The 72,089-nt window shown below is 38.2% G+C and overlaps 2 protein-coding genes across 13 annotated transcripts; one reads left to right on the plus strand and one right to left on the minus strand.

The window, feature by feature from the left end:
- The first annotated feature begins 10,274 nt into the window (after positions 1-10,274).
- Positions 10,275-49,830, plus strand: LOC143031306 (uncharacterized). 12 transcript variants are annotated; one of them, XM_076194969.1, is made up of 5 exons: positions 10,284-10,319; positions 11,742-11,823; positions 14,464-14,524; positions 47,010-47,155; positions 47,875-49,830. In XM_076194969.1, the coding sequence occupies exon 5, from the start codon at positions 47,901-47,903 to the stop codon at positions 49,401-49,403; it is 1,503 nt and encodes a 500-aa protein (XP_076051084.1). In that variant the 5' UTR covers positions 10,284-10,319; positions 11,742-11,823; positions 14,464-14,524; positions 47,010-47,155; positions 47,875-47,900; the 3' UTR covers positions 49,404-49,830. The 12 variants fall into 12 exon arrangements, with proteins under 12 accessions (XP_076051089.1, XP_076051085.1, XP_076051084.1 ...); XM_076194967.1 differs by lacking the exon at positions 10,284-10,319 and adding an exon at positions 10,329-10,625; XM_076194968.1 differs by lacking the exon at positions 10,284-10,319 and adding an exon at positions 10,664-10,720.
- Positions 49,831-61,780: 11,950 nt separating this feature from the next.
- Positions 61,781-66,021, minus strand: LOC143031314 (uncharacterized). Its single transcript, XM_076194991.1, has 2 exons — positions 65,518-66,021; positions 61,781-63,865 (listed from the first exon to the last, which is right to left on the minus strand). The coding sequence occupies exon 2, from the start codon at positions 63,799-63,801 to the stop codon at positions 62,575-62,577; it is 1,227 nt and encodes a 408-aa protein (XP_076051106.1). The 5' UTR covers positions 63,802-63,865; positions 65,518-66,021; the 3' UTR covers positions 61,781-62,574.
- Positions 66,022-72,089: the final 6,068 nt, after the last annotated feature.

Below are 72,089 nucleotides of genomic sequence, written 5' to 3' on the forward strand. Positions count from 1 at the left end.
TGGACCAGCAGGTCATTTCTAATTTCAAGAAACTGTACACGCGTGCTCTGTTTGAACACTGCTTTAACGCTACCACCGACACAGACTTAACCCTGCGGGAATTTTGAAAGTCCCACTTCAACACCTTGCACTGTGTCAAGATGATTAGCAAGAGCTAGGAGCAGGTTACCATCAGGACTCTACAGGGAGCGTGGCCATCATTTGACAGGGAGCGGGACTTTGAGGGCTTTGAGCCTGCTGGTCCATCGGTCATCTCGGACATCGTTGCGCTAGGGAGGGACCTGGGCCTGGAGATGGAGGACGGGGATGTCGAGGAGCTAGTAGGGGAGCACGAGGATGAACTGACCACCGAGGAGCTGAAGGAGTTGCATCAGGAGGAAGTCGCCGAAATGGCCCGGGGACAGCTAGAGGTTGAGGGAGACGACGATCGTGTTCAGGGCCCCACCACGGAGGAGGTGAAGGGGGCCTGTGTAATAAGGAGGAAGTTCTACGATTTCGTGGAAGTCACACACTCGGACCAGACACTAATGAGCCGTGTTGCAGGCCAGTTCAATGAACTGGTCATGCCTCACTACCGCCAAATCCTGCACACACGGCGCCGGGAAGCAACCATCACAGAGTTCTTCCAGCCTCGTGCCAAAGGACAGCGCCCTGACAAGGGTGCCGCTCCAGCTGAAGGAGCACCTCCTCCTTCAAAGGAGGAGTCAGGCTTCCCCACCACTCCACCTCCTCACCCCCATCCCCCTACGCCAGCTACAAACCTCACCATCGGTAGGTACAAAAGATTGCTTTTTTATTATATTTTTTACCTTGTAAGCGGTCTTTAACATTGATTTTTTTAGCATTAATGTTGCAGGAACATCATAATCATACCTATTTATGTCCGTTTGGAGACAGGCTTCATCATATCAGAGGGAAAAAAGTAGATTTTTTCGAATTCGGGAACGGATTAATTGAATTAACATTGATTTCAATGGGATATAGCATTTCTATTTACGCGAGTTTCTATTTACGCAGATGCGTACAGAACGGATTAATCGCATAAATAGGGGTACCACTGTACTGGGTGTCCATAGTGTTGCTGCGCGCGCGCGCGCGTGTGTGTGTGTCCGTGTGTGTGTGTGTGTGTGTGTGTGTGTGTGTGTGTGTGTGTGTGTGTGTGTGTGTGTGTGTGTGTGTGTGTATACTGCATATAGTTACGACTATAGACCCGTCGTAGTCAAGAACTAAATTATTTACGTATATACGTGAATATAGGTCTATACTCGTGTGTTCACGTTTGTACTCATGTAGACTTTTGGTAAGGTGCGAGATATGCCGGCTTTCCCACGATCTTCCTCAATGCGAGAGCCTTCCGAGCAACCGTCAGCGCGACGTACGAAGACTGTCATATTAGTTATTGCTACCTTTATATACGTATTTATTTCTTCTTTTGCTATGTCAACGTGTTCCATTCATTGCATAAGGATTTATGTATGTGTATTATCTTATGGACCTATCTTGTCGATCTTAGGAACTGATTTACGTAATGTTTGGGAAATTGCAATTTTTCTTGGGTTCGGATATCGCATGCATTTTGTGTGAGAAAGAAAGTTGCACCCGTCCGTACGCGCTCTGGCTAGAAATTGCGTGGGAGCGTAGTTTTTTTTCCAACAGCGTTCCAGCTTCCATGTACGTATGTATTAATGTATAGACTTTAATATAAAAATGATTAAGTTTCTTCCTGTATCTAAGACTGACAAGGTAACATTATCATATATCATTTGTACGCCCATTTTTTGTCAAGAATATGTCCATGGATATATTCTAAACCCTTGATGTTCATTGCCTCTGGCGACATTTGGCAGCCTTCATTGTCTAGCCGGGAAGTGTGTTTATTCTCACTGTATATATATTGGTGATTGCAACGGACAATTTGTCTCTGTTCATACAGAGTCCCCTGCTTACTCTTCTCTTTCTTTGTCTGGCCTTATACTTAAATTTTCCACTTTTGCTGGACTTCGATTTATAAGTCGTAGAATTTCTCGACTTGGTATATTTACGGAAGCCTTTTGTCGACATTTCTCGACTCTGCATATGTCTTTGTATTCTTTCTTTTGAATGTCGATTTATTTTATCGACTATTTATATATTTACATATGTCCTGGCGACTTTAGCCGTTTATAGTCTAAAGGACCCATTGTCTTGTTTTTATATTTTTTTATTTTGGCAAATATTTTGATATTGTGAACATTACTGTGTATCGGAACTTTTGTAACTTTGTGCTCGCTTGGCGACCTCTATCTTTCGATCTTGTTTTTTATTTATTTAAAAGAAATAATTAATCTTTTATTAGAACACAGAGTTTTTTTAACCTGGCTCTTCCCGTAGTCGTCACAATATATATATACATATACATATATGTGTATGTCTATATATATATATATATATACATATATATATACATACATATATATATATACATACATACATATATATATACATATATATATATATATAAAGTATATATATACATATATATACACACACACACACACACACACACATATATATATATATATATATATATATATATATATGTACATATACATGTATATACATAAAAACATGCGCAGGAAATTAAAATCGGTAACGCATTGACGGTGATGTCCGGTGGTAACGCGCCCAGCTCTGTTTTTTACAATAAAGAAGAAAAAAAAACTTCCCTCAGCTACCAAATCACTGATATGCACATTGTTCCTAATCTAAGAAAATTTAACCTGAGTCATATGATTGTAAGGGACGAAGCCGAGCACCAATAGGCTCAGACAGGCTCGCAAACGGGATCACAGGACAATCCCTAGATCCCTATTGGCTATTCTCGACCAATCACATCCCCGTTTTCCCCCCAACTTGTACCTTAGTCTGCTTTATAAGCTGTTAGAGTCTTTGGCTGCATCAGAACCTGTATCAGACGTTTCGGGCCCAGGACATAAAACCACTTCAGGAATTGGCCCTTGACATAAGACACCAATTCCCGAAGCGGGTTCGTGTCCTGGGTCCAAACGTCCGCACAAATGGCAGTTGGCGAGCGTTGGATTAAGAAACCTAGGTGTGTGTGTTTCTACCTAGTTGTATTTTACGGGAAGGGGAGCTGTGTGTGTGTGTGTGGTGTGTGTGTGTGTGTGTATGTATGTGTGTGTGTGTGTGTGTGTGTGTGTGTGTGTGTGTGTGTGTGTGTGTTTGTGTGTGCGTATATATATATATATATATATATATACATATATATATATATATATATATATATATGTGTGTGTGTGTGTGTGTGTGTGTGTGTGTGTGTGTGTGTGTGTGTGTGTGTGTGTGTGTGTGTGTGTGTGTGTGTGTGTGTGTACTTTCAAATGTTCTAATATTTTCTGACTTTTGAGCTTGCTTCAGGAAGATGGGCAAAGACATGTCCATAGTCTTCCATATTTAGTTGACGTTTCGACTACATGGAGTCATCTTCAGAACTGTAAAAATAGTTACATATTACAGGATTGGCAATCTTACACGGGAAACACAGAAGGCATAGAAGTATCGCTCCCCCTACCTTAATCTCCTCTTCTCTCTCGCAGTAGGACGTCCCAGCTTTGAGACCCTCCCTTAGAGTTAGGTTCTCCTAGTTCCCTGACTGCCACTATATAACCCGATGTTTCCCGTGTAAGATTCATTTGTATACTATGTAACTGTGTAAGGAACGTGGCAAGTTACATTATTTCAATTATTCGTTATACGAGATTTTTATCTACAAAGGTACTCCTCAAGTATCAATATAGATAATGCTATGGTATGCTTTTTTAGAAGTGAGCTATGGTGGAGCCCGCTGCTAATTTGGATAGCTAAGAAACGCTGCCCAGGGGTGTTGTTTTGTTGTGTATCATGATCTATCGGTGCGGAGGAGCAGCCTCACCATCCTCAGCAGCATGTCAATGTGTTGCTACGCTGTCCGAAAGAATTTTGGTGCTTTCGTTTCGTCGCTAAATTTGGGTTGGGTCTCCCCAAGCTACGGTAAACGCTGCATCAAACTGTTGGTCATCTACATAAGTAATGTGATTAACAGCTTATATATGGGCAGAAAGAGTAAGAGAAGGATGAGCGCCAACGTATAGGTGAACCGAAGCAAGCTTCGCCTCACCACACATCTCATCCTTTACGAACTTAACTCCAGGATCAAAATTTCTTAGACTAAATGCAATGACATGGCATCGACCTGTGAGTTCAGAGAGGGACTTTTATATTCGATGTAGTGTTTCGAGGACTTGAATATGGTGTGGGTCATTCTCAAGTTTCAAGATGGAAAATTGACAATAATTTCTCAGGTAAGGCGTGAACATGATGTGTCGACCATGGATGAAATGGATGGATGGGGTAAAAGGGGTATTGGAAAAGAGGGGAATGTATGTTGAGGAAGGAAGGGAGAGGACAGAAGATAGGGGTGAATGGAGAATGATTGTGTATGGATGATGCTGTGATGCATGAAAGGGAGTGGGGTGGGTAGGGGTGGGGGAGTCTGTGTGATAAAATAACTTGACGCAGACCGAAGGGATTTCTCCCCGTCTTCTCCTTTTCTGCATGAGGGGACGGAGAGGAGGGGGGGTTGCCATCTAAATGAAGCGTCCTTGCTGTGAATGTGCTGTGTCTTGCGATACTGCTTCCGACCCAAGGCAGTGGGGGAGATGAAGGAATGACCTGTCATCCAGGAGGAGCCAAGATAAGAGGAAGGGAGGGAGGGAGGGAGGGGGGAAACCTTTGATGTATGTATGTATGTATGTATGTATGTATGTATGTATGTATGTATGTATGTATGTATGTATGTATGTTTGTTTAAAAGGTGTATTGCCATACGCCTAAACAACTTCGTTGTGGCCATCCCGATGTAGCCTATGTAGAGGACAGGTCTGCACAGTTCACTATGGTACAAATCTTTAGGTGTTGGTAATGGGACTATTTCTGAAAGGGGGCTACGAATTTTCTTGTAGAATATAACAAGATCCATTTGGTCGCCCGTCGGTGGTTTAACACAGTAATAGATTATTTTATATAGTTCCCGTTCATCCTGCTTGTATTAGCTGCTCATGTAGACGCGGTGGAACAGGCGAATCCGTTGTCATGTAAGATATGAAATAGGTTCATGAAAGTCATATCATATGTCGGTGTCAGCTGATGGTGTGGTGTGAACGTGTTGGACGAATGTACGGAATGTGTGGGATGAATGTAAAGACGTTGGCACCGCTGACTCGGGGGACTCCAGGCACCACAGGGCGCTGTCGTGAGTCAGGGCCGCTGGTAGTGCTTTGGTTAGGAACAGTGGGTGAAGGCGTATGCGGAATGACAGTGGAAGGACGTGTGAAATTGCGTGTGTAGATTAGGCGTTAGGGGGGTGTAGGTAGAGTAGGGATTAATTGATAGGATTAGAAACGGAGCGAAAGTGAGCGACAGCACTGACGTGAAAGAAGGACGTTCGACATTTGGTAAGACATTAGCCAATTCAACCACCAACTCGGGTTTCTTTAGCCACGACACCACGTCTCCATTTCCGTCGAAAGGCTTGATGCCTATATATCCAAGCCGAAGGGATTCTCCGCCGGCATGACTCATTAGAGAAAATGAGTGATCCAAAAGGCCACAGGTCTCTCCACCACCTCAACAGCTCAATCCTTTCTGCGCTTGATCTTGGCTGGACGAAGGAGTGGTTTCCTTCTTGCGGCTCTGCCTTAGTAACCCAGCTTGTGGAGATACCTGTCAGCTGTTCTGGGACTGACATCAACTTGTGCTGCTATGTCAGAGGTCTTGCAACGTGGATCCTCTTCGACATTTTTTTTTTTTTTTTTTTTTTACAAGACGCAAGGTTCTTTTTGAGGGCCCGGGACGACCTGAATGAGGTTTTGTGTCCTTCTTGCCCTCTCTGGTGAATTGTTCGATCACTCTATTAACAGTAGAAAGGGGTATTGACAGATTTTCAGATATTTTGCATTGACTAACTCCACCTTCATGCTGACCCACAATGCGACCTCGATGAAATTCAGATAGATCTACTGCTCCTTTGGTTCGTGGCATGCTTGATTAATCTTGTATGTAATCTGAAACATAAATCTAGGTAAATATAACATATTAGGTAAATTTGAATGACATTAAGCATTAAATAAGAACAGAAATGCATTTTTCTTGGTGTCTTCAATTTTGTCAAGTCTACACACACACACACAAACACACACACACACACACACATATATATATATATATATATATGTGTGTGTGTGTGTGTGTGTGTGTGTGTGTGTGTGTGTGTGTGTGTGTGTGTGTGTGTGTGTGTGTGTGTGTGTGTGTGTGTGTGTGTGTGTGTGTGGCAAGAGTGGTATAGGTAAATTCCAGGAAGGAGCAGAAGTATTTTATTCTCCAACGTTTCGACAGAGTCTTCTTCAGAGACATAATAGTACAGGCAAATTGGAATACATTGGGATAGAGTCCGCCGTTTGTGCCCCCTCGATGATTAATCTTGCTGTTGTGTGTGCCAAATTTACAAATCCTTCTCTATGATTGGTCGATTTAAAAGTATTAATATATGCAGCTTCAATAGTTTTTCTTGTCGTCTTTTTCATACCGGTGTGTAGGGTTTTGGTGTTGTTCCAATTAGGCATATGTCCGTGTTGTGTAGCGTGTACTACTAACGAATTAGATGTCCTGTGGTGTCGCATGTCATTCTTGTGTTCGTATAATCTTTTTGTGATTCCTCTTGAAGTTTCTCCAAAATAAGCTGCATCACATCCACCACATGGAATCTTGTAAACCACGCTCTTTTCATTTTTCTCTTCCGTGTGTTGGTTACTGGATAAAATGTCCCGTGTTTTTTGTCCTGAGGAGTGTACGACTTCCATCCCTATTCTCGCTAGAAATTTGGAAATTAATTCACCTCTCGAGGAGTAAGGAACCACTAAAAAAAATTATTTCCTCTGTTCTTCTGTAACTGTGTTTTTTCTTCTCCATATTTGTTTGGCTTTATTTTTCAGTTTTTGTATGAGACCCGGTGGATATTTTAGGCGGTTGAACGTCTCTGTATTGTGTTTACATTAGTCGTGTAAAAATTCTTCGCTACAAATTCTAAATGCTCCAAGGAAAAAGCCAATTATCATGCCAGATTTCGTTCTTGTGTCGTGTCGTGATAAGTAATGAATAAAATCTTCTTTGTTGGTTTCCTATATACTGAAAATTTGGCACTTCCGTCAATACGATGAATTATCGTGTCTAAAAATGGTAGTTTCTTGTCTATCTCCTTTTCCACTGTGAATTCTATGTACTTATTTACACTATTGAGCTTACGAAGTTTGTTGTCCAAATTAGTATTTTCTGGTACTATAACTAATACGTCGTCTACGTAGCGAAACCAGGATGCTCCTCTTCCCATGATATGTATGTATTCATCTACCTGTACTTCAAGTGACTCCATGTAAAGGTTTGCCATAATGGCGCTGAGAGGAGATCCCATAGCTAAGCCTCAGAATTGTATATATTCATGGTAAAAGCTTTATTCACAAACGTAGAGATTGAAGGAGCAATGGAAGCAGTAACGAAGGTGCTAAATCAAGTAAAAGACAGTGATTTACCGGTTAAAAAAACAGACTTTTTGAAATTAATTTCATTATGTGTAAAATTCAACTGCTTCACTTTTAACAACCATGAATATATACAATTCCGAGGCTTAGCTATGGGATCTCCTCTCAGTGCCATTATGGCAAACCTTTACATGGAGTCACTTGAAGTAGATAAATACTACTAGTATATTAAGACCATGTGATCTCTGTATCCCATTGTATCCCCTGAGGACGAGTCCCGGACAGGACTCGAAACGTCGGGAATAAATTACCTACTCCTGAGTCTGGTGTTTTCTACGTTTCCACCATTATGGTTCCCGGACTCCAGCTTTTTTCGTACACATGAATATATACATATATATATATATATATATATATATATATATATATATATATATATATATGTGAGTGTGTGTGTGTGTATATATATACATATATATATACACATACACACATATATATATATGTATACATATATACATATATGTATACATATATATATACATATATGTATACATATATATGTATACATATGCGTAAATAACCACTAGGAAAAGTAAACTAACGAAGCAGAGCGCTTTCGTGTAATTACATCTTCAGTGCAGATAAAGGGTGTGTGTACAAAATACCTTGCAAATCATGTAATCATTTTTATGTTGGTCAGACTGCTAAAACACTCACAACACGAATCAATCAACATAAGAAATACGTTAGAGAGGGAAACCAATCTAGCGGTATATTCAACCACATGAACCATTTTAACCACCCAGTTGACTGGGATAACGCTAAAGTCATCACATACAACAACAACATAACAGAAAGAAATTTAATTGAATGCAGTTTGATCAAATCTAGTAAGGGGATAAATGTTAATCTTCATCAAGGTTTGTACAAATTAGATAGTTTTATTTCTCATGAAATTTCAAAATTGTTTGAATTGTAATATAAATTATGAGCAGTTGTCCCATACTTGTTGGTTACCAGGACGGCCCAAACGTCCCATATTTGTTGGCTACTAGGACGGCCCATACGTCCGTCACGTGTACTCTTCCACTACCTCTCCGAATGCCCTCTTCACTATGTCATATATTCTGTACCTTGTTTCTTCATCTTATAATTCCTTCTTTGTATCTGCACTGAAGATGTAATTACACGAAAGCGCTCTGCTTCGTTAGTTTACTTTTCCTAGTGGTTATTTACGCATTTGTGAACACACGCTCCTAGTGTTTTTATTGCATTATGGATACATATATATATGTGTACGAAAAAGGCTGGAGTCCGGGAACCATAATGGTGAAAACGTAGAAAACACCATATATATATACATATATATATATATATATATATATATATATATATGTATATATATATATATATATATATATATATATATATATATATATATATATAATAGGGAACACTGACCCTTATGGCTTGTTGTTAATATGATGGTAACTTTTGTACACCTGTTCGATATGAATAATATTGGTGAGATTTTAAGTTATGGCAAATTGTATTCGAGCTTGTTCACCAAGGTCAGTGGTGTCAGCTCACTGCACAGTCCGTCGTGATATTGTGAGAATCTCGCATTTGTGAACACACGCTCCTAGTGTTTTTATTGCATTATGGATACATATATATATGTGCTAATAAGAACACGGGTACGTGTGTTCACTTATGCAAAGTAGACCACTTGGAAAAAGAAACTAACGAAGCAGAGCGCTTTCGTATATTACATCTTCAGTGCAACAAGTACATAGTGATAGGAATACATAGACATTATATACATGATACAAAGGGGACTAGGACAGTTTTGAATAATTGGTAATTGGTAATTGGTCGGTATGCTTATTCAAAACTGTCCTAGTCCCCTTTGTATCATGTATATAATGTCTATGTATTCCTATCACTATGTACTTGTTGCACTGAAGATGTAATATACGAAAGCGCTCTGCTTCGTTAGTTTCTTTTTCCAAGTGGTCTACTTTGCATATATATATGTGTACGAAAAAGGCTGGAGTCCGGGAACCATAATGGTGAAAACGTAGAAAACACCATATATATATACATATATATATATATATATATATATATATATATATATATATATATATATATATATATATATATATATATATATATATATATATATATATATATATATATATATATATATATATATATATATATATAATAGGGAACACTGACCCTTATGGCTTGTTGTTAATATGATGGTAACTTTTGTACACCTGTTCGATATGAATAATATTGGTGAGATTTTAAGTTATGGCAAATTGTATTCGAGCTTGTTCACCAAGGTCAGTGGTGTCAGCTCACTGCACAGTCCGTCGTGATATTGTGAGAATCTCATATTTAATTATGGGTTTAAAAATGTATACTTTTTCCTTCTTCATAGAGGTATTTACACATTAATTCACCAGTTCTGTATTAGGAAATAATCAGCATCTCCCTCATTCGTCGTGTTAAATCTCCCGCCGTCAACAGCCAACCACACAGAATATAATGTAGGTTATTTCCATAGCTTTTCAAAATGCCCTTTTAATTACATAAATACATTGAACATTAGGGGCTAGTTTCGTTTCCCAAAAACATAAAAAATATCAAACATTCAATTCGATCATAGCATATTTCCTAGATTTCCATTCATCACCATCCGCTAAACAATCGAGTTGCTTGACCATCCAAAAGGTGGTAAAATAAAGTGTTATTAATCATACATTAGACATCTATGACTAGGCATTGCTTTCTTTGAAACCATGTGTTTTTATTAGTTTATTTGTGGTATAAGTACATAAGACATGCGCAACTCTTCACTCAAATGTTTATATAGGACTTGGTTCATTCATTAAACAAAACAACGTGGTAGTAAATTGACAGTATTGTTCTTCCAAATTAGAAAAAAAAAACAAAACAAAACAAGAGGAGTCTTAGAATTCCCATGTCAAGTAAACTTTCCATTGGATGCACGACATTTATTTATGCGTTAATGACATGGTAAGTGTACAGTCGTGATGGTAGGTGTACTAATGTGAAAGGAGGGGAGGAAGGAGGAGTTACTTGAAGGCAAAGGACACCACTCCCTCGCTAAAGTAGAATATTGACGTTTTATTCGTAGTAATCAAAGTGACAACTTATCAGGGCTTCTTGCAAAGACGATATTAGTTGAAAGGCGGTATGAAAGCCACTAATCAAAGAAAATTGTCAACCACTGATGACCTACATTGCATAATGTTCTTTTATAGTACTTAGTCTTGTATATTTAAAGATTAAGAACTGTAGTACTGAAATATGGTTGGTGTTATACTATAAGGAAGTTGAGCTAGATGTTGTGCATGTATTTAAAGTACAAAGACAATACCCAGAACCTCTGAATTTTAAAAATAGTGTGTGGCTTAGGGTTGTGACTTATTTTTTGTTTTGAATAATTTGAATTATTGCTGTAAATGTAAATTGTATAATATGTGCAATATATTTTATTTGAAGTACCTACAATATATCTATGTGTCACAAGCCAGTTTACACCAATGTAAGAATATTTACCTAGCCTAACATTGAGAATCTGAAGGGAGAGGGGAGGTCAAGGAGGCAGGAGAAAGTATAAAAAAAAAAAAAAAAAAAAAAATAATGAATATATTGACCCCCAGACTGCTGGAAGAAGCACTCACCTCATCCCAGAAGTCCATATATTATCTCCACTAGAATGCAAATGTCAGTTTCAGAATTGCATTAAAAGAAAAAAAAATAATAGATGCAGCATTAAAATTTATGGATTTATGAAATGTGGCCAAAGTCAACCTGATTTATAAAGTAATTCCTCCCATCCAAATGGCTCTTATAACATGATTCATATGTAATGTTTGCCACTTTTATTCCTTCAGAATTGATCATTTATCACTGGAATGAGGCAGGGGGAGCATAGATTTTATCTCATGTATGCAAGTACTCCTGAAATCTGAATAGCCTGTGGCCCAATTGGTTTGCAGATGGGAGGGATTACTGTAGTTTACTTATTTTAGTGGATCACAGCTGTGATTGGAGGGAGGGTTTAGAGAGTATTGATATAGTTGATCTGATAAGTGATTATACAATGGGACTTACTCTATCCCCCAGTGGATTCCCAAGGAACTGTAGGACAAGGTTTATCATCTTTTCCCTCGAAGATAGTCAACAGCAAAATCAATGGATCACTAAGGTATGCTGGTCTGGAAAATACATACACATAGACAATATATAATTTTATCTCCATTGACATGGTAGGTTGTATGTTATTCATTGTACAATGATTGTCAATAATTGATTAATGTCACTTGGCTGTTGGAGCTTACCTGAGGACCAGTGGCAACAGATTACACATACAACACACAATTTTTTTTATCTGTATTGGCATAGTAGGTTGTATGTTATTGGACAATGATTGCCAATAATTGATTAGTGTCACTTGGCTGTCAGCAGTTAGCTGAGGGCCACAGGTCTTCTGTACAAGAGGTGAGGGACAACAGATTGGTTGATTGTCACTTGGCAATCAATCAGCATGTAGCAGCCAATGTATATACCCAGTTAAAGTGTATGGGGAAGGAGCTACATTCATGTAGTCCTGACATTTTATCATAAATTCATGCTTCACCAGCTGCAGAATTTGCTCTACACATATAGGTAGTGTTCCCCTCCCAGCAAAATTTGTTGCCCCCCACCATATTTGTGAAAACATGTCCTCTCCATATTGAAAATAAATGAATAAGTAAATTAAAAAAGTTATAATAATCACCACCCCACATGTAGGTTCCTCCCCTCCCCAGCCTTTACAAGAGTTTCTGCAAATGTCCATGTCTGAAACATCTCCAGATGTGACATTTTTAAGGATTTACATACATATACTAAGGCTTTTTCCCCCCTTACAAGGGAGGTTGCCAAAAAACAAAGGCATAAAAATCACTCCCACCCATGCCATCCCCAACATGCTCCACTCCCCTCCACCCTCTTCCCTCCCTCTCATCTTGGCACCTCCTGTATAACGGGTCATCCCTGCATCTTGCCCACCACCCTGGGTCAGAAGCAGTGTCTCAAGACACAGCACATCCACAGCAAGGCCACTTCATTAAATTGGTGACCCCCCTCTCTCTGTCCCCTCATGTAGAAAAGGAGAAGATGGGGAGAATCCCTTCAGGCTGTGTCAATTTATTTCTCACACATACTCCCTCACCCCCTATCCCCCACCCACTCCCCTCATGCATTACAGCATCATCCATACACAACCATTCTCCACTCATTCATATCTTATGTCCTCTCCTGTCCTTCCTCAACAGACATTCCACTCTTTCCCAATGCCCCTTTTACTCCATCCATTCATCTCATCCTAGGTCGCCCCCTCATGTTCACTCCACCTCTGCCTTCCACACCTCTTTTACTAATCTTTCTTCACTCATTCTTTCCATGTGCCCAAACCATCCCAGTACTCTTTCATGAACCCTATCTCCCAACTCTCTTTCCACCTCCATTCTCCTCCTCACCTCATTTATCACTCTATCCAGTCTGGTAACCCGTATCATACACCTCAGGCACTGCATCTCAAACATATTCAAAATCCTCTCTTTCTCTCTTATGTTCCATATTTCAGCCCCGTGCAGTACTGTTGGAACAATCACTCCTTCATACAATCTCCTTAGTTTTTGATAATTCCAGGCAAAATGTTGATCAATGAGGAGGATGTCTCCATTTCAAAGGGGTGAAGAGATTCTCATTATCCAAGTAGATCCTAATATACTTGAATTTAATTGGTGCTTAAAGTACACTGCACAAATAAGGAATGTATTGATGATAGAATTATAAAGGAATGTATTGATGATAGAATTATAAAGGAGTTGACATGATAATTTTTATTAATTCATGTAGTCACTCGGTTGTTTTGGAGCAAGCTCCTTGAAGAGTAGTAAAGAATGAATTGTTACTTGTGAAATTGGTAGTGGAGTAGGAGAGCATAAAAAAAAACAGTATATATATATATATATATATTTTTTTTCTCCAGCATTTTCTCCTTCAAAGTAATTAAGATGGCAGGTCCATATTTTATTGATAAAGTTGCTAAATAGTTTTGCAGTAGTCTTCTTGATAATTATGACACCAAATCATTAGGTTTTTGTAATATTTACATTTTCTATGGACAATAGTTGTCAGGTAACCTTTAGTTTAACTTGAAAGGCAGGGTAGTAAGATGTAAAAGGTATATTAGGATTATGAGTGGTTATATGTTGTTAGGTTTTTTTGCTAACCCCATTGCTACTGTAAGGTTGCCATTGAGATGAAGAAAATAGCAACCAGACTTGAAGGAAAGGTCACACATAATGGGAAGTGTTAATTGAAATAGGTTATGGTTCCTTTACTACTGAAGAGATATCACAAAGATGAATAACATATCTTGGCAGTAGTATATAAAATATTTCTATCACATGATGATCATGTCCTCATCCCCCCTACCATAGAAAAAAAAAAAAGGCTGCTGTTGGTGTTATTTGCATAAAGCTGTTTCTGTCACACTGGCAGGAATTAGCAAGATGAGGGGGGGAGCAGTTACTCTTTGTCAGCTCTCCTTATGTGAAAATGTGGAAAAGATATAGTTGAAAGTGATGAAGGATCTTTGCTCCAGCCCTGAGACCCAAGCGTCAATTTCTGGGGACTGCACCTCCATCTGAGAGAGAGAAGGTTGACAGGTATAAGCAGTATGGAGATAATTTTCTCTGTTGTCCATCTTAGGATCCCCATGAGCAGACCCATTATCAGTCCCTGGTTTTATCCTATTTCTCTGTAATTACTAATTCAAGTTTACTTAATATTACAGGTGGTGTGAATATCAAATCCGTTATCTGAAGGAGAAAACACTTTTGGACAGGAAGGAGCAGGTAAGCCTTTTGCAGATGTGTTCACAGTAGATTTTAGATTTGTTTCGAAGATTCTCATGTTCACAGTAGATTTTAGATTTTTGTTTTGAAAATTCTCTTCTTCATATCCTTACTTTATCATTTATATTAGCACACTGAATATGTAGTGCAGCTGTAGCATATGCATTATGAAATGGAGTACTTTTGATAAAACAAACCATTTAATGGGAAAGGGTCTGCTGTTATATCCAAAAGTTAGGTATATTCAAGGGTATGTCTTGTCACAGGTGTTCAAACATAACTGATGTGTTATTGTAAAAGTATATGCAATAATAGAAATGAAGTGTAATGAATACAAACTATTTTCACACTACTGTACTAACCATGCCAAGAAGTGAAACTGTAATCACTCCAGACTCACAAACTGTCATTGATTGCAAACTTCCATTTTATATTGAACTAGATTCATTACATCAGTGGGTGATTTGGAAGGACTATGACATTCATTATATATTAAATGAACTAAAATGGGTTTATTATATTGAGCATTTACCATGTTATAGTTTTGTATTTAAACCCTTCACAATGATGTGCTTTATATATTGTATTTACTTTGTGCCAAATTATTTCAATCAAGTATGGGTGGGGCCTTACACTGAAGGAGTGAATAAAACTGGAGGAACTTTTGTTGGACTGAATATCTGGTAACCATAGTTTAGATTATTATAATTTGGAAAGAATAAGACTGGTACATGTGTGTAGCTTTTCAATTGTAAACAGTTTGTAATAACTATGCAAAAGTTCTTAGAAACTGTTTAAGTATTATAGTCTGGACAAAATCCATAGCACATGAAAAGTAAATAAATGTAAATGATAATAATTGTTGTCTTCAGTTTCACCAGCCCCACAGTGGCTGGTAGTGGTCCCCAGGCTCTCCCACAGATCTTGCTGGGAATAAACTTTGGACTTTTGTCTGTCTTGTATTACTGTGGGACTTTCACGGTCACTGGCTGAAAGTAGTAGATGGGGAGTAGTCACTGATTATCAGGGCCCTTTGTGTACATACATATAGCAAGGGCTTTTTCCCCCTTACAAGGGAGGTGGCCAAAGTCAAAAACATAAGTCCACTCACACCCATTTCATCTCCACATACTCCACTTCCATTCACCATCCCTCCCTCTTTTCTTGGCTCCTGGATGACAGGTCATCTCTGCATCTCACCCACTGCCCTGGGTCAGAAGCAATGCAGCAAGACAGCAAATCCACAGCAAGGCTGCTTCATTTAATCAGTGACCCCTCCTTTTCTATCCCCTCATGCAGAAAGAGAGAAGGGGATAAATCTCTTCAAGCTGTGTCAAAATATAATTCAGATATACTCCCACACCCACTCCCTTCCATGCATTACAGCATCATTGATACACAACTATTGTCCACTCACCCTTCCTTCAATAACAGACATCCCCCTCTTTCCCAGTGCCCCTTTTACCCCATCCATCCCTCTCATTCTTGGTCACCCCCTCATGTTCACTACCTCCACCTCTGCCTTCCACACCTCTTTTATTAATATTTCTTCACTCATTCTTTCAATGTGTCTAAACCATCCCAATACTCTTCCATCAACCCTATCTCCCTACTCCCATTCCACCTATGTTCTCCTCACCTCATTTCTCACTCTATCCAGCCTAGTAACTCCTACCATAATTCTGAAGCATTTCATCTCAGACACATTTAAACTCCTCTTCTCTTATGTTCCATTTCTCTGCCCCACACAATGCTGTCAGTACAATCACCTCTTCATACAATCTCCTCTTAGCATCCATTCCCAAATGTCTATTTCTTTTTATACCTTTCAATCCCCAAGGCATTTACTTGCTTCTCTCGATCTACATTCTACCTCCACCTCCACTCATCCCTTTCCTGCCACATTCACCCCCAAGTACTTAAAGCTATCCACTTCCTCCAGTTTCTCTCCCTTAATACTCACTTCTAATTTGCTGCCATCTGTTCCCCTTGTACATATCATGACCTTTTACCCACATGTATCGTCAATTTCCTTCACACACCTTCCCAAAATCTGTCACTAACTTCCTTAATCCCTCCTCTGATCATGCTATAAATGCAGTGTTGTCAGCAAACAAGAACTGGCTTATCTCCCATTTTCCTCCATTTTCTTTGACCATCTCCAATCCCTGACCCATTACTCCTGCAGTTACCTCTCACACCACTTTTACGACTCAAGTGGAAATACTCTGTGGCAGCATTCTTCCTCCCCTACCACAGGGTTCAGCAAAAAAGGAAATGTGTTTTCAGAGAAGTGGTACAGGACAGTATTAAGAGTGAGGGGACAGCATATTGGAGGGACAGTTGCAATATAATAAAGTAGCATCATTTCTCTATGAATAGAGATTTCCTCTATCACAGACAAAATTATGTGCGACTCTGGTTCGTAGGGGCGCCCCATATAGACCCTAATGTATCAGCCGCATGTTGCTGAGCAATTTCAACCTCACAATAACATGCAGCCAATACCCCAGACAATGTATGTGAATATAAGAAATATTGTTGAAGTTGAGAGATCAAGTCCAGTCCAAAGATCAGTTGCCCTTTCAGAGCTGCATCTTGTAACAGAGGTGAGGTGGTTTCATGAGTTTTGATAATGTCCAGCTGCATGGTTGATCTTGTAGGACCACCACATTGGCCCCAGCAAACCAAAGGCTGTTATCAGAATCTGAAAATTATAAACTAGCCTTCTAACAGTATATTAACCAGGTTAACCTCTTTGGTACGATGATGCTTATGTAGGTGTTATGAGGTGCAAGTGGGTACACAAGGGTGCTGGTGTTGGCATCTCGATTATATCTATTTTTTTTTTAATTGTACAGGTGTTACCCCCAGATTTTGTGAACTGGTTTGGTCAAGTTTTCTGTGTTTATTATTACTCAGAGTACAAGAGAGTGAGTAATACAGTAGTGACTTTTTATTTCATAATGCAAATAGTGTGATGCATTGTACATATGGCAGCCAATGCTGCACACAAGAATTTGACTCATACTGAAGTGGTTAAGATAAACAGTATGAGACTGTGTATTAGTGTTGGCCTGTGATCATATTGTTTTGAAATCTATACAATGACAGTTAAGGGATGCAGACCAAAGTCATTAGTGACTGCTTCAACCTGAGAGGAGCCTACACCAGGGGATGCATAGCTGCAGCCGAAGTTATAACTTTTGTGCTATGTGCTTGGACTGGCCAGGTAATAGTTACTGCTGGAAATCAGAGAGGAATGTGGAATTCAAACCAGCAACTCGAATGTGAAACCAAAGTGCTTCTGATTGTGCCACCAGCACACAAATCTTCTCAACCAGTTGAGAATTTTTTTCTTTTTTCATTTTTCTTCTTTCATGTATTGGTTACAATGTTTTAACTGATAAAAAATATATCAGTATCAGAATTAGTTACACTGTAACTATACATATTTATAAATATATATAGATATGTATATATATATATATATATCCACATAGAGTTAAAAACAACAGTATTGCAGTAGTTATTTAGTGTTTTCCCTTGTATTCTAAATTTTCCTGATTAGAATTCTGTCATTAACTGGGTGAACTGAAAGTAGGTCTCCATATTGTTCCATTTCATTTCCTTTAATTGTAGAGCTCAATGTTTCGTCTTGAGAAAGACATTTTCAAGAGTGAACTTCAATGACAAAAAGTACACAATTACATACAGCAGCGATGACAATAGTACAAAAATTATACGGAACAATTCTGGTAATATATGAAAAAGATATAATGCAATTACAGCAATGAGTAAATTATATATGAACAATTCTGGTAATATATGAGAAAGGTACAATACAAGAGAATGCTAAGAAAGTGGGTGCTTACATCTAAAGGTAAGTGTGAAAATTACAAGCTTGAGGTGTGCATGGGTCAGATGGTTAGACCTCTGAGGGGCAAACCATGTGACTTCAGAAGTTGGGAGGGGTGGAAGAAGGAGTGGTTACTGGAGCAGGGAGGGGGGAAGAGCCGGAGGAAGAGGGGGAGGTGGATGGGAAGGATGGGGGAGGGAGGGAGGAGGAGGTAAGTTAGCATTTCTAGGCCATGAAGAAAACAATGGTATACTAGATGTCATATTAGATTGGATGTTATTGACCGGTGCTTTGTCTCTAATATGGAATGCTTCAAGCAGTTGTAGTCTCCTAAGGTCATCACTGGTTCCAATAATTTTGGTAGAATTAAGCAAGCCCTCCCTGCTAAGTTTGATGTTGTGAAAAAGTCTTTGATGTTGTTTGATAGCTCCCTCCTGTAGATGTAATGATAAGTGATGGCTGACCTTGCATCTAGTATGACTGATGTAAATATGTTTATAAGGCTTACAGTCCATCAAAGAACAAGTATATTGGTATACTACATTCAATCTAGGTGTAGTATCTGATTGCCTATACAAGTTGTTATTCATGATCAGAGAGGAAGTTCTGGGATTTTTGTAGTAAATGAGATCACAGATTTTATTGTTCTCACTAGTAGGGTGATAGTTTCTTTTGATATCTTAATTACTTTTTCATCTTTTTTGTAATTATTAGGGGTGTTTCAGTAATATATATTGATGTAGTTATGGTTTTATGGTGCATTGTTTGTGAGGTGTGTTTCTAGCACCCTGTTGGTAATGGAATCAAAGTCAGTGTTAGAGTATCCATTGTTTGTGAGCATTTGTCTAAGGTGTTGTAGCTTGTTGTGCAATGCATACCACAAGGAACTCTCCGAGATGGCTCTTGTTACATAAGCTCTTATGACACCTTTCTCATAGTTCTCAATGCACTCATCAATACCATTCATACATTTATCTAAGTTGATGGGTTTCTGATACACACTAGTAACAATGTTCTCTGATGTAGAGTAGACCAGTACATCCAGGAAGGGGAGTAGACTGTTATTATTCATTTCTATGGTGAAAGCTAGGTCAGAAATTTCTTGAAGGTGATACCACAAATTCTCTAATAAGACCACAAAAATGGTGCTAAAAGAGATATCATCTGTGTATCTACAGTAGATAGATGGTTTTTATCTTTCCATCCTGGAAGACTGATTTTTCTACAGCGGACATGAAGGCTTTAGCAAAGAAGACACCTAATGGTGACCCCATCGCTACACTGTCTTGCTGAACATGTAAGTGTCCTTCTGGGCACCTGAAATGAACTTTGGTGGTGCAAGCAACAAGTAATTCTTTTAAAGTTAACATAGGGATATGCGGAGGTGAAGTGTCACTATTGTGGTGTACATAGTCAAGAATGATATTGATGGTTCTCATTACAGGAATTTCAGTGAAAATATCTTGGCCATCTAATGATGCCAAGATTCCATAGATTTTATTAACTCTCAGAATATCTATAAATTCCTCAGTAGAGTGGAGGAAGTATGTTCTAGGGATGTAAGGGAGATGATGTCATGAAGCTATTTGGTAACATGGTAAGAAGGGGTGGGAGTCTAGGAAATAATTGGCTTAAGTGGGTTTCCTTCTTTGTGTGTTTTTACCATTGCTTTCCTCACAGCCTAGGAATCCTAACTTCCTCCTCCCCATCCTCCCCATCCACCTCCACCTCCCCCTCCAGCTTTTCCCCCTCCCTGCTCCAGTGACCGCTCCCTCTTCCACCCCTCCCCTGACTTCTAAGGTCACATTGTTGGCCCCTTGGAGGCCTGACTGTGTGACCCATGCACATATTTAATGTACATCTCAAGCTCTTAATTTTTCACATCTATCTTTAGATGTAGGTACCCGCTTTAGTAGCATTCTTATATTGTACCTTTGTCATAAATTACCAGAATTGTTCATGTATAATTTACTCATTGCTTTGTGTAATTTTATCATATCTTTCTCATACATTACTAGAATTGTTCATGTTCAATTTATTTTTGTGAAGTTGTCATCATTGCTGTGTGTAATTGTGTACTTTTTGTTATTGCAGTTTACTCTTGAAAATGTCTCCCTCAAAACAAAACATTGAGCTCTACAATTAAAGGAAATGAAATGAAAAATTATGGAAACCTAGTTTCAGTTCATCTGGGTAATGGCAGAATTTTAATCAGGAAAATGGGAATATGAGGAAAAACTGAATATCACATGTTGTTTTTAACTATGTGCACTGCTGAAAACCTGATCCCTTCTTTTACAAATATATACATGTATACATAATATGTATGTATGTGTGTGAGTGTGTGTATTGAAAGCTTGCTGGCTGAGCAGGTTAGGGTGTCATTACTTGTGAAGGTCGAGGTGATGGCAGTTTGAGGTTGCCACCAGTGAAGTTGAACCAAGGGCATGGTTCATTAAATTTCACGCTATAAAGACCTGATAGGGGCACTGTCCTAGCCACCCAATAGGGGGGAGTTTGTGACATTAAACCAAATATATGTATATTAGGAAGGTTTAATGTAGTAGCACATTTGTAAAATAAGACTTATTTGCCCATTGTCGGAGAATTAGATAAGATGGACAGAATTTCTGTATATTTTGACCACTATCTGTGGTCCTCTTCAGCAGAAGAGGACCACAGATAGGGGTCAAAATATACAGAATTTCTGTCCATCTTATCTCATTCTCTGACAGTGGGTCAATAAGTCTTGTATATGCATACATATGTGTGTGTGCAATAAAAACACTAGGAGCGTGTGTTCACAAATGCGTAAGTAACCACTAGGAATAGTAAACTAACGAAGCAGAGCGCTTTCGTATAATTACATCTTCAGTGCAGATACAAAGAAGGAATTCCATCTTTGTATCTGCACTGAAGATGTAATTATACGAAAGCGCTCTGCTTCGTTAGTTTACTTTTCCTAGTGGTTACTTACGCATATGTGTGTGTGTGTATGTATATATATATATATATATTTATTTATATATATGATTTATATACATAAATTTAAATGGAACAAATCATTAATTGTAGTGATGTACTTCAAATAAACATGGTAATTGCAAATGTGCAAGTGTGGGTCCATCTGATTGTAAGTCCTGTTCACTGCTATCTTGCCATGTAGAACATTTACAGAATAGAAACTAGATAAGAAGCCTTGTATCTAGGATACAAGGGTTTACATCTGGTTTCGATTCTGTTAACATTCTCCACAGCAAGATAACAAGCAGTACTCACAACAATAAGAACATAAGAGTAAAGGAGATTACAAGAGACAATAAAGCCTAACATTCTCCACAGCAAGATAACAAGCAGTACTCACAACTATAAGAACATAAGAGTAAAGGAGACTACAAGAGACAATAAAGCCTACACTAGGCAGTTCCATGTCCAATACCACCTGTCATACCCATCCATAAAGTTGTCTGTTTCTTAAAATTACCAATAATTTCAGTGCTCACTACTTTGTTAGTAAGTCTGTTCCATTCATTGACAGTGAACAATAAGGTACCCAAAACCAAGCCCTGGGGGACTCCACTAGAAACACTCCCCCATTTGGATTTTACACCATTTATGGTGACCCACTGTTTTCTGTCACTGATCCAAGCTCTAATCTATTCTAACACTTTTCCTCCTATGCCATGGGCTTTGATTTTATTTAGTAGTCTCTGGTGGGGCACCTTGTCAAACACTTAGCTAAAGTCAAGGTAAACAACATTGTAACTATCATTGTTATCTGATGCATTATATACATTAGTGTAAAAAGATTAATCACATATGACTTACCTTTGGAGAAATCATGCTGCAAGTCACAAATCAAATTATGTCTCTCAATGTGATCTCTGAGTCTATAACTATTATTGATTCAAGCATTTTATCTATAAATGATGTCAAACTGATTGGCCTGTACTTGCATATAGATGATTTATTTTCCTTTTTGAAAATGGGAACAACATTTGCCTGCCCCCAAGCTATTGGCACAAAACCAGTGTCTCTCGATTTATTAGATATTTCTGTTAACTGGTCGCAGATTTCAAATTTACACTCTTTAAGCACTCTCAGAAAATTTTTGTCTGGACCCGGGGATTTTGTAGCTTTAAGTCTTTCAATCTGACTACTATCTCACACATGCTGATATTTGATAGTCTACTTTCTTCATACCCACTGAAAATTGGATTGCAGATAGATACCTTATCTAACCTTTCCTTAGTAAACACCAAGAGAAAATATTTGTGAAAGGCCTTGCTCATTTATCCTCTGATTCTATCATGACATTTTTGTTGTTCTTAATTGGGCCTATCCTTTATTTTTTGTTCTGTAGAGATGAGAGAAGCCCTTTAGATTGAATCTAGCTTGTCTGCCAACCTTAATTTCGTAGTTATGTTTCACTGTGTGTGTGTTCTTTTTAACCAGTCTAGCTATATTATTATATTTGGCTCTAAGGTGTGTTTCCCCCTTTTTTCATAGTCCTTTTTTTATTCCAACCTCATATCAACCTGTCCATCATTCATATGGGAGTATTACTATTCTTATGTATTGACTTGAGGGGAATAAATTCATTTTGTGAATTTAGAATTAAAGCTGTTAGGTTACTGCACATTTCATCTGAATCAACTGGGCTGTTGATCTTGCACTTATAAGTGACCTGACCCAAGGTACATATTACCCTGTGTGACTCACCTCCTGACTGCACTAAAGATGTCCACACTGACAGTGTATCTTTGCCTGTCACAGCCCCCTGGGTCAGTCTCATGACCAAATGTCTTAAATACCTTCTCATCTCATCAAAGTTGGCTCTCCTGAAGTCCACTAGTACATTATTCGTACTATTCAATTTTTCCCAAGTAATGTTAAATCTTATTTCTTGATCACTAGAGCCTAGGCTATCTTCCACTTTTATGTTTCTCATTAGGTGTTCATTATTAGTTAAAAGTAAGTCCAGAGTATTCTCTCCCTTCATAGGATCAGTAATCCTTTTAGAAAATTATTCTGCACCACTTCTAAGAAATTATGCACTTACTGATCTCTTACTAAAAATTTCCAGTCAATTTTTCTGTAATTAAAATCTCCCTTAATCACAATGTTTTTGTACTGGAATGCCATGCAAATTTCATGAATCAGGGGATTAGTCTGTTAAACACTGAGGATAGGAGGTCCATGTAGGATGCCAGTAATAAATTTCTTATTCTTGCATATAATCTCCACTCAAATAGATTCTGTAGTATCCTCTTCCTTTATCAAATTGTTGATAATACAATTTGTTGTATTTTCAACAAAAAGTGGTACTCCTCCCCAACTCCTGCCAACCCTGTCCTTGTGAAAAAAATTATATCCTTCGATCTCGATTTCCAGAAGGAAATGTCTATCAGCCATATTGAACCAGGACTCAGTGGTAGCTATAATATCAAATCTCTCTGCAAAAATCAGTTTGATTTATTATGCTTCTGCTGTTTATATAGCTTTAGTTTATCCTCCCTCCACCTGATTATGTGATTCTTTTCAGTCCCTCTCTGAGCTGTTTCTATTTTCTTAACTATATTCCAACATTTCCCCCAGACTCCCATGTAATATACCTGAAAAGGACCCTGCAGGATGCCTACTTCTTGCTCAAGGGGTTCAGCAAGGAGCTGAAATCCTTTAGGTGACAAGTGCACCCTGTCCCTTGTATATTGATGACTCTTACTATAAAAGTGGTCCCAGTTGTCAACAAATGCTCATCCATTAGCCTTACAATGTTTAATGTTTTGCCAGCCTTCAATTCATTGCAATAGTCCTGGAATACCACATGCTTCCAACTCTGCACCTTGGAAGGATTCCACATGCAACAGGAACCCCTCCCTTATTCCTAATCTTATCTAGCACATGCCGGAACTGCGCAAACAATTCCTCACTCCCTAACTTACGTATGTCATTCCCATCAGCATCTAAGCAAACTATGGGTTTCACACCTTCCCCGACTATGCACTCTTCTATCCTGTCACTAACATCACCTATCCCCGCCCTGGGGAAACACACCTGGGTCCTATGCTTCCTATCTTTGCCACAGAAGGCCCTATCTAAATACCTCACCTGTCTATCCCGTACAACCAAAATCTTACCTGTGGGCAGGGATCTAGCGACTGCCCTATCCTTCTTCTCTTGCATCTTCTTCGTTTCTTCTTGTAGACCTGCGAGAGTTTTAAATGAGTTCCTGCATCCAAGCAGGCCTGATGAGGGCTTTTTACCATCTCTCCATGTTTTGTTTGTCACTGTTTTACACCCAGGTTCCAAACATGGTTTGTCATCCTTGTTTTGGGCCTTCGAGCAAAGAACTTGATTCTCCTCTTTAAAGCCCTCAACAGTTCTCTCTAAGGCTACAATTCTACTAAATAGAGATTGTACCTCTTCAGTGCTGATCAGTGAAACACAACCACTTGCCATCTCACTGTTTGAAGCAGCTATCCCAATTTAACCTGACCTGAGTGACGCCTACTGCTCAACTGACACCTACTGCTCAACTAGATGGACCTGGGATCAAGGCTTTGCATCTGCCATGTTTATTTTGAATTACATCACTACAACTAGTGATTTGTTCCATAGTGTGTATTTACCTAGTTGTATTATACAGGAAGGGAGCTATGCTTGTGGTGACCCATCTTTGTATCTTTCGGCATCAAGTTTTTTCTTAAAATCTTGAATAGTGTTTGCACTCACTGTTTCTTTATCTACATTATTCCAGGTATCCATTACTCTGTGTGGGAAGCTATTTTTTTTTTTTTTTTTTTTTTTTTCCAGATCTCTTCTATAGTTATCCTTTTTGAGTTTCTTTTCATGTCCCATTTTAGTAAATCATTCCTATCTAGGGTTTCCATTCCTTTCATGATTCTATAGATAGTCAGCAGATCTCCTCTTTCTCTTCTTTGTTCCAGAGTTGGTAATTCTAATTTGGACAATCTTTGTTCATATGTTAATTTGGAAAGTATTGGTGCCAACTTGTCATTGCTCTTTGTATTCTTTCTAATTTATATTCTTTTTAGTACTGGGTGCCCATAGTGTTGCTGCGTACTCCAGTTTTGGTTTTATTAGTGTAATATTTTTTAATCATTTCCTTATCCAAGTAGTCAAATGCCACTTTCATTGACCTTAACCCCTTCCATACGGTGCCGCACACGTAGGCGTCATGAGGAGCAAGTGGATTCGCGACGCTGCCATATCGGCGTCTTGATTATATTTATTGTAGTCGCCCCTGTGTTTTTACATTCTCTCAAATGTGCCCTGAATCCCATTCTCTGTGGTTTTCAAAATTCGCGGGTGAAAGAGAGAACGATCGATATAAGCGGTGACTATATTTTATGATGCGAGTATTATTACGACACGTCGTACGGCTGGCATTGGCTGCTGCCCACGAGATTTAAGTTCCGTATTGAAGTGGTTAATAGGTTGAAGGTTTCTCCGACTATTTTATTGATATGTTTGTCCGGGGTCATGTCTTTGCTGATTATTACTCCAAGGTCTCTTTTCGAGTTCACTTTTTTTACTTCTTCACCAGTTTTATCATTTCTTGATATCCTGTTTTTACTTTTTCCATACTCCATTATACTACATTTCTTGATATTGAAGTTCACTTCCCACTTTTGAGTCCATTTCCAGATTTTGTCCAGGTCTAACTGTAATGATTCACAATCCTCCTCCATTCTTACTCTAGTATTTTTGCATCATCTGCGAAGTAATTCATGTAACACTCTACCCCTTCATTCATGTCATATATATCGCAAACATTATTAGAGCCAACACTGAACCTTGTGGGACACCACTTATCATTTCTTCCCAATTCGAGTATTTATCTCTAATTACTGCCCTCATTTTTCTCCCAGTCAGGAAGTCTTCCATCCATTCCAATAATTTTCCTCTGATGTCACCTATTGATTCTATTTTTCTTATTAGTTTCTTGTGTGGTACCTTGTCAGATGCTTTTTGTAGGCCTTTAAAGGCACAGTCTGCCCATCCATCCGTCTCTTGTATTATTTCTATTAGTCTTGAATAGAAGCAGATCAGGTTTGTTGTACATGATCTTCCTTGTCTAAATCCAAATTGATTTGGATTCAGTATAGTTTTCTCTTCCAGATGTTTAACACATCTATTTTTGATAACCTTTTCACATATTTTTGCTACTGTGCTTGTTAGGGAGACCAGTCTGTAGTTAGTTGGATTTTCCTTGTTTCCTCCCATATTTGCATTTTTCCAGTCTTGTGGTACATTTCCTTCTTTGAGTATTTAATTATATTGTATATTTTATCTGCGAACTCCTCGATGCATTCTTTTAGTATCCAATTTGTAATTCCATCTGGATCATGTGATTTTCTGACATCAAGGTTTTTTATTTGGTCATTGATTTCCTTCTGTGTTAGAGTTATTTCCTTCATGGGGGGGGGATTTCTCTCTATTCCCTCACAGTTAGGTAAGTTCTCAATTGTGAATACTGATTTGAAATGATTGCTCATAATTTCTGCCATTTCTAGTTCTTCTGTATATTCATAATTTCCCTGGTGCAGCTTTATGTATCTTGTTTATTTTTTAGTTTACCATTTACATACCTTTGAAATAGTTTAGGTTGTTCCTTGCCTTTTTCTACTATTTCTTTTTCATAGTTTTTCTTTTCAACTCTACATATTTTTACATAATCGTTTCTTAGTTTGATGTATGTTTGCCATTTGCTCTTATTTTTTTTTTTTCTTTTTTCCATTTTTTCCAAGCTTTGTGTTGCACCAGCATTTTATGTATACTCTTTCTTGCTTTTGTTGTGTTACATCCTTGTTCACTCCCTCATAATAAATTTCTTTTAGTATATTCCATTTCTCTTCTATTCTTGTTTCTTCACTTAGGAATTTTCCCAGGGACACTGTTCTTTTTCAGGACTCTTCTGTAACTGTCTTTCTTTAATTTCTTTGTGTGTCCTCTTGTTTCTCTTTTGTCCCATTTTAATAGGTCATCTCTATCGAGAACTTCCATCCCTTTCATAATTCTGAATATGGTCAACAAGTCGCCTCTTTCCCTTCTCTGCTCTAATGTTGACAGCTGTAATTTCTCCAATCTTTGTTCATATGTCAAATTTTATAGTGTGGGTGCCATCGTTGTCGCCGCTCTTTGGATTCTTTCTAACTTCCTTGTGTTTTTCTTTGTGATAGGTGCCCACATTGATATAGCATATTCTAACTTCGGTCTTATCAATGTAACAATTAATTTCTCAACCATCTCCTCATCCATGTAATTGAAGGCCACTTTCATTGATCTTAATAAATTGTAGGTCTCTCCAAATAACTTGTTTACATGTTTGTCGGCCCTCAAGAGGGTCAGGCATTGTGTATTTACGTAGTTGTATTTTACAGGAAGGGGAGCTATGCTCGTGGTGTCCCGTCTTTATATCTCATTTTATCTAAACTATTTTTAAATTCACGTATTGTTTTTGCACACACCACTTTCTCATCTAACTTGTTCCAAATGTGTGTGTGTATTTACCTAGTTTTATTTACCTAGTTGTATTATACAGGAAGGGAGCTATGCTCGTGGTGACCCGTCTTTGTATCTCTCAGCATCAAGTTTTTTCGCAAAATCTTGAATAGTGTTTGCACTCACTGTTTCTTTATCTAATTTGTGTGTGTGTGTATTTACCAAGTTGTATTATACAGGAAGGGAGCTATGCTCATGGTGACCCGTCTTTGTATCTTTCAACATCAAGTTTTTTCTTAAATCTTGAATAGTATATATATATATAAATATGACAGAAATTGAACTAAAAATATGTTTCTTTTGTAATCTTTCTAACTTGGAAAGTGCATTGTTATTGAAAGGATAGGGGAGGAAGTAAGTTTTCAATAGACATTAGGAACTTAGATTAACAAAATTTAAAACACTGTACAGAAAATAAAAATGAAAGACACAGTAGAATTAACCAAGATGTTTGGTAGACTGTTCTGCATCTTCAGTTGGAATGTAGATGTGCAAGAGTCTGTATATGAAGTGAAAATATTCCTGGAAACGTCACACTTGGCTTTCTTCAGCTTGACTGGCACTGTTTTGTTGATTCCTCAGCCAAACTTATTGTCTTAGGCACAAGTTTTGTGCCTCTGTGGGGTGCTTGTGTGTGTTCTGATCCTCTTTTGAGTGCCTGTGTGTGGATGTTTCTATACTTTGGGGCTGTTTTCTTGAAGGGAATTCTGCTTGTCTCCTATGAGTAGATCTCATGCTTGGAAGGAGGGCAGAATCATTAATCTGCACATTAATTGCAGGTTGCTACTCCATTGTAATTATGGCCTCCAAGAGGGTCAGGCATTGGAAGTTTATCTCCTGTGCAACAACTTCTCTATTGTTTAACATGGTTTCCCCATCTAGATGGCATCTGTGGTGGGTCCAAAAGTGGTTCTTAGGTTCCCCCTGTTGAAGGTGGAGGGGGATTTGTCTGGACAGGATGGTAGTTGTCCTTCCCATATAGGTACAGGTGTATAGTTCTCCTCTGGGGAAGTGAATTTGTACACTGTACGACTGATATATTCCTAGAGGTTTTGGTGTGGTGTTGTTTCTTAGGTGTAGAGAAGATGTCTTCCTATAAAAAATTGTGTGATAATTTGTAGCCTTCTTTCATGGGACATTTTTTTTTTTCATCATTGTCCTTGTAACTGCTGGACATGCAGTATTCATAAAATATATTGTGAGCAGTTCCTTCTTCATCTGTGGCAGTGTGGTGAGCTTCTTGCTACCAAGTGTCAATAATTCTTCTAAGTGTACACTGTTGGAGTATCCATTATTAATGAGTAGTTGGTGGACTGTCAATTTCTTGGATATCCAACCAAGATAGAAAATAGGTAAGAGCTCATCTAAAAAAGGAACTGATGGTGGATCCTCTATACTCCGGGGGACACTCACTTTCTCTACTCATGCATGGCCCAAGGTTTCAAGGTTTTGATGGGAACCAGTTTGAACAAAAATATCATCATTGTATCTACAGTAAATGGTAGGTTGGCTAATTTGACTAAAGACTATTTCCTCTTCTGAGTCCATAAGAAATTTAGTAAAGAGAATCCACAGAGGGGAACTCATAGCAACTCCTTTTTTGTTGGTAAAGCATCCTGCTTGGGCCATGAAAAGGGATCATCTTAGTGCATATCTCGAGTAGACAGTGGTGTTTTTCAGGTATGTCTAGTCCGAAGGTAGGTCCACTTCTGTATACATTATCACAGCTAGTGATAGTTCTGTTAATGGGAATATTAATAAATAATGGGGTGGCATCCAGCAATGCTATTTTTCCTTGACTGGGAACATCTTTTACCATGTCCAGGAACTCATGAGACAATGTTAGGTTGAATCTGTTCAGGATAAGTGGAGTTAGATCATCTAATATATATGTGTGTGTGTGTGTGTGTGTATATATATATATATATATATATATATATATATATATATATATACATATATATATACATATATACATATATATACAGGTAAACGTCGACTTACGATGGCATTAGGTTTCGATAGATCCATCGTAAGACGATTTCATCGTAAGTCGATCCCCAATTTGTGTATCACTCTGTTCCATGGTCACTGTACCTAGCCTACCTGTATATTAACCACCAGAGATACTGAATATAGCCTATTAAACATGTACAGTAGTTTATTTAATTTTTTTTATCCTTTTTACCATATTCAAACACTATAATATGTATTTTCAGTACGGAACTTAAATCTCGCGGGCAGCAGCCAATGCCAGCCGTACGACGTGTCGTAATAATACCCGCATCATAAAATATAGTCACCGCTTATATCGATCGTTCTCTTTCACCCGCGAATTTTGAAAACCACAGAGAATGGGATTCAGGGCACATTTGAGAGAATTTAAAAACACAGGGGCGACTACAATAAATATAATCAAGACGCCGATATGGCAGTGTCGCGAATCCACTTGCTCCTCATGACGCCTACGTGTGCGGCACCGTATGGAAGGGGTTAAATATATCATATCGTCGTCGTCATCGTAAAGTCGAAAAATCGTAAGTCGCGGCCATCGTAAGTCGACGTTTACCTGTATACATATATATATATATATATTTATATATACATATATATATATATACAACCACTCCTCGTTTAACGACGACAATTGGGACCAGTGCACCGTCGTTAACCGAATTGGTCGTTAAGCGAAAGTGTATACATATATGTACATGTACTGTCTGTACAATGTCCAGCAATACATGTATCTTTATTTTCGTGTATTTCCTTCTTTTATACAGTACATTAAAGCTTTATTTACTGTTTATTTATGGTGGTTATGTTCCCGAAATTACTGTATATGACCAAATCCGCGTATGTTGACATTCCATATTGAATACCGGGGTATTTTTTTAGTTTCGACCATGGGTGCAATATAGCAATAGAAAATTAATTATTAATTTTGTAAATTAAAATGTATCAACGTAATATGCAATTTTGTGGGCAGAAATGAAAGTAAAAAATACCATGCTACAAGAAAATATGCTAATGAACGAAGTCGGTAGCATAGGATCGGGACGCCATCTTGTCGTCTGCCAACGTCTCTCACGACGACGACAACGAGGACAAGCCGGATGACATTTAATTTGCAGGTAATGATTTATCAAACACAGGTTAGGTTAATTTAGTTTAGGTTAGGCGAATTTATCATCCTTTCATTTCCTCGACATCGGCATCTATCATAACAAACATGGTGTACCATTCGTCCGACATGACTTCGTTACTTACGAAATTTGTTTTAGCACCTTTTTTTTATTTCCGCTCACAAAATTGCATATTACGTTGATACATTATAATTTACAAAATTAATAATTAATTTTCTATTGCTATACTGCGCCCTTGGTCGAAACTAAGAATTTACCACTACCAGTATATATTGTACCCCAGGTAGTTTTTCCAGCTTGCAGGATGGTAATGTAGACCTAAGCTTCAGAACACTTTACCTCACAGCTAATATCCACCGTACAAGTTCATTTATAACATCATACAAATTTGCCTCAGCCAACTTAATTATCGTACACGACGTCGTAACTTCGGGAGATTTACGTTAAACGAATATTGGTCTGTCATAAAGCCCGTCGTTACTCCGAGTTGTCGTTAACCGAGTAGGTCGTTAAACGAGGAGTGCCTGTATTTCATGGTATTGATTGGTTAATGTTACCCAACATGCGCATTTTGGCAATACAATACCCTTGCTTTATTTGAATTTTTTAATGGATAGAATTATTGGTTATTGATGATTCATACATTTTACAAGATTAGTGCAGATGATTGATGTAGTTTCCTAGTTAAATTGATCTGCACAAATTTTATGAACAAGTTTCACATAAGGGTTTATTTTCCTACATAGAAAGAGGTATCTTGATTAAAATTTACAGACATATTTCATTATAACCTTTTGGAGAATATTCACTGGGCACTCCAGGAAATACTAGATTACTCTTTAACCCCTAATATACTAAATGGCACTTGTTTAGTTTTGGCTAATGCCACACAGTTATATTCATCCATAAAGTATCATGTTGAAGGGGTTATTGTAAGATCTTTATTAACATGATTTAGAAGATCGAGGTAAATTTTCAATAGTCATGTTTTGTGAGGTTTTGTAATTTCACAGAAATATCTCAGACTGTATTGTATATCCTGTTGTGTGCTTGTTGGTTATGCTATTGCATCAGTTAAGGGTTACCAAATGTAAAAGTTGTTTTCTGATGTCCTGATGAACTTTCTATTACATTGTGTACAAGTGATTCCTACTTTTATTACTTGGCTTTTCTTCCTTAAATGTTTGTCTTGTTTATTGTCTTGTGTGCAACTGCAAGTAGAGGCAGGAGGATGGAGAATAGTAGAGATAGAAGCAAACGATCATGGGGCAAGAAACAAATAAGGCAAAGTAAATGTAATCATTGGGTAAAAATTAAGGCATATTGAGCCATATATGAGGCCAGAGGGATATTATCTGCATAACTGAAAAGGGAAAATATGTATATAATTTAGAGGGCAAAAGTTATATCAGCAACTTTGATATGTTACCCATTTGAGAATTTCATTCATCTAAAATCTAAATAAATCTTAGTATAAAGAACATTTTGTTGTGCAATGGAGTTTGTGTTTCTGGCTTACATTTTTCACTTTTTAATCCAGATGGCATTGGTGTTACTCCAGTGGTCTAAGGAATACAATACCAAGGTGTGAGGGTGGGCAGTAAGTCCAAAAGATGTTTTCACTATTTTTCACTCTGTAAGATATCTTTGAACCACAACTCTTCATAATCAGGGAGGGGAATAAGTAAAAAAAAAAAAAAAAAAAAAAAAAAGGAATATTTAATATATGCTGGATAGAACACATTAGAATATTGACTTTATACACTTTGGTGACTGTAGGGTGGCAAACCATGGGATGGGATGGTGAAATGTAGCATGTGAATGTTTTTATATATATGGGTGTATATATATATATATATATATATATATATATATATATATATATATATATATATATATATATATATACAAATTTATGGTGCCATATATGCATTATATGAAGAGCTCCGATACTATGTTTCAAGATGGCAACTACTGACAAATATAGCAAGAAAAACATGAGGATAAAGTCTATTATTCATAGTTCAATGTGTATTTTAGAAAGCTCTGGTGAACAAATTGTTGTATGCTATTGGTTTTGTCTTTGCATGGTCCCTCTGCTACTTTGAAAACTTCTCTCAGAGTTTATGTCTGATTTCTCTTTCATTGCTTTGCCTTTCCTGTGTTGTCCATGTTTTACCATAAGTTGCACTGGAAAAAGCATTCCAATATACCTTTGAATCCATTGGCTTGATTAAAAAAAGTGTGATATGGTAACTGTTTGTTGCCCATATGTTTATGATACAGACATGATTGCTGTCCATCTTAATTTAAGAATATAATTGTTTTCTTTCCTAAGGTTGAAGACATATAGCAATGTCAGAAGCACCAAATGGGAATGAAGGGTCTGTGAATGAGAACACTACCAAGGAGAAGTCATGGCAGGATATGAAAATTGTGGAGATCTCTCCTGAGAGTGCAAGTTGTGGTTTAACGTCACCAACTTTTGATATTGAGGCTCATAAAGGTGAGAAAAGTCATAAGTGCACCGGTTGCAAACTTTCCTTTTATCGGGCGTCTGACCTGCTCAAACATTTCAGGAGCCACACAGGTGAGAAGCCGTATAAATGCCAAGTGTGTGGTTCTGGGTTCCCCATGTCGACCAGACTGAAAATTCACATGAGGACTCATACAGGTGAGAAGCCTTACAAGTGCACGTACTGCGGGGCGGCATTTGCCATCATGAACAGCCTGAAAAGCCACATTAGGATTCACACTGGCGAGAGGCCACACAAGTGCAATGTATGTGGAGCTGCATTTGCTCAGTCATCGACACTTTATGGTCACATGAAGACGCACACGGGGGAAAAGCCACATCGGTGTTCCCTTTGTAGCGCAACGTTTGCTAAATCTGCCACCCTCAAGAGTCACATGCGAACGCATACTGGAGAGAAGCCGTATAAATGTGACTTTTGTGAGGCCTCGTTCTCGCACTCGCAGAGTCTCACCGGGCATTTGATAACTCACACGGGAGAGAAACCCCATGAATGTGAAATTTGCGGCTCAAGATTTACTCTATTATCGTCTCTCAACGTTCACATGAGAATTCACACAGGTGAGAAGCCGTACCAATGTAAGATGTGCAATGCCTCGTTCCACCAGTCGTCTGCTTTGAGCGGTCACATTATGACCCATACCGGGGAGAAGCCGCATAAATGTACCGTTTGCGAAGCCTCGTTTGCTCGTCTAACTTCTCTCAAGAACCACATCAGAACTCACACAGGTGAGAAGCCGCACAAGTGCACCATTTGCGACGCTGCGTTCTCGGCCACGTACCTCCTTCGACGTCATATAAGGAGACATAGAGGTGACAAACCATATAAATGCCCTTTTTGCGGTGCTTCGTTTGTCGACTCGTCAGGCTTGAGGAGTCACGTCAAAGTCCATTCAGATGAGAAACCCCACAAATGTACCCTCTGCAGCTATATGTGTGCTCGTCCTAGTAACCTTAGGAGGCATATGCTGTCTCATGCTAAAGAAGCAGTTTCAGATGCCACATCTAATTATTTGCAGGGACACAATGAAACCAGTCCAGGTAAACTCCCTGATAACAGTGACATATGTGTCAGTAAATTATCAAAAAACAAAAAGATTTCAATAAAGAAGCACAATAGCAAATCTTCAAAGCCTGTAAAAGTGACCAGCAGTGTATCAAATACTCAAGGGAAAATAAAGGAGGAAGTACAAGAAAATTTAGTGATCTGGACTGGAATACCTCAGGGCCCTAATGTATCTTGGGCAGGAGATGAAGTGATGTTGAATATCAAAGTAGAGCAGTGTAGTGGAAGTGAAATAGATCTTTAAAGAACAAGCATAAGCTGATTATAGAGTAAATGCTTAAGATATTACTAGCATATAAAAAGTGTATTAAAGTGAGTGTTTTGCAGTTCAGAAGTACACAAAGTTGGAAATAAAATTTCTAAACTTGTGCCAGTAATGAAAGTTGCATTAAATTTTGGGATTGTTGGTAAAGGTTTATTATAGTGAGATTTGTAGCAGTAGCTTGTAACAAAAATATTAAATGTGTATGTAAATATAATTATAGATGTGATTATGAATAGTTTTAGAAAAAAAATACTGCCTTGTGCTGGTCAGACCTTGAAAAATACAAGTGAAATTGTTATTATGAAAATTGAAAATATGAATAGACATGATTCCTGTCTTTAATTGTTTCTGTTGAAGGAATTTGTTTGAATGCTAATAAAACTTCAGAGCACTAAAATATCTGTGAATGTTCCTCAATTAGATTTTTATGTCAGAAGTGGAATTTTGTACTTAAAATGTCATTTTGAAGAAAATTATCCAGTAAAGCAATATGAGACCGGCCCATTGATAAACTTCTCCTGGGGAATTTGGTGCTTAAAACTTTTTCAGTTAACTGCCAGTTTATATATAAAGTAATCTCGGTAACACTCAGTTTAGGGATTAGACACGAGTATATTGTGGAAAGGACAGTTGCTGGCAGTGATCAGCAGGACCTTCCACAGATTTGTGGGAAACAAAAATTGAATCATTGTATGTCTTGTATTAGTGTGGGGTAGTTCCTGTGTCACCAGCTTATGGTAATAGTAGGTGGGGAGCAGTCTGGTTGTCAGATCTCCTTAAGTGAAAAGATGGAGGAAATGCAATTAAAGTTGATAGAAATCTAGGGCCCAGTTGAGTGTCAGCCTCTTGGGGATGCACCTCCATTTAGAGATGAGGGTGTTATGTTTTGAAGGTGGGCAGCAGGGAAATGATTCTCTGACATCCATCTTGCAGGGCCATCATCATCAACAGATATACCCATAATCTGATACACTTTTACTTCTCTACAATGATGTTTCAGTTTGCATTCAGCAAGACAGAAGGAATGTAGCACAAAGTGTCTCAGCTAGTCACAGTGCATGAAATATGAATATTGTGTACTAGTTTCGAATGATTCAGTATGTATGGTTTTGCAAGACTCGTAAGGCACATGTACATAAGTGATGTTGATACTTATACAGGTATAGTGAGCATAATTAGTAATGTGAAGCCTATATCAAAACATAAATCTTCTGTGATTTCCTTGAAGATATATCATCCCTCATGAGATAGGCTAGTCTTGCAGTGGATCAGTTGGACTAACTAGGAAAAAGGGACTGAGAACATGCCAAGTGGTGTCAATGTATACAATGTACTCACCACTTGCACTACAAAGAGCTGACAATCATAGTGCCCTTTTCAAAGTTGCTGAGCTGGAAAATCAGGAAACTCTCAGAATGGAACTATTTCTTCAGTGTCTTAAAATTGGATTTTCCAAACCATTGAATGACAAAAGAAATTACTTTTACCATATATATATTATACACTTATAAAGGCTCTCTTACATGGGGAATGGCTGTGTCAAAGCACATATCCACATCATACAAAATAAAAACCCATTTGATAATGATAATAATTATCTGTGTACCAAAAGACTTCTTCCATATAAGGGAGGTAGGCAGTCAAGGCATTTACTCATCCCACACCCATTTGTTTCCCTTTTATCTTGCCCCCCTATGTGAATAAAGGTCAGAAGCAATGCAGTAAGACACATTATATCTGCAGTAGGGTCCAACAGCCTAAGGTGGTTTATCCCCACTGCATTGTTTACACAGTAAGACTCCAACTTCGTTCTCTCATGCATAAATGGAGAAGCCTAGGGTAAATCCCTTCAGGTCATGTCAAGTTAATCATTCACAACAATGCTCCACTCACACCTATCTCTGGCTTTCTCCCTTCATATATTCTATTTTTATCCAATTCCCAGTTCACCCCATCAATCTCATTATCAGTCTTCTCCTGAAGTTTACTCCATCCACCTCCAACTTCCACACTCTTTTTGCCAGTCCTTCTTTTCTGATTCAATCCATATGCCCAAACCATCCTAGGATTCTTTCATCAACCCTATCTAGCAGCTCCCTTTCCATTTCCACTCTACTCCTCAACTCATTTCTCATTCTAACCCCTACTATATTTCTCAAACACATTTAAATTCCTCCTTTCTGTATTCCATACATTTCAAGTCTGCCCTATGCCGTGTCATGGGCATAATCACCTTCATATAATCTTTTCATTACATCCATCCCTAGATACCTACTTTTCATAACAATATTCATTATCCCAATAATAATCTATGTACCAAGGGATTTTTCCTCCTTACAAAGGGGTTAGCTAAGTCAAAAAGCAAGTAGGCTACTCTTTTTCACCCATTCCACTCCCTTCCACCACCTTTTCTTCCCTCTCATCTTGGCTCCTCATGAATGATGGGTCAATCCTGTATCCTGCCCCATACCCTGGGTCAGAAGGAATGCAGCAAGACACCTAATAATAATAATGACCATTATTGTTGCCTCTAGTTTTACTGAGTGGAAATCCTCAGCCCCACAGTGGCTGACGACAATCCCTGAACCCACCCACAGAGCTCTCCAAAAGAAACTTGCATCTGGTTTTTTTTTTGTTTTGTTTTTTTGTATTGGTGTGGGACTTTGTTTTTCACTGACACTAACTCATAAGAGGAGGGAAACAGTTGCCAGGTGTCAGCTCATATTTAATGAAAATTTAGAGGAAAAACAGCCGAATGTGGTGAAGGTATTTAGCTTGCTCAGGTGACCAAGTCCTAGTCCCTCAGGGTTTCACCTGTAAATGAGGGTGGGCCGACAACACACACATAAAGAAACTAGAAAGAATTCAAAGAGCAACGACAAAGATGGCACCAACACTTTGCAATTTGACATACAAACAAAGATTGGACAAACTAAATTTACCCACCCTAGAACAAAGAAGAGAAAGAAGTGATTTGATAACCATTTACAGAATTATGAAAGGGATGGAAATTCTTGATAGGGATGACCTACTAAAATGGGACAGAAGAGCTACAAGAGGACACAAGAAGAAACTTAAGGACAGTTACAGAAGAGATCTGAAAAAGAATAGCTTTCTATGCGAAGTAATAGATATCTGGAACAAACAGAAAGAGGAAACAGTGAGTGTTAAAACTATACACGACTAAGAAAAAACTGGATGCGGAAAGATACAACAGAGCATGTCACTACGAGCATAGCTCTCCTCCCACAAGATACAACTAGGTAAATACACACACACACACACGTGGGAATGGATGGCTAGAAATGAGCTCTGATGTACAGCTTTTTTAAGATTTGAAGGAAACACCCAAAGAGTGTTCCGCTTCTTCCCCTTCTGTCATTGCCATGAGCGAGTGGCGCTCTGCGGGGTACCGTTTGTTGAGCCTGCATTCAGTAGGCATGTACCCTGTGGAGCAACTGCTGGCTCTAGCCAATCGTTTTGCTCTGCTGGAGGATGAGGTGGCTGAAAATCAGGAGTTCTTGGTGGTGGGGGACTCCATGGTGCCAGGCTATGACGACATCCTGCAGCAGAAGACTAAACAACGTTGCAAGCTTGTATGTCAACCGGGCCGTGGGATCGCTGATTGTACCCAGTCCATTAGGGAGCAAGTACGGACAAACACGGTTATGATTGTTCATAAGGGAAGTAACGATGTAGGTAGGGTGAGATCAGAGGAACTTGTTCGGAATTACAGGGTCCTTCTTCAGGAGATGAAGGAACGTGGGAGCCTTCACGTAGTCTGTAGGATCCTCCCGAGGATCTATGCAGGCTCGTGTTGGAACTGTAGAGCCATAGGGATCAATGATAGGATATCGCAATTGTGCACACAATTGGGATACCACTTTCTTCATCCTTGGTATCTCTTTTCTAGGCGTCACGACCTTCACGCTTCTGATGGGATCCACCTTACCTGCAGAGGCAAAGATTTTTTACAAACCTCATTATGGGAATTTGTAATGAACTAGTTCCTTTTTTGGGGTAGAAACCCAAAAGGAAGGGGAAATAGAGTGTACTTGGGAAAACAGAGTAGAGTATAGCATTAATGTAGAACAATATACCCGTTTAAGACAAAATATACTTTTAGGATATAATGTCAGTAGAGAACGAAATGTTACATTAGGATGTAATGTCAAAGGACAAATTGTCACGATGGGTATAATGGGATGCAATGATAGTGAAGGACAAAATATCATGATGGGATGTAATGATACTGGAGGATATAATGTCAGTGGAGGACAAAATGTAATTTTAGGAAGGGATGCCGGACTGAATGTCAATGAAGGCCAAAATATCACGATGGGATGTAATGACAGTGGAAGACAAAAGATCCTGATGGGATGTAATTATAGTGGAGGAAAAAATATCATGGTAGGATATAATGTCACTGGAGAACAAAATGTAATTTTAGGAAGGGATGCCGGACAGAATGTCAATGAATGACAGAAGGCCGGTGTGAATTGCGGTGACGTAGGGGGACAAAGTGTACAAAAGAGATCGGATGACCATGAGCGACCAGATGTCCATGATGGGGGAAATATTAATTTTGATGGGAGAAATGTTAATGAGGCATTGAATGTCAATGATGGACCAAATAATAATATAGAGCAAGGTGTTAATAAAAAACAAAATTATAATGTAAGACATGATATTGAAACTCAAAATGTGGCAAAAAGAAATAATCATGAGTGTCTTAAAACCATGTACTTTAATGCTCGTAGTATTAGGAACAAATTTCAAGAAATACAGGCGCATGTCAAAAGCAAAAATCTCGATGTGATAGGAATGACCGAGACATGGTTAAATGGTACAGAGGTTGAAGCTGAATTTAATATTGCGGGATTTAAACACTTTCATCAGGATAGAAACCACAAGAAAGGTGGGGATGTTCTGTTGTACGTTAAAAACAATGTCCATGCTTGTGTTTTAGAGAAAGTGAAACAGGATGCATATAATAGTTTGTGGGTTGAGTTAACCCAAACAAATGGACAAAAAATTAATGTAGGTGTAATATGTAGGCCAAAGACATTATCATTAGCAGATGACAAACTGTTATTTCAAGAATTGTCTAGTTTCTGCAATCGGGATTTATTGATAATGGATGATTTCAATTTTACTAACATTGATTGGATGACCCTTGAACATGGCCATATAGGTAGTCACTTGATTGATTTTCTTGGTGACAATTACTTAATTCAGCATGTAAAAGAGCCCACAAGATATGGAAACTTACTCGATCTATTGATCACTAGCCGCGAAAGCATGGTAACTGATGTAGAAGTCAGTGAAAATGTTGCAAATAGTGATCACAACTTAGATTCAAACTCTTAAATTTTTTTAGAATAGATACTTGTGTTTCTAAAATACCCGATTTCAGTAAAGCTCAGTTCATAGGACTACATCAGGAGCTTCAGCTTACAGATTGGGTGGCAAAATTAAGCGAAAGACCCGTAGATCAGATGTGAGAAATATTTCAAAATACGCTCACTAAGATGATTCATACATTCCTTTTAAGGACAGACATCCCTCAAATCAGGCTCGCCCAAAGTGGCTCGACAAAGAAACTGAAAAAAGTATTGCTAAAAATAGACAGGTTTATAAGAAATATAAGTGCTCGGGTGCATCTAATGACTATGAAAGTTATGTATGAATACAGAGAGATTTAAAAAAGACAATAAAAAAAAGAAAACGACAATACAAAATGAATATCGCTGATAAATCCAAAAAGAATCCCAAAGAATTCTATAGTTACATTAGAGATAAAAAGTTTGTTAGGAATCACATTGGTCCACTATTATCTGTTAATGGTGAACTTGAATATTCAAATGAAGGAATGTGTAATATTTTAAACAATTATTTTAGCTCGGTATTCGTAAATGAAACACCTCAAAGTGAACTCCAAACTGAAACCTGTGAAAAGTGTAGGGTAAACTTACTACGGTAAATATAACAAAAGAAAAAATTAAGAGGTGTATAGAGAAACTCAAATTTAATAAAGCACTAGGGCCTAATGGTTGGCATCCAAGAATCTTAAAGGAAATGAAAATTGAGATTGTTGTTCCATTAGAAATTATTTTCAAGAAATCCATCATATCCGGAGATGTCCCAAGAGAATGGAAGCTGGCTAATGTTACTCCCATATTCAAAAAAGGTGACAAATGGAAGGCAAATAACTACAGGCCTATAAGTTTGACTTCAATCATAGGAAAAATAATGGAAACTATGATCAGAGATGCTATCGAACATCATTTAGAAAGTTAGCATTTGATAAATGATAGCCAGCATGGTTTCAGATGTAAATGTTCTTGCGTGACTAACTTACTCAAATTCTACAACACAGTTATCTCGAATTATGACAAAAGAAACAATATAGATTTAATATATCTAGACTTTGCAAAAGCTTTTGATACCGTCCCCCACGAAAGACTAACTAAATTAGCTTTACACAGAATAATTGGTAGCCTATTAAGTTGGACTAGTAATTGGTTGATTGATCAAAAACAGAGAGTTGTTTTAAATGGAAAAATTTCTAGATGGAAATTTTTTATAGTGTATATAAATTTTTTATAGTGTATATAAATGATATAGACCATGGACTAAAATCTACTGTTTCCAAATTTGCTGATGATACAAAAATGTCCAGAATGGCAAATGATCTTTTCAACCAATTAGATATTCAAGAAAATTTAGATAAATTACAGCAATGGTCTGAAAAATGGCTAATGAAATTTAACACAAGTAAATGCAAGGTAATGCACATAGGTAAAATAACAGTAAGTTTGATTTCAAGTTATTTGGAAATTCATTAACAAAAGTGAATAGTGAAATAGAACTTGGCGTAATTATCAGTAACGATCTCAAATCATCCAAGCCGTGTATTTCAGCCTCTGAGAAAGCAAATAAGATTCTGGGACTGATTGGGTGATCTTTTGACTTCAAAAGTCCATCACTCATTAACAAGCTATATAAATCGTTAGTTCGTCCACATTTGGAATATGCTGTTTCCGTATGGTCACCGAATCTCATTAAAGATATTGACAGACTGGAAAAAGTACAACGGCGAGCCACAAAACTGATTCCAAATATCAAAAATAAATCATACAAAAATCGACTAAAACATATGAATCTGTTTTCCCTAAAAAAGCGTAGAATCAGAGGTGACTTGATACAGGTCTTTAAGATTCTAAAGGGAATTGACAGCATCAAAAGTGACAAAATGTTCACATTGAATGAGAATCAGACAAGAAACAATGGTCTCAAACTGTCCGGAAATAGATTTAATTTGGAAGTGGGTAGAAACAACTTCACCGTGTAGTTGATAAATGGAATAAACTTCCTGCACAGGTAGTGCAATGTAGTTCAGTTCAAAGCTTTAAGAATCATTTAGGTAAACACCTAAGCAAGATGCTGTAATGATTATAATTTATTTTATATTTGTTTTTGTTTTGTTATCATTTGTCTGTTTGATTCTCATTTATTATTAGTTATATGTCAATTTATTATTATTTACTATTTACCTCTTTGTTTATTATTTAACTATACCTATGCATTTATTTATGTATTTTATTTGTTAATTACATTATTATAGTTTTTATTTATTATTATAATTTTTTTGCATCCGACCTAGATATGGACCAAAAGGTCTCCTGTCGGCATACTCCAACTTTGTAATTTGGGAATGGATGCTAAGAGGAGATTGTATGAAGGAGTGATTGTGCCAACAGCACTGTGTGGGGCAGAAACATGGAACATAAGAGACGAGTTTGAATGTTTTTGAGATGAGGTGCCTAAGAAGTATGATAGGGGTTATTAGGCTGGATACAGTGAGGAGGAAAACGGGGGTGGAAAAGGAGTTGGGAGATAGGGTTGATGAGTTTTGGGATGGTTTGGACACATGGAAAGAATGAGTGAAGAAAGAATAGTAAAAGAGGTGTGTAAGGCAGAGGTGGAGGGAGTGAACATGAGGGGGCGGCCAAGGATAGGATGGATGGATGGGATAAAGGGGGCATTGGGAAAGAGGAATGTTTGTTGAGCAAGGATTGGAGAAGACAGAAGATAGGTGTGATGGTTGTGAATGGATGATGCCGTGATGCATGAAAGGGAGTGGGTGGGGGATGGGGGGTGAGGGAGTATGTGTGAAAAAATAATTTGATGAAGCCCAAAGGGATTTCTCCCCATCTCTTTTTCTGCATGAACAGACAGAGAGGGGAGGTTTGCTTATTTAATGAAGCGGCCTTGCTGTGAATGTGCTGTGTCTTGCAGTACTGCTTCTGACCCAGGGCAGTGGGCAAGGTGCAGGGATGACCCATCATCCAGGAGGAACCAAAATAAGAGGGAGGGAGGAGGGTGAATGGGAATGGAGTATGTGGGGATGGAATGGGTGGAAGTGGATTTTATGCCCTTGATCTTTTGGCTACCTCCATTGTCAGGGGGGGAAAACCTTTGGTATATGTATATAAAAATGATGCATGCTTTTGACCACAGTTTGCACATCTAGTTGGAACCATGTGTGGGAGCTAACAAAGCACACACATGCCCTCTGGGTGATGGCTTTATTGCTTGGTTCAGTAGCATGGGTTCAGATGTTCTCCCCACATATCACATCTTAGTTATCCTACATATAGATAAGTTGGGAGTTTCTGTCAGTCAAAAGTTGATATCAGTTAAGGGGGGAGGTTAGCCTTTATACACTGTTTTCTTAGTATATCATTACTCCTTTTCATCTAGGGAGTTATGAAAATTTGATCTCTGAATATTCCCACGGTCATGATTTGTTGACTGCTCTTACTCTGTTCTTGAATGCTGCATGGTTTCATTTGGACTGGGGCATCAAGGGTTAAGAAGGACTGGACTCTGTCATATACAAGGGAAAATTAGGAAAACATTGATTTCAAAACACATTATTTTCATTTACGTACTGTGCCAAAAATATTGTTATCGACAACAGACTAGGCATAAACAAAGTTTACTGTTACATTTTATTAATCACAAAACATAAAAATACAAAATGCTGTACCAAATATATTGTTATTGACAACAGACTAGGCATAAAAAAAAGTTTTACTGTTACATTTTATTAATTGCAAAACATATGAAAATACAAAATACAAGGCAAATTTAGGATTTTTTTTTTATTTCAAAACACATTCTATTTGTTTACGTACTGTACCGAACATATTGTTATCGACAACAAATAGCCTAGGCATAAAAAAAGTTTTACTGTTACATTTCATTAATTGCAAAACATACAAAAATACAAAATGCAATGCAAAATTAGGAAACATTTTACTTCAAACAAACAAAATGAAAGAATATTTAGCTGGCTGGAATGTTGACGCTGCTGGCAGCCTGCCAAAACTATCGTACTCACGTATCGCAGAGTGCGGAGTAATTGTACTGCACTGGCAGGCATAACAAATAAATTCTGTTACTCTATTAAATGTTAAATATTGCACTTTCTCGTGGTCATAAAGTCGATATAGGTTGTAAGTCGACGACTACCTGCATATATATGCAGATGAAATCACTTGAACATGGGATTTTAATATGCAGAAAAAACACTAGGAAAATAACAGAGGAGACCGAGCACTTTCATCTATTCAGACATTTCCAAGGTACAAGTATAGAAAAGAGACAAGTATATATAACCAGAGGGCAGGGTAGGTCTCTTTCTGTGACCTATGAACTCAGAGTCCTGAATGTTTGGTTTACAATTTTCTTAATAATAAAATCATTGTAAACCAAACTCTCGGGACTCCGAGTCCATGGGTCATGGGGAGAGATCTACCCTACCCTCTGGGTATATAGACTTGTCTCTTTTCTATACTTGTACCTTGAAAATGTCTGAATAGACTAAAGTGCTCAGTCTCCTTTCTGTTATTTTCCTAGTGGTTTTTCTGCATATATATGTATGTATATATATATATATATATATATATACATATATATATATGTATATATATATATATGTGTGTATATATCCTTGTCCCACTATAAGAATTCCATTTCCTTGGGGCCCATTTGGTGGGGTTTTGCACGTGAAGTAATGAAGTCTGTTCAATTTAAAAAACCACTTTGCTGCAAGAGATGGTCCACTAGCACTATATAGGACCAAGAATCATGGTTTTAATCAATATGGTGCTGGTAGTGTGGGGGAAGTTTGGGAATATAATTTTGCTTAGTGAGATTGAGATTGGAGTGGTGGTAAGTGGCTTTAATTTTAAGGTCATTCAGTTTTATCAGAGAAAAACATCACTGCATTGCTATAATTGATTTAGGGTTTTGGGAGAGGTATCATTGCCTCATTCATGTGGAAGTCTTCCAGAGTAGGGCCAGCAACCCAGTAGAGGACATTGGATTTAGGAACACTGCTGCTCCGTTGTCTCTTTTAGTTCTTACCCAGTTAAAGGTGACCTAAGTGGGGATGGCTCCCCAGCCAGGTGAGGATGACGGAAGATTATGTTTGAGACCACATTTCTAGCCTTCCCACATGGGGTGACCAGAGTGGATTCTATAAAGGGCTGCTCAATTATGCAGGCTGTTGCCAAAATGTACTGGCCCCCTCATTCCCAGTATAGAACAACTGCCTGCATTACCTGCCATGTGGATTGCTACTAATTGCTCCCAGAAATAATCTTCTCATGCCCTGTCACACATCACCAGAGGACTGGGTTAGTAATAGGAAGGATGAAGTAACTGTTAAATAGTTGAAGGAAAATTTTGATAGTGAATATACTCTCAGTCTAAGTCTTTACCTCACAATTTAGCTTTGAGTTTCCTGGTAGGAGTCAATTGCAGGGCCACCGAAGGTGGGGAGGTAGTAGGTGGTCTTCCTTCAAAAAGAAGATTCCAGAAAATCTATTTAATCCCCCTTTCTCATCAGTGGCAAAATAAGATGTAGATATGAAGTAATTTTTTTTTTTTTTTTTTTTTTTTTTTTTTTTTACATAAGAATATACAACAAAAATATATTTTCTAACATTGTATACATCTTCAATCAAATACACAGGTAATAGATAACTAATATTTCTAATCATTTTAATGATTTATGAATGTTGACTTTTTCTCACTGAAAACTTGCAACCCACAGCAATAGATCTTGTTATCAAGAAATGTTAGACTGATGTCTGTGTTGTAATAGTATAAGATGTTTTGTATTACCAGCTTATAGTAGTAGAGGGAAGGGAGCAATTATTGGTTGTAAACCCATGTGAGAAAAGATGGCGGAAATATAGAATTGGTAGAGATCTTGAACCTGGTCCAGATAACATCACACCTATAGATGAAGTTAAGTGTACTGACAAGGAGATAATTTTCTCAGATGTCCATCCCACAGGATCCATTTGCAGGTACCCATTATTGACCCCTATGAAAACTTATATCCCCACTGCAAGTATAAAATTACCTAGACTTCATTTTACTGGTGATTTTCATTTTGAACAGTTGCTTTTTTATTTTCATCTATTTATTTTGTTGTTATCATTTATTAATTTTTATCTATTTCTATTTTTAAGTTGTCTTTATTAAGTAACTTTGGTAATCAGTCAGGTATTCAGAGTATTTTAATTTGATAAGTTTGTATTAGCAATAGTTTGATAATTCTTTGCCAAACTACTTTTGATTAATGCATTCATTTTGCTTTAGCTGAGACTAATTTTTTTTTTTATTCTTTATCTCTTGTATACAGTACTGACTGTGTAAGTTACAGTATGTCTATTTAATGTTTTAAGGACATTAGTGACATCCCTACAGATCAGACTCATGCAGCATTCTCGTATGATTGGGAACTAACTTGTACTCAATGATGAATACTGATCACTTTTAACTTCTGCTATCCCAGTCCTATGTTATTCTTCCCTAAGCATCTTCTATGGCACTTTTGTGGCAGGTGTGATATTGTCCACAAAAATAGAAGTGCTGCTTATTTCTGACAAAATACTGAAAAACACAGAAGCATGCAATGGACCTCAGGCCCCCTTGTAGGTTTCTCTTGGAAGAAACATTGTGCTAATGTCTATGGTGTATTGATGTAGATCTGTTTCTATGTCACCAGCTGGTTGGAGGAAGAGGAGGGTAGTAGTCATTGGTCAGCTCTCCTTATGTGAAGAAGTGGAGGGAAAATAGTCAAAAATTGATCAAGATCTTGGGCCCAATCCAGAAAGCAAGTGACAGCTCTTGAGGGCTTTACTTCAGATGGAGGTGAGTGTGTTGATGAAAATTGAGGATGAGCAGTAGGGATATAATACCTTTTACATGTCTCTCATGAGTAGGTACTCGTTATTGACTCCATGGAATGAGGGAGTGAGCAAGAAATAAGGTGTCCCATATTTTAGGCCACAGACTCTTAACTTCAGCCCCATAGGCAAAGCTCAAACTGTCAGTACAAGTATATACTTATAACATGGTTCTCCTGAATAAAATACAGACTCAGTGAAATTGACTACAATATTTCCACTATGGAAAGCTGAATAAAATACAGACTTGGTGAAATTGACTACAATATTTCCACCATGGTAAGCTGATGTTTTGGGACCAAGTGGTCTCTTGTGACATCCACCCTGTGGTACAGTTGAAAGGACATTAAACCTGAGGCAGTTTAGTGCCACATGGCCTAGGGTTCTAATCCCATAGGCAGAACTATTTAAACCATAGGTATATGTATATACTTGTCAGAAGGCTCTACTGAATAACATTGGGGGAACTGATGTCAAGGAACCAAGTGGCCTTTTTTTTGACATCGACCCTGTGGAGTTGGTAGTGCACTAGGCTTGAGGTGATCTAGTACCACATGGCCATGGGGTTTGAATCCCATATGCAGAACTGTTTGATCAAACTGTTAATACATGTGTGTGTGTGTATGATGTGGTCATAATTGTTATTTCAATGTAAATTAGATTGTAAATATTTTTTCTCTTAAGGTCTAAGAAGACAGAAAACAAAAACAATGGCAGAGTCACTAAGTGGGAATGAAGTATCCATCTTTGAGAGTATCAAGAAGGAGTCATTGCAGGAGATGAAAAACATGGAGAGGGCCCTAGAGAGTGCTAGTTATGATTTCCCACCTACTTTGAACCTGCACACTAAGAAAAGTAAAAGTGAGAAACCTCACCAATGTACAGGTTGCACAGCCTCGTTTGCGCGATCATCGGATCTGATGAAGCACAACAGGATTCACACAGGTGAGAAGCCGTACAAATGCCCGTTTTGCGACGCGGCATTTTCTCTGTCGCCCAGACTCAAAATCCACATCAGGTCTCATACGGGTGAGAAGCCGTACAAGTGCACATACTGCGAGGCCGCCTTTGCCAGTTCAAACAGTCAAAAGAGTCACATCAGGATTCACACAGGCGAGAGGCCTTACAAGTGCACTCTTTGCGGCGCTGCATTTTCTCAGTCGTCAACCCTCTCTGGTCACATGAAGACACACACCGGGGAAAAGCCTCACCAGTGTTCCGTTTGCAGTGCGTCCTTTTCTAAGACGACTAAACTGAAGATACACATGAGGACGCACACAGGCGAAAAGCCGTACAAATGCAGTTTTTGTGAGGCGGCCTTCTCTCACTCCAAGAGTTTGACAGGGCATCTCATAACTCACACAGGTGAGAAGCCTCATAAATGCGACGTGTGTGGATCTCGATTTACGCTCTTGTCCTCTCGAAACGTTCACATGAGAATTCACACGGGCGAGAAGCCGTACCAGTGTAAGATTTGCAACGCCGCGTTCCATCAGTCGTCGGCTCTTCACAGTCACATCATCACTCACACTGGTGAAAAGCCGCATAAGTGCACCGTTTGTATGACATCGTTCGCTCATGTCAGTTCTCTGAAGAATCACATGAGGACCCACTCGGGAGAGAAGCCTTTTAAATGTACCATTTGTGACTCTGCATTCGCCTTCTCGTACCGGCTGCAACGTCACTTGAGGAGGCACACGGGCGAAAAGCCGTACAAATGCTCATTTTGCGATGCGTCGTTTGTCGACTCGTCAGGTTTGTCGGGTCATGTGATAGTTCATTCCAATAAAAAACGCCACAAGTGTTCCCTATGCAGCTATGCATGTGCTCGTCCTGGTAACCTGAAGAGGCATATGCTGACTCATGCTAAAGAAGCATTGTCCAATTCCTCAGGAAAGGGTGCTCAAGGAGCCAGTGAAGTAAATTCATGTCAAGACCATGAAATTTGTTTTCCTGAGGCATCTAAGCTCCATGATTCCAAGGGTTCATCCAAGAAACACAGTAATGATAATATTGATAGTGTCTCATGTACTTCCAATAAATCTTCAGGGCCCATATTAGATACTCAAGGTAAAGTGAAAGAGGAGGTACAAGAAGATTTAGTGATCTGGACTGGAATATCACATGACCCTAATGTATCTCAGGCAGGGGAGGAAATGAAGGTAAAAATTAAAGTGGAGAACTGTGGTGGAAATGAAGATATAGCTCTTTAGTTAGAGAACAAAGCTAGATTATAGGAAAGAAGAGAAATGTATAAGATGTAAAATCAAATTATGTGTGCTGCAGTTAATTTGACAGTTTTATTCATGTACCAGGATGATTTTGCAAAACATGGAAACCAGATTCCTAAAATTGTTCTTAGATGTAAAGGGCATATTTTGTTTTGGGAAGATTTATTTACTGTAACATATTTCATAATAGCATTATGCAATTGTTGAATGAATATATCGTTATGTCTTGATTATGATTAAACTTTGTTAAAAAAAATGCAATCTTTCAATGTGATTGGGTATCCTCAGAGAATGAATGTAAAGTTACAAAAAATATTTTTACCTAGACAAGTATTTTGTTACAATATCAATTCTTTGATATGTTGAAAAAATTATTTGAATGCAATAAAGATTCAGATGACTGTAAAAAGTCTATGATATCCTCAAATTATGCAAATGTTAAATCAGGATTTGTACTCAATATTCTGGAAGAGGTATGTGTTAAAACTTTTGGTAGAGAAAGATGAGACTGATTAAGTCTACTGATAAATTTGGCTGGTAAAAAGTGACAATTATTACTTTTCATTGTTTTTAGCCTGTATGCAGCGTGCATGTGTGTGTGCACTTCCATTAAACTACAGTATATGTACAAGGCTGAAACAGTACTAGTAGTGCACCTTCATTATAGTTAAGATTGCTACAATTTTGTGGCATATGTTATGTTTAATTTCACCTTTGCTCAGGGGCAGGAACTACCTCCAAACTATCCTTCCTGGACCAAGATCAACCACTGCCATACCACCTCCTCATGACTGAGACTGACATGATATTCAGTCACTGCCAAGACTTTATTCCACTTATTTAACAATAGCTTCATCCTTCCAGTACTCTAGAAATGATATGTGATGGTAGGGACAAGAGATAGTGACCTCTGGAAGCCCATAGCCATTGTCCACAGAGTAGGTGGTGCAGGCCCAGTCATTATCTTGTATATATATATATATATATATATATATATATATATATATATATATATATATATATATATATATATATGTATATATATATATATATATATATATATATATATATATATATATATATATATATACACATTACAAAGGATTACAAAGGCGGAGCATGCCGACAGGAGACCTTTTGATCCATATCTAGGTCGGATGGGAAAAAAAAATCATATTAATAATAAAATAATAAATAAAAACTATGATAATGTAAATAACAAATAAAATACATAAATAAATGCATAGGTATAGTTAAATAATAAGCAGATAAATAGTAAATAATAATGAATTGACATATAACTAATAATAAATAAAAATCAGACAGACAAATGATAACAAAACAAAAACAAATAATATAAGATAAATTATAATCATTACATCATCTTACTTAGGTATTTATCTAAATGATTCTTAAAGCTTTGAACTGAACTACATTGCACTACCTGTGCAGGAAGTTTATTCCATTCATTAACTACACGGTTGGCAAAGTTGTTTCTACCTACTTCCAAATTGAATCTATTTCCGGAGAGTTTAAGACCATTGTTTCTTGTCTGATTCTCATTCAATGTAAAAATTTGGTCACTTTTGATGTTGTCAATTCCCTTTAGAATTTTAAAGACCTGTATCAAGTCACCTCTGAGTCTACACTTTTTTAGGGAAAACAGATTCATATGTTTTAGTCGATTTTCGTATGATTTATTTTTGATATTTGGAATCAGTTTTGTGGCTCGCCGTTGTACTCTTTCCAATCTGTCAATGTCTTTAATGAGATTCGGTGACCATATGGAAACAGCATATTCCAAATGTGGACGAACTAATGATTTATATAGCTTGTTAATGAGTGATGGATTTTTTAAATCAAAAGATCGCGCAATCAGTCCTAGAATCTTATTTGCTTTCTCAGAGGCTGAAATACACTGCTTGGATGATTTGAGGTCGTTACTGATAATTACGCCGAGATCTTTTTCACTATCCACTTTTGTTAACGAATTTCCAAATAACTTGTAATCGTACTTACTGTTATTTTTACCTATGTGCATTACCTTGCATTTACTTGTGTTAAATTTCATTAGCCACTTTTCAGACCATTGCTGTAATCTATCTAAATCTTCTTGAATATCTAATTGGTTTGAGTGATCATTTGCCACTCCGCACAGTTTTGTATCATCAGCAAATTTGGAAACAGTAGATTTTAGTCCATGGTCTATATCATTTATATATACTATGAACAGAAGTGGCCCAAGAACGGAACCCTGAGGAACTCCACTTGCAACACTTTTCCATCCAGAAGTTTTTCCATTTAAAACAACTCTCTGTTTTCGACCATTCAACCAATTACTAGTCCAACCTAATAGGCTACCACTTATTCCATGCAAAGCTAATTTAGTAAGTAGTCATTCGTGTGGGACGGTATCAAAAGCTTTTGCAAAGTCTAGATATATTAAATCTATATTGTTTCTTTTGTCATAATTCGAGATAACTGTGTTGTAGAATTCGAGTAAGTTAGTCACGCAAGAACGTGTGTGTGTGTGTGTGTATGTTGAGATATTGGGACAATTATGAGAAAGGTGGAAGGGGAAACACGGGTCTTGATCCGATTATCGATTTTATTCCTAACCGGTTTCACTTTACAGTAGTTTCAGAGGAAAAAGAGAAGATAGGAAGAAATCCCTTCGGGCTGCATCAGAATATCATTCACACATACTACCTCTCTTCCTCACCCACCCCCTTCCATGCATCACAGCATCATCCATACACAACCATTCTCCACTCATGCCTATCTTCTCTCTCTCTCTCTCTCTTTCTTAACAGACATTTCCCTCTTTCCCAAAGCCCCTTTTACCCCATCCATACATCTCATCCTCAATTGCCTTCTCATGTTCATTCCATCCACCTCTGCCTATCCACACCTCTTTTACTAATATTTCTTCACGCATTCTTTCCATGTGTCCAATCAACCCTATTTCCCAACTCCCTTTTCACCCCCACTCTCCTCCTCACTGCCTCGTTTCTCACTCTATCCAGCCTAGTAATCCCCACCATACATCACAGGTACCTCATTTCAAACACATTGAAACTCTTCTCTTATGTTCCGTCTCTACCCCATACAGTACTTTCGGCCCAATCACCCCTTCATATAATCTCCTATTAGCATCCATCCCCAAATATCTATTTCTCACTACACTTTTTAATCCCTCAAGACATTTACTTGCTTCTCTCAATCTACATTCTACCTCTATTCCCTTTACTGCCACATTCGCCCCAAAGTATCTAGATCTATCCACTTTCTCCAGCCTTTCTCCTTTAATACCCACTTCCAATTTGCTGCCATCTTCCCCCCTTGGACATCTCATCACCTTACTTTTACCCACATTTATCTTCAACTTCCTTCTTTTCCACACTTTCCCAAACTCCGCCACTAACATCCCTAGTCCCTCCCTTGATCTGCTCCAAGTGCAGTGTCTTCAGCAAACAATAACTGGCCTATCTCCCACTTTTCTCCATTTCCTTTAACGATCTCAAACCCCTGGCCCATTAACCTTTCATTTACCTCTTGCACCTTCCTATCCAAATTGGACAGCCAAGGCGACATGACACATCCCTGGTGAAGTCCCACTTTTACCTCAAACCACCCACACTCTCCATTTCTAATTCTAACACAGGTTCTACTATCGTAAAAAATCTTGACTGCTCTAAACAATTTTCCTCCTGTCCTATATATATATATATGCAATACCCCCCACAATGCCTTCCTGTCTACCAGGAACAACAACAACAACAAAAATCCTTACTTTTTCCTAAAGCTTTCTCACATATCTGCCTTACCACAAAAAACTGATCCCTGCAACCCCTACCTGTCCTAAACCCATATTACTCCCTCTGTTCCTCTCCTAATCCTCTCAATTAAAACCATCCCACAAGCCTTACCAACTACATTCAACAAACTGATCCCTCTGAAACTACTACACTCACACTTGTCCCCTATTCCCTTGTATAATGGAACTATACAGGCACTACTCCAGTCCCCCAGCACTCTATCCTCTTTTAGACACACATTAAACAACCTCACCAATCAGTCCACCATCACTGTTCCTCCCTTTTTAATACTTTCTTCACCAATGTTCTGTGTTTGTCATGGAGTTTCACGAAGAGCTTCATGCAGTTATGTCTGGTCATCGTCTTGATCCTAGCCATCTGCCAAAATGGGATGATAGCTTCGACCGTTTCATAGGCGAGGTCTTGGACCATGTGTTTCCATGTATTTTCTGGTAAACTTTGGAGATATAAGAAGTACTGGAATGCTTGTCTGTCTGTGGGAAGCTGGGATCCACTAATGCAAGCTGAAGGGTATCCGACCAGGAAGGTTTCAGTGAGATCTGGTGGACGACCGACTTGATGCTTGCTTGTGGACTGCAGGTGGAGGTTCAGTGCATCCCCGTAGCTCCTTGCTTAACCCATTAAACTCCGATGACAAGATGTCTTGTCATTTGGTCAAATAAAACAAAAAATCATAAAACACCAAAATGTTTGATCAAACACCAGAAAAATATGACGTCAGACATCATATTTTTCTGGTGTTTGATCAAACATTTTGCTGTTTTATGATTTTTTGTTATATTTGACCAAATGACAAGACATCTTGTCATCGGAGTTTAATGGCTTAATGCCATTGTGAAGTATCTTCTGGATAGTTTTCTGAATTTGGATCAAGCTTCTGTGCTGGCCTTGCTTTTGTACTGTTCAGTATTGCCCAACATAATTAACAGGTTTCTGTAAATATGAAATTGATTTTTTAAATTATGAGTTTTGGTCTAGATTCACTCAAAATTCAAACATACAAAAACTAAGTCTCCAGGTTAGCAAAAAAAAAGTCAGGATTTTTAACAATTTCATATATTTTTTTAAATTCATGGGGAAAATTAATCCATTCTAATGGTTGCTATATGTAGGGTAGATTCTGTTATTTCATTTGGTAACCAATTCATCACTATCTTGGATAGATAAAAAAAAAAAAAAAATCCCACAAAATATGCTTAGAAATGCCTCAAAATTGGCTCTTTTCGTAAGATAGCAAAAAATTTAGCCTCCATGCGGCAATGTTTCCATATATACTAGATAAAAATTGATGTGATTTTTGGCCTTTTCAGGTCGAACAGCAACGTTTGAAAATATGATTTTTTTTAACAGGTCTAATCATGATAGAAATGATCTGACACAAAAGTTCTCATGACTCAGAAAACCAAGTGAAAATAATTGCCCTCCACCAAATGCCCTTATATAAATAGATCATGAATTTTTATTATCAGTCACAAAATGATCTCGTAAACTTCATGAAAACAATTCAACAGAACAAGATAAAACATCACAACTCGACCTAGCAATGAGGTTCTGTCTCAGGCGTTACGAGAGAAGAACGAGCATGTGTAAAATTACTGTTTGACACCACAAACACGCTCTTTCTTGCACAAATAACAACGAAACGAAACCGTTCAGCAAACAAATTGGATTTATTCTTCAGCAGCAATGAACAATTCATAATATGACATCTGATATCACCATTGGAAAGACTTCATTGATATGTGAAAGTTATGTCTCAAAGTGTAAGGCCGGGGATTTGAGTTTTTTTTCGAAGTTACGTGACTAAGTCACGAGTGGGCAGGGTGACATTATAGCTCTCACTCCACCCCTACATTACGTCATGAGGACGTATTCGTATGTAAGAACCGATTAGGAACCTTAAATTTAGGAGAAATTTTCCCACCCTCCAGTTCAGGATTCCATTAGTGGAATATTTTTTTTAGAATCTTTAACACATAATTGTTACATCGCGAGACGAGTAGCGGAACCTTGGTTTGTATTACGAAGTTTTAGACAGGGTCTTCATCGAGAGACATTAAGATAATAGAGGGCACCCAGCGTGTATCAAGCGTGGGGTAAGCATTCTGAGTCAAAGGTTCCATCACAAGTAGGCTCCAGTAGTTCAATGATGTAATTGGAATAGATAAAAAAAATATGGAAATAGTAGATAGAATATATTACAAATTTAGTGTGTAGTGAGGATTTTGAGTGGAAGGTCCCATCACAACAGGAACATAATAATGGGGTAGGAATATTTACATGAATACAGGGATTGATCGAGCATGGCAATCGGAAGAATCCTTTGTAATAGGTTATGGGAACTAATAAGAAATTGTTTGTGAAAGGGATTGTGGCCGAGTGTTCTCTCCCAACGATAAAGGAAAATTATGTGATTGTGTTAGTATAAGTATTAGGCTAGATTACCACATAGGAGTGTTTCCCATTTTTTAGGTGACCCTAATGTGATCGTCATGATATTACTGCGACCCCACTTATCGTATGTGTTAATATATATATGACTAGTTGTTGACTGTATAAAGTAGGGGACAAGTATGATAAATATGTGTAAGGAAGGTAATGTAAGGTTATAAAAACTTTTATCGTGCGTTTTTTGCATTGAATTCATAAAAAAAAAAACAGCATACAAGACGTCTTGGTGACCCCAGGAAAAATTGTGTTTTTCATTATTTGTACTTCATGGATATTGATTCAATGCCAAATGAAATTATATTAATATTATCATCATCATTATTATTATTTGCCCCTGTGGTGGGGGAAAAGAATACTGCCACCAAGTATTTCTACTTGGATCGTAAGAGGCGAGAAAAAAGGGACGGGGATTGGGACCAGGCATCCTTTTCCCTGTAGCGCCACAGGGGATATTCCTAAAAAAAAAAAAAAAGGGCATAAGAGGGCGTAGTAGTTTTAGTTCGGAACAACGGCAGGACAAATTAAAATCAACACAAAATATCTAATCTCTTTTGGTAATTGGCCACAAGGTGCGACACTAGAAGTGTCACATGAAAAATATAGGTGAAGCTCGGACTAAGGCCACAGCTTAGTGGAGCTTATTGTTGTAGCTGGACGTGGAGCCTAACGTCAGCGAGGCGGTAGCAGATGATGACGGCGAGGCTCGATGGGACGGCTAGAAGATTGGACGAGGAGATGTTGTGTGTGCTGGTCGATACTGTTCTGCCCATCTCGGCGAAACGCCGACCTTTTAAGGGAGGCTGGCGGGAACGTGAGGAGCCTTCCAAGTTCCTGATTGGCTAACCGCTGGCTGGCAGGGACACCCTTGCGAACTACGCTTGCCAACTACAGGAACTTGGAAAGGCTAGTTCCGAAGATTTCTTTGATCAGTGTGTGACGGGTCGTAGGATGCATCACGTCACTACAAGGGTCTAGGAGTTTTCCAACCAGCACCCTAAGGTTTGGGTCTTTTAATGTGCGTGGATGTGGTACAGATGAGAGTAAAAGGGAAGAGATAGGTAGTATGTGAGAAAAAAGATAGATGTGTTGGCTTTGAGTGAATCTAAGTTGAAAGGGAAGGGCGAGTGTAAGTTTAGGAGTGTAAGTGGGAGGTTATCAGGAGTGAAGAGAGGACGAGGGAGAGAAGGGGTGGCTATACTAGTAAGTGAAGAGATAGGTAAACGTGTAGTGGAGTGGATGAAGGTGAAACTGGGAAAGAAGATGTGGGTTTTTGTAAGTGCATATGGGCCTGGTAAAGAGAAGAGTATAGAGGGGAGGCTTTTTGGATAGATTTAAATGAGTGCATAGAGGGATTAGGGAGAAATGTCAATGTAATAGTACTGGGAGACCTTAATGCTAGGGTAGGAAATGAACCAATTGACGGAGTGGTTGGGAAATGTGGAGTTCCAGGAAAGAATCGTAGTGGAGAGTTGATGGTGGAGATGTGTCTAGAAAGAGAGTTGATGATAGCAAATACAGTGTTTCGGAAGAAAGTCAAGCATAAGTACATATGGGAGAGGGTAGTGGATGGAAGGGTGGTAGGTAGAGCGTTAATGGACTATGTAGTGGTAGATAGGAGTATAATAGGAAGAGTCAAGGATGTACATGTTCTAAGGGGAGAGGGTGGGGGAATATCAGATCTTTTTTTTTCTGGTGGAAGGTAAGTTGAGAGTGGAGGATAGATGGAGAAAGAGGAAAAGGACAAAAGGTAGGGAGGTGCTAAGAGTGAACTCTTTAAATGAAAAGGAAAATGTGAAGGAGTACAAGAAAAGGCTGAGAGAGGAGTGGGAGGGAGTGAAGGATAGAGTGGAGGAGGAATAAGGATGGTTCAAGGAGGGAGTCACAAAGTGTGCACAGATGGTGTGTGGAACAAAAAGGACAGGAGGAAATAGAAGGAAGGGTAGTGAATGGTGGGATGAGGAAACAAAGAAGGTTGTAGAAGAGAAGAAGCGAGCTTTCACAGATTGGTTACAAAATAGGACAAGGGAGTCATATGAGACGTACAAAGAAAAGAAAAGAGAAGTAAAGCACAAGGTAAAGGAGGCAAAGAGGAGAGCAGATGTGAAGTCGGGTAAGAGTATGACAGAAAATTTTGAAAGTAATAAAAAGATGTTTTGGAAAGAAATTAAGAGAGGAAGATGAGGCGAATCAAGTAGAGAAGAAAAGGTGATGGAGAGATGATAATGGAAGAGAAGGCAGTAAGGGGAAGATGGTCAGAATACTTTAGGGAGTTGCTAAATGTAAAGGAGGATAGGGAGGGAAAGATAGCTGCAGTGGGAAATGCTAAGAAAATGACCGTGATGAGTCAGGAAAATGGAGGAGAAATCAGGATGGATGAAGTGAAGGCAGTTGTTAAGATGATGAAAGCAGGTAAGGCACCTGGTCTGGATAGATATCATGCAGAATGTCTAAAAAAAAAAAAGGAGGTACAGTGATGGTGGACTGGCTGGTGAGGTTATTTAATGTTTGCTGGAGAGAGGGTAAAGTGCCGGAGGACTGGAGGAGTGTCTGTATGGTTCCACTTTACAAGGGAAAAGGGGACAAGTGTGAATGTAGTAGTTTCAGAGGGAGTAGCTTGTTAAGTGTAGTTGGGAAGGCTTGTGGGAGGATTTTGATTGAGAGGATTAGGAGAGGAACAGAAGGAGAAATTGGTGAGGAACAGTGTGGATTTAGGACGGGTAGAGGTTGTGTAGATCAGATTTTTGTGGTAAGACAGATATGTGAGAAAGCTATAGGAAAGGGGAAGGATGTTTTTTGGGCCTTTATGGATCTGGAAAAGGCTTAAGACAGGGTAGACAGGAAGACACTGTGGGAGGTTTTGCGGATATACGGGATAGGAGGAAAGATTCTAGGAGCTGTCAAGAGTTTTTACGAGAGTAGTAGAGCATATGTCAGGATTAGAAATGGAGAGTGGTTCGAGGTAAAGGTGGGACTTTGTCAGGGATGCGTTATGTCACCCTGGCTGTTCAACTTATACATGGATGGGGTGGTGCGAGAGGTGAATGCAAGTGTGGTGGGTCAGGGATTGGAGATGGTTAAAGAAAATTGAGAAAAGTGGGAGGTGACCCGGCTGTTGTTTGCGGACGAAACTGCGCTTGTAGCAGGATCGGAGGAGGGATTGAGGAAGTTAGTGACAGAGTTTGGGAGTGTGTGTGAAAGAAGAAAGCTAAAGATAAATGTGGGTAAAAGTAAGGTGATGAGATGTACAAGGGGTGAAAGTGGCAGCAGACTGGAAGTGAGCATTAAGGGAGAGCGACGGGAGGAAGTGGATAGTTTTAGATACTTGGTTGCAAATGTGGCAGGAAAGGTGGAGTGGAGGTGGAGGTAGAATGTAGATTGAGAGAAGCGAGTAAATGCCTTGGTGGATTAAAAAGTGTAATGAGGAATAGACATTTGGGAATGGATGCTAAGAGGAGACTGTATGAAGGAGTGATTGTGCCAACAGCACTGTATGGGGCACAAACATGGAACATAAGAGAGGAAGAGAGGAGTTTGAATGTGTTTGAGATGAGGTATCTGAGAAGTATGATGGAAAGGGAGTTGGGAGATAGGGTTGATGAAAAGAGTATTAGGATGGTTTGGACACATGGAAAGAATGAGTGAAGAAAGACTAGTAAAAGAGGTATGGAAGGCAGATGTGGAGGGAGTGAACATGAGTGGACGTCCTAGGATGAGATGGATGGATGGGGTGAAGGGGGTTTTGGGGAAGAGGGGAATGTCTGTTGAGGAAGGACAGGAGAGGACAGAAGACAGGGGTGAATGGAGAATGGTTGTAAATGGATGATGTTGTGATGCATGAGGTGAAATGAGTGGGGGGGGGGATGGGGGATGAGGTAGTATGTGAGAAAAATTTGACGCTGCCCGAAGGGATTTCTTCCCTTCTCCTTTCCTGCATGAGGGGACAGAGAGGGGGGTCGCCGATTTAATGAAGCGGCCTTGCTGTGGATGTGCTGTGTCTTGCTACACTGACTCTGACCCAGGGCAGTGGACAAGATGCAGGTATGACGCGTATCAAGGAGGTGCCAAGAGGGAGGGTGTAGGAGAGTGGTGGAGTGTATTCAGGGGTGGAATGGGTGGGAATGGTTATCATACCATTTTCTTTTTGGCTACCTCCCTTGCAAGGGGGAAAAAAGCCTTTGTTATATATATGTACAAATACTACTACGGTTGGAGTGTGACTCAAGGGTTGAGAAACAGTGACGTAGGAAGTGATACCTAAACAAAAGGTTAGAGGGTAACACCCAAACGTTTTATTCATGCCATTGGGGCGTTAAATCATTACCCCCTCCTATATCTATGTTCTATAATGGGTTCATAAATAATAATCCAGGAGAAGGATTTTGATTCATTTTTAATAGTTTAAATCAGCATATAACTGGATAAGAATATCATTAGGAGACGATCATTGTTGTACGGCGTGTAAGCGTTATATTTCTACCCCCACGCCCGTATTTACAATGAGAATAAATAAGTAATATACGTATAATGTTTATTTTACACTGAGAACAAATCAAGGAGGTAAATGTATATTGTAAATGTGGATAAGAATCACAATATTATAGTTTCACAGTTCAGTGAACCAACTTGTTGAAAACTTGAAATTTCTTTCACCCCTGGATTTCGCAAATATAACACAAAAACGGCCTGAGGGGGGAGAATGGAATAAAACCTTGTATTGGTCACGAGCTACCAAGTGTTCTGATACACACACACACACACACGCACACACACACACACACACACACACACACACACACACACACACACGAGATCTGAAAAAGAACAGCTTTCCTCACAGAGTAATAGACAGTTGGAACAAGTTAGATGAGAAAGTGGCGTGTGCAAAAACAATACATGAATTTAAAAATAGTTGAGATAAAATGAAATATGAAGACGGGACACCACGAGCATAGCTCCCCCTCCTGTAAAATACAAATAGGTAAATGCATACATATATATATATATATATATGTATATATTTAGCTTTGTGATTGGGATGGTGGCAGCGCAGCACGATAACCATGTCGTGATTACTAATTAAAATGATCCAACTTAACCCCTTCACTCCGGGGCACATCGCATGTCTGGCAGCATTAGCTGCCAGACGTACGATGTTGCGTCATAATAATCGCATTATAAAAAATAAAGTCACTGCTTAATCGCTCCTTCTCTTTCACCCGTGAATTTTGATAACCATAGAAAATATGACGAAGCCAGTTTAGAGAGAATGAGGGTCACGTAGGTATGACTATAATAAATATAATCAAGACGCCGATGTCGGCATCATTGCGTACCCACTTGCTCCTCGTGACGCCTCCGTATGGAAGTGGCGTAGGATTTCCCCTATCAACATTGTATATATTTGACTAATTGTCACCCTCATACGTGGTGTTTGGGATTGAACACGATTTTATGATGGCGTACTATACATATCGCCCATCCATTAATTGATAAATCTATCGTCGTTACCGAATGTGACACTACATATTTGGTACATCAGTGGCGGTTTTAACGCCCACTTCTTAATAATATATCGTAGTCATCATTCCGGCACTACAAAGAGATGAAATAAACACTGCTGAATATATTACCATAAATACATTTACAGTAACATAAGAGAAGAAGAGAGAAGGAGTTTGAATGTGTTTGATATGAGGTGTCTGAGAAGTATGGTGGGGGTTACTAGGCTAGATAGGGTGAGAAATGAGGAGGTGAGGAGGAGAACAGGGGTGAAAAAGGATTTGGAAGATAGGGTTGATGAAAGAATATTAGGATGGTTTGGACACATGGAAAGAATGAGTGAAGAAAGACTAGTAAAAGAGGTATGGAAGGCAGATGTGGAGGGAGTGAACATGAGGGGACGTCCTAGGATGAGGTGGATGGATGGGGTGAAGGGGGCTTTGGGGAAGAGGGGAATGTCTGTTGAGGAAGGAAGGGAGAGGACGGTAGACAGAGGTGAGTGGAGAATGGTTGTATATGGATGATGTTGTGACTGCATGAGGAGGAATGGGCGGGGGGGTGGGGTAGTATGTGTGAGTAAATTTTGACGCAGCCCGAAGGGATTTCTCCCCGTCCTCGCCTTATATGCAAAGGGGGACGGAGAGGGGGGGTCGCCGATTAAATGAAGCGGCCTTGCTGTGGATGTACTGTGTCTTGCGACACTGCTTCTGACCCAGGGCGGTGGGCAGGGTGCAGGGATGACCCGTCATCCAGGAGGTGCTCAGATGAGAGGAAGGGTGGGAGGGGTGTGGAGTGTATTTAGGGATGAAATGGGTGTGAGTGTTTTTATGCCTTTCCCTTTTTGGCTACCTCCCTTGGAAGGGGGAAAAAGCCTTGGTATATGTATGTATGTATACATTTACAGTAACACAAATTACAAGTAACGATGGGGTATACTCCAAACAACTTTACACAACGCTCATGTAAACTGAACTGTATTCGTCATGATGTACAGTACAACTCTATATCCACCAATTGCACCATTCTCTAATACAGTAGTCTTTTTTTCGTAATGACAAAACAGCTGTGCACTTAAATGGAACACTCAAGAATCTTTCATTACGAACAAGCAAAAATGCAATTGCGCAATGGGCCAATCAAAGGTCACTCAAATAACTGCACAACTGAGAGTAAACCAACTAACATTTACAAATAATAGTATGAGTGTATGGCGACTCATCCACCAAACAGGTCTATAACAGTGGGTCAATACTTAATAGTTGAAAGTACCATCACAGAGAAAAGTTAAATCACTCAGGTCACACTGGAGAGGCTTCTTACCAGCGTGGGTTATCACGCATTAGCCATTCGTGAGGAAATGTGAGTCACTGCGTGACATTCGAAGTAAATCCTTCGTGAGAAAGCTGAAAAGGCTCCTTTCCTCTGTGGGTCACGACGTGACGTGTAAGATTACTTTTATCTGAAAAAGCTGCATCGCACAGGCCACACTTGTAGGGCCTCTCTCCAGTATGGGTCATCCTATGTCGTTTGAGATTGTTATTTCGCGAGAAAGCCGCATCACACAGGTCACAGTTAAAAGGCTTCTCTCCAGTGTGGGTCACCATGTGTCGTTTGATATCACCTTTTGCTAAGAAAGCTGCATCACACAGGTCACACTTGAAAGGCTTCTCTCCAGTGTGGGTCATCATGTGTCGTTTGAGATCATTCTTTTGTGAGAAAGCCGCATCGCACAGGTCACACTTGAAGGGCTTTTCTCCAGTGTGGGTCATAACGTGTCGTTTGAAATTACCTTTTTGTGAAAAAGACCTATCACACAGGTCACACTTGAAAGGTTTCTCTCCATAGTGGATCATCATGTGATATTTGAGGGAACTCTTTCCTGAGAAAGCTGGATCACATAGGTCACATTCAGGATTCTCCCCAATGTGGGTTATCATGTGTCGTTTGAGATTACCCTTTGATATGAAAGCTGCATTGCACAGGTCACAATTGAAAGGCTTCTCTCCAGTGTGGGTCATCATGTGGTATTTGAGATGACTCTTTCCTGAGAAAACGGCATCACACAGGTCACACTGGAAAGGCTTCTTTCCACTGTGGGCTACCATGTGATATTTGAGAGCACCCTTTCTTGAGAAAGTCGCATCACAAAGGTCACATAAGAAAGGCTTCTCTCCAGTGTGGGTGACCACGTGTCGTTTGAGATTACTCTTTTGTGAGAAAGATGCACCACAAATGTCACACTTGAAAGGCTTCTTTCCAGTGTGGGTCATTAAGTGATATTTGAGATGACCCTTTCGTGAGAAAGTTGCATCACACAGGTCACATTGGAAAGGTTTCTCTCCAGTGTGTGTCATCACGTGATATTTGAGAGCACGCTTTCCTGAGAGAGCTGCATCACACAGGTCACACTTGAAAGGCTTCTCTCCAGTTTGGGTCATAATGTGGTGTTTGAGTCTATTCTTTCGCGAGAAAGCTGCTTCACACAGGTCACACTTGAAGGGTTTCTCTCCAGTGTAGGTTATCACGTGATATTTAAGATAACTTGTGAGGTGATCGGTGTGCCACAGTAACCACGCTAGGTTATCTTTCATATACGACGAACGTACGGAATTTCTGTATACATTTTCCAATTTAAATTTTATATTTACCCTCAACCTGAAACAAGATATATAACAGATTTAACATCTAATTTGTTGATAGCATGTAATAGGAGTAATATGTGCATCTACAATTATGGTGGGGCATCAACCAAAATGCAGTAGGGGAAGGGAACAAACAACTCATATCAAAGAAGTTTAAAGGAAGAGGAAAGAAATGGATGATTGAGCAAATACTAAAAATGGTGGAGTTGTGAATAAAAAAAATAAAAAACTTAGACTGGGATATTACAAATTTATCAGGAAATAGTAAGGCAAAAGGGTGGCTAAATAAATATCGCAAAGATACAGAGGGCATGAGAGAGAGACCAGTGTATAATGTAATATAGAATAACATAATTGGATTTTTTTCTTTCTTTTTGCAGAGGACCTCTACAGACACACATACATCAAACAAGGATGTCCTAAATTAATGTTTGAGAGATTAATGAGAATCTGATATCTACTTCTATAGCAAATCATATTTCCATCTCTGGGGACACCTACCCCCTCCCATCTCATGATTGGTGGGAAAACAAGTAACATTCTACACAGATACCACTAGAAACATATAAATAAAACTTTAAAATGTTAATTTTTGACGTCCTTGTGTGAGAAGTAAATTACCTCTAGTCAATCTATCCTAACCTGTCCCTAGCTACCCGTAGGTTAGGTTGGATTTACCACTCCCTTCCATCAAATACTAAAACAAGGTACAGAGTTAGAGTAGCTTGTTGAGTTAGTTATTCAGTGAAGACAGCCACCTCAAAAGAGTTATAAGTAATCTGCATGAATACTTGTGCCCTGTAGCAATCTTATTCGTAAATCAATATAAAATTTACTTTGTTCTAAGTTGTGGTGAATGAACTATTTTTACAACATTCTGATAAAATTATATTACATGTTAACATATTAGGAGTATCAAAGTGCAGCAAGGTAAGAGAACAATCAACTCATGCAAACTAAGCTAAAAGGAAGATGAAGAAAATGGATGATTGAACAAATATAAAAATAATGGAGTGCAGAATCTGAGAAAAAAAACTGGTCAAGTGAAAAGTAATAGATAACTAACTACCCACAAGAGTGGGTGAATAAACATTATAAACAACACAAGAAAAAATTAGATGTGAGGGACACAATAGCACAGATACTGGTAACACTTTAGCATAGGTCACCCACCAAATAATCAAGGATGTCAGAAATCAATGTGATTTTTGAGAATCTTTTATTGATTCTTTAAGCAAATCACTTTGTTTCCATTTGTCAGGGAACACCTCTGCCCCCCCCCCTCCTACACACAGGGTTGGCGAGTGAATTAATTTTGGCAGAAATAACACCAGGAGCCCATAAATCACACTATATCATTTTTGTATATCCTCTCAGAGAGAGAAAAATATATATAGTCAACTGAACTTAACTTACTACCTATAGCTAGGTTAGGTTAAGCTCACCCCCACCCCTACTAAAGATAAGGTGCCCGGTGGGACTAGGTAGTTCAGTTGCGGTTATTCAGTCAAAGCACTTAAAATGAATTGCAATTATTTTTTTGGTAATTGTATGTGCCCGACGCAAGCTTCGTATATCATGAAGACAACATAAGACTACTTTTGAGTTAGGTTATGGAAAATTGTGCTATTTTTGGAACATTCTGATATAAAGTAAATTACTTACCATTTTTTAAAGCAATTGTTCCTCTTGTGAGACGTATCACTGCATATGTCTGAAGTATACTATTCCCAAATAATGTAGGATACTCCTGTAACCCGCATCGTTCGCAATAAACTCAGCTTGCCAAGAACCCCAATTTCTGGTTTTGTATCATAGGACGTTCATGCATAGTGTACGAGAATGTAAACAATGAATGTAAGGGTTTTGACAAAACTGCATTCTAACTTTCCGATAGGGCAATGTACATTGAAACTTCCTCGATGGTCAGCTCTTTTGTTATTATTATCATTGCTAATTATTTATTTATTAATATCACTAGTTTTCCTTATATAAAGGCCTTATATATTGGCTGATATGATTGCTTCTATTGATGAGAGCTATAAATGGCCGCCATTTTTGGTTCTGTTCGGGCTCTGAGAAAGCAGTGGACGGTTTGAATGGTTTGTAGCTGAATTGAAGACGTGCCTCTGTGTATTTACCTAGTTGTATTTTACGGGAAGGGGAGCTATGCTCGTGGGTCCCGTCTTCATATCTCATTTTATTTAAACTATTTTTAAATTCATGTATTGTTTTTGCACACACCACCTTCTCATCTAACTTGTTCCAACTGTCTATTACTCTGTGAGGTAAGCTGTTCTTTTTCAGGTCTCTTCTACAGCTGTGTTTTTTTTTTATTTTCTTTCCGTGTCCTCTTGTATTTCTATCATCCCATTTTATCAGATTCTCTTTATCAGTAATTTCTATGCCTTTCATGATTCTGTAAATAGCTATCAAATCTCCTCTCTCTCTTCTTTGCTCTAGTGTCTGTAGTTCAAGTTTTGCAAGTCTCTCTTCATATGATAGTTTTGAGAGTGTTGGTGCCAATTTTGTAATTGCTCTTTGTATTCTTTCAATTTTTTTTATACATTTTTTTGTACTTGGTGACCATATCGTTGCTGCATATTCCAATCTTGGTCTTATCAGGGTGGTTAGAATTTTCTTCACCATTTCTTCATCCAGGTATGTAAATGCAACTTTGATTGTTCTTATCAAATTATAGGTTTCTCCAAAAATCTTATTTATATGTTTCTCAGGTGACATATTATTCATAACAATGACTCCCAGGTCCTTCTCATTTTCTACTTTTTTTATTCCTTCTTCTCCCAATTTATATGATCCTGTTATTCTGTTTTTGCTTTTTCCAAATTCCATTATATTACACTTTTTTGTATTGAACTCCATCTCCCACTTCCTACTCCATTCCTGTCCTGTACTTTATTTAGATCTCTTTGTAGTGATTCACAATCTTCTTCTGTTTTCACTCTTTTCAGTAGTTTTGCATCATCTGCAAAGAAGCTCATATAGCTTTCAATTCCTTCGTCCATATCATTAATATATATAGCAAACATTATTGGGGCCAGAACTGTTCCCTGCGGAACACCGCTTATTACTTTATCCCATTTTGAGTGTTGGTCTCTTATCACTACTCTCATTTTTCTTTCTTGCAAAAAGTCTTCCATCCAATTTAGCAGTTTGCCTTGTATTCCTCCTTCAGATTCTAATTTCTTAAGCAACTTCCTATGTGGTACTTTGTCAAAAGCTTTTTTTAGGTCTAGAAATGCACAATCAGCCCATCCATCTCTTTCTTGTATTATATCTATTAGCCTTGAATAGAAACATATTAAATTGGTGACGCATGATCGTCCTTGTCTGAATCCAAATTGCCTTGGATTTAGCACGTTCTTTTCTAAATATTTTACCCATCTATTTTTGATCATTCTTTCACAAATTTTTGCTATTGTACTTGTTAGAGAGACTGGTCTATAGTTTGTAGGGTCTTCTTTATTTCCTCCTTTATATATAGGTACTATATTTGCTTTTTTTATCAATCTTCTGGAACTTTTCCCTCTTTCAAGGAACTGTTTATTATGCTATGTATTTTGTCTGCCAGTTCATTCCTGCATTCTTTCAAAATCCAGTTTGCTATTTCATCTGGTCCATGCGATTTTCTGACGTCAAGATTACTCAAGTGTTTCAATATTTCATTCTTTGTTACTTCTATTTCTTCCATAGGGGGGACTTTCTCTTTCCATTCGTTCTCTTCAGGTTGTATGTTCTCCCTTGTAAACACTGATTTAAAATGTTCGTTCATAAATTCCGCCATTTCAATTTCCTCGGTGTATTCAACTCCCCCATGTCTTAATTTCTCCAAGTCTTGTTTGTTTTTCAGTTTATTGTTTACAAATCTGTAAAATAGTTTTGGTTGATCTTTACACTTTTCAATGACATCTTTTTCATATTTTCTCTTTACCTCTCTGCATGTTTGTACATATTCATTTCTATAACAGGTATATATTTTCCATTTTTCAGGTCTGTCTTTTTTCCATCTGGTCCAAGCTTTGTCTCTTTTGTCTTTTAACTCCCTACAACTTTTGTTGTACCAGCATTTTACATATTCTTTTTCTTGTTTTTGTCTTGGGACATACTATTCCACTCCTTTTTTTGTAAATTTTTGTCAAAATATTCCCTTTCTCTTCCACTGTTTCTTCTTTGTATATTTCATCCCAGTTTTCTTGTTGAAAGAATTCTCTTATTTTATCAAAGTTTGTTTTTTCATACATCATTCTTCCTTTTCTATATTGTTCATTTCTTTTCATATATTTTTCTTCATTAAGTTCCAGTTCAATCAATATGTGGTCACTTTTACTTATTGGTGTTTTGTATTCAATCTTTTCCACTATTCTAGGTTCAGATGTAATTATTAGGTCTAGTCTCGATGGTTCTTCTTCATTTCTATACCTAGTGTTCTCCTGTATCCATTGTGTCATTGTATGGTCAGTAAACATCTCAAGTAAAGCATTTCCCCATGAGCCGTCTCCACCCTTTACTGTCATTTCTTCCCAGCAGATTTCTTTGCAATTAAAGTCGCCCATCATAACTATTCTTCCTCCATCTTCCATTATCCTATTTAATGTTATCTTTGTGTCCTCTAACATACTTTTATGTTCACTCTCCTCCCATGAGGCTGTTTTCGGAGGCACATAATTTATCACAAATTTTCTGCTCTTCTTATCTCTATCTTCCACTTCCATCATAATCATCTCTACTGTATTCTTTCCATATATGACACCCCTCACGTTTATATCCTTCTTAGTCAGGAACATAACTCCACCCCCTTGATTTTTCTCTGTTTCTAATCCAATAATTATATGCATCATGTCCTACACTGTTGGGTGGTAGTGGGCCTTTTAATTTTGTTTCTACAATTCCCATTATGTCCGGTTCTTTTTCCTTCAAATAATCATTCAGCTCATTCAATCCTGTTATTAATCCATCTATATTTGTGTAAGACACTCTTAGTTTTCTGCCACTTCCATTGTGTTCTCTGTTTCCCTTTTGTTTTTTGCTTGTATGTCGAACTGCCTTAGTTTCATATTCACTACTCTCCAATAGAATCTCTCTTTTTCTGACTCCGTTCTGCTCTCGTTTTTTGCCTTAGCTTGAAGTCTTTTCTGCTTTTCTTCCTCTTTCCTCTTTATTCATTTCCCTTTTTATCCATACCTTTTTATATTGTTCACTTGTTGCTCGTTTCCCTGTTTTGGATAAGATATTCTCTGCCATCGTTTGTGACCTGAATTTAATCTTAATTGGTCTGGTCTTATCTGTACTATACTTTCCGAGCCTGAATTTTTCCTCAATTTGCCTCATAATTTCTGGTTCATCTTCCTGAACTAATTTTAGTAAACTGCTTACTTTTTCATTTTCCTCATTGATTCTTGAGGTTCTATCTGGGTTATGTTTCTCTTCCATTCCTAATATAATTATACATTTCTTTTTATCAGCTAAGTCTCTTACTATATTCTCCTTCTGTCTCATCACTTTAATAACTGAGTCTTCAGTTTCTCTCATTTGCTGTTTAATTATGTCAGTAAATGCAACTTTACTGTTTTCTTTAATTGCCTTCCATCCCTCTCTGTTTTCTTTACTATTCCTCTTCAATTCCTCATTCTCCACCTTTACTTCTCTTAACTGTCTTTTTAGGTTTTCTATTTCATCAGTTAAGTTTTTGTTCGCCTTCTCTAGTTCTTCCAATTTTTCAAACCTCTCGGCGATTTTTGTCATCTTGCTAAACCTAACTTCCCAGTTGTCAGACATTTGTTGAAGTTTTTCCTCCATTTTTGTCAGTCGGAGGAGGTTGGTATCCGCCGCCCTTTCATTGAATCCTTTGAAATTATCATCCTCACCTTCCATTGAACTGCTCTTATCTATGTTTCTGATCTTTACATTTTTATTAGACATTTCGTCGTCACTCAGCTGGTCGGGGGGCCGTTTTTTGATGTTTACATTTCGTCTGTCTGCCTGGGCCAAGTCCTCTCCTTCCTCATTTCCTTCCATTTCCCTCAGCAATCCCTCCCCTTCTCCTCTTTCCCTACTTTCCCACTACCCCACGAGCAATTCCCCCCCCACCCTGCAAATACAATATGCACTTCCTTTGTTTCGGGATCCACGGAATTTCACTTTTTCTTCAGAACATCCTCTAAGCCGTCCGTTCGTTGAAGTGTGTGTGTGTGTGTATGTATGTATGTGTATATATATATATATATATACACATACATGTATGTGTATATATATATATATATATATATATATATATATATATATATATATATATATATATATATATTTATCAACCACAATGCACTTTAATTCTAAGCCATCGACATCGGGTGACCCGTGGAGGCTACATGCCAGAATTGAAACGTGGTATAACCAAGGACTCGAACCTGGTTAGCGTGTAACAAGTGCTTTAGTGACTTAATCCATTGCTCCATCACGTTTCAGTTTCTGCATGTAGCATCCATGGAACACCCGATGTTGATGGCTTAGAATTAAAGTGCATTGTGGTTAATAAAAATGTATCGCTATTCACTGGGACCCATTCAGTGTTGTACATATATATATATATATATTATATATACACACACACACACACACACATTTTTTAAACTATTATTATTATTATTGGTTGTGATTTCCCTTGGATTTTTGCTTGCCTTATTGCTATTATTTTTTTGTTCTGGGCAAGATTTTTTTTTTTTTTTTTTTGGGGGGGAGCATAAATGAGTCATGGTTTTAGGTGGTCAAGGCTGCACCCTTGTCTTTTCTTCTTCTTCTTCTTCTTCTTCAGAAGTGGCATATCCTATGTGTTCTTGTTTGGCTGCCATTGGTTCCATTTTCATAGTCAACATCTACTTTGCTTTTAGTTTAGTTGTAGGATAAAAAAAATGTAGACTGGATAACCTAGGGGATCGGGTATAATTTTGATTTTTGTGTGTCTAGTGATTGCACCTTCGTGTCTGTAGGTTCATCTATTCTCATGATTTGGCACATATTCTTTCCCCTCATCTGTTTTACCTAAATTATAATCTGATGTTTTTCTCTAATCATGTTATATTGTGCTTCCTGTTCATTTGAGATGCACTCTTATGGGCCTTTTGTTTTATTGTGGTTTTATTGTATTTGCCAGTGTGCAGAGGTAGTATCCCATTTGTTAACATTCCTCTTGGCTGCCTGCCACTTTGTCTTCCTCGGTACGAAAATCCAATTTATGAAAGTCACTTGCTAATCTCTCAAATTCTTTTTATTCACATCACATGTTTACTTTATATTAATTGAATACAAATAAGTGCTTTATAGTATGAGCATTTACATAGTACAGACTTTGAGCTGGGACATTTGAGATCCAGTAGTGGTATAAAATTTGGTAGCACAGCAGTTATGCAGGTAATAAGGAATTATTACTATGGGCACTTGTCAGTCGTGTACATGTACAGTATTTATTGTATGGTAGAGGTTATTTTCCTTATCGGTTCAGCACATTATATTGCATTTTTTATGTTAATTCCGATCATTTATGGGCACTGCCATTTTTGTAGGCAGAATATAGTCTTATCTAAATGCTTATTAATTGTTTACAGTCTGTCATACCATGCATGCAATGACCATAGATACAAAGCCACAAAATAGGGAATATGTTTCTTAGGTTACTATATTCTTGTTAGGTTCTTTTAAATGTGAAGGATGTGGGTTACTTTGTATCATACATTATTGGGGACTGGAATACTTCAAATACATGCAGTTAAATGTTTCACAAGAAGAACCAGAAGATTCCAGAAACAGTAGTCTTATGATGTTTTTGTGATTTATGAGCAAGATTGCCATGGGCACATCAGTTTTCATAAAAAATTATTTGTAATTCATTTTAAGTGTTTTGACTAAATAACTATAACTAGGAACTCCCACCATGCACCTTATTTTAGTAGTTGATAGGACTGTGTGTGGGGGTGGGAGTCTAATGATCAGTTGACTAGATTGTTTTTTACTCACTCTAAGATGATAGACATGAAATTTTTAAACTTTATTCATCAGTACCATGGGCGGATGGAGATGGGGAAAAAGGTGTTCCCTGACAAATGAAAACCAAGTTATTTTCTGTAGAAAACAGTAGAGGATTCACAAGAATCACACAAACCTTCATTTTTGACATCCTTGATTATTAGGTAGACATAGACCTGTGCGAATCCACTATTGTGGCT

The sequence above is a fragment of the Oratosquilla oratoria genome, chromosome 12 (assembly GCF_046742065.1).
Source record: "Oratosquilla oratoria isolate Oo_2021 chromosome 12, ASM4674206v1, whole genome shotgun sequence".
Taxonomy (NCBI): Eukaryota; Metazoa; Arthropoda; class Malacostraca; order Stomatopoda; family Squillidae; genus Oratosquilla; species Oratosquilla oratoria.

Coding starts and splice junctions, on each gene's coding strand:
- LOC143031306 (XM_076194970.1), top strand. CDS start 47,901: ATGGCAGAGTCACTAAGTGGGAATGAAGTATCCATCTTTGAGAGTATC.
- LOC143031314 (XM_076194991.1), bottom strand. CDS start 63,801: ATGAAAGATAACCTAGCGTGGTTACTGTGGCACACCGATCACCTCACA.